General features: G+C 38.4%; 1 protein-coding gene across 1 annotated transcript; it reads left to right on the top strand.

The window, feature by feature from the left end:
- Positions 1 to 36,963: 36,963 nt before the first annotated feature.
- Positions 36,964 to 70,726, top strand: HCRTR2 (hypocretin receptor 2; the record flags this gene model as incomplete). The annotated part of the gene is made up of 8 exons (XM_082277082.1): positions 36,964 to 37,192; positions 52,409 to 52,587; positions 54,071 to 54,314; positions 61,554 to 61,669; positions 66,340 to 66,560; positions 67,891 to 68,012; positions 69,110 to 69,310; positions 70,533 to 70,726. 8 exons carry the CDS (start codon positions 36,964 to 36,966, stop codon positions 70,724 to 70,726), a joined length of 1,506 nt encoding a protein of 501 aa, XP_082133208.1.
- Between the last annotated feature and the right edge of the window lie 1,363 nt (positions 70,727 to 72,089).

Below are 72,089 nucleotides of genomic sequence, written 5' to 3'. Positions count from 1 at the left end.
ATTGAAAAGGTCCTTGACCACACATCCCTAAAGGAGAAGATGCTCTCTCCTTCCATACACACTTGAAGTTTATTCCATGGGTTGGCTGGGCCATGTCTGTTCCTTACAGGCTTCAACAGGGAAGAGTTCAGAATATTGAGTGAGAGTTTAATTCTACCACAAGGTATAATACTAATTATAATATCTAAATATGTATTGAATCTACTACTGCCAAGTGGCTTTAGTGTTTATAGACATGAAAGGAAGCCCCTGACTTGAAGAATTTATGGTATTTAGGTAGAAGGTAATTAGAAGAAAGGCTCACTTCACTAAAGTGGAGTTAATCTTTCTAGAGGCATTCTATCCTCAGTGAATGAAGAAGTGCCCTCAGAAGGCTATTCAGACTTACTCTTACCTCCCATGCAGGAAGCCCTTTCTCTTTCTGCAGAAGGAGCCTTGGAATACTAACCTTGCAAGAAACATTGTCAAAACTACCAGGCCAGTGTCAGCCACCTTTGGAAAAAAAACCAGCTGGATATGAAGGGTCAAACAATGCACCACAAAGAAAGTGAGAAAGAGGAAAACTCTGGGAAAATAAATTAAATGGAAGTAATAGAGACTAAGCCCAGTATCTGAGGTGTCAAAAACCACAAAGAGTACCAGGGACCTAATCTGGGTTCAGGAAAGGTCTGTTTAGACTGACTGTAAAGCATGCATCCTCACATAACCCTAGCTAGAGCCTTTGTCAGCATATACTTCCATATCTGTCAGTCTCCATGGCCTGGTTTCTCTCCTGAGGGAAGCAGGATTAGGAAACTGAAGCATACTTGTGTATGCTTCACTCTAATCAGCAGAGACACAACTTGGGGGTAATCTCAGTCTTCCCATTTACACATACCTTGACTCAGTCTCAGAAGGAATCTCCCTGTTCAATAGGTGGGAAAATTAATGTGACTAATCTCAAGAAGTTTCCTAAACTATACAGTCTCTCAGCATGAACGTTTCCCTTCAAAATCTAAATAAAAATATAGTGTCTATTTGACTGTTTTTAAGCAGATGTTCTGGTGTGGTTATGAGTTCATATTCAACATAGTGATGATTCTGCAGTATTTGTTCTCAGTCAGTCCTGGAGTCTTGAAATAATTCACACTTCTGATGATATTTCAGGGATTAAATCACAGGTTTAAGGTGAACTGATGTTTGAGCTGCAGAAGTTATGCTTGACTACATATGTTGCTGGTAAAAAATATTAGTGAAAAAATCAAATGTGCCTCCATGCTATATTTGTCAATAAAAGTTCTAATATCAAGAAAAGAATATTGCTTGTAATAAATTAATGTTTCTTTTTTTCATACCAGTCATTCATTCTCACAAGAGATAATTGCTACACATTTAAATTAAAAACCTTTTTCAGAATCAGCCTTTAAGTTCATGCGTCTACAGTCAAAATTAAAGTCCAAACTGTTGCTTAGAGTACCCAAACCTGACAGTACCTGAACTTGCTCTGACACTTTGGTTATGTAAGTGTCTAGTTTGTTCAGTTTGGGGCATGCTGCTAGTTTTTTTCAGTCTTAGACACTCAGTGCCACCTTTCCATGAGGATCCATCTGAAAAAACAGGTGAATGAAAGCTTGTATCTACAGAGGGAATTCATATGGCATGCATGATAATGAATATTCCCTAATACATGTTCACAGGGTCCAGCTTCTCCAGTGATAAATTTCCTGATGTTTTCTCTTCAGCTGGGACTAAGGAATTGCTTTTACTCACCAAGGAATTGGGAGCTTTTGCCCTTTTTAGAATGAAAGTTTATAACTGAACTTTTTTGCCAGGATATTTTCTTAGAGAATGATTTTGTTCTCCCACGGTAAAGCGGGGCCTCTGTGGCAAAATAACTCATATCTTTTGTATCAGAGAGCAAAAGAGCAGATGAGATGATCTAGCATGATGCTGTAGCCTACTGTTTCCTGTCATCGAAGATATGGAAACCATGCCCTTTATCACCACCACCATCCATGCAGCTCTTCAACAACTCTTCAAAGAGTCTAGACTGTGGTTCCTCAGTAGATGAAGGGACTAAGCCATCCTATTCCAAAGAAAAGCCCTCTGAAACATTTATAATGTGAATGTCAGATCCTCAGCACCAACTATTTTCCTTGTTGAGTTTGGGTCTTACAGAATTCACTAGTCTCAACCTAGACACATCAAAAATAATTTCTGGCTTGATTGTCAAAATTCTAGGAGGGCTGGGTTTTAAAACCGTTTCATTTCAGTGAATTTCATTTCTTCTTTAGCTTTAGGCACCTCCTCAGTTTGAGTGTAGTATTTTATCAGCTATCCAGAGGTATAGAGATGGGGCTTTGAACTTTAGGTTTACTGTGATGGCTTAGAATTCAGGTCACAACTCCTTAGAATGTATTTTTCCATTTTCTAAATAGATGTAGATTTCTAGAACTGATAGGTAAATAGATTTCTTAGTTGACCTCAGTAGCATGGTAGGACTCACTTAAACGCTATTCTAAATAATTTCTAAATAAGTTGCAGACATAAAAAAAAAATTCTGTAAATTATTGTCTGTAAGTTAATATGCTAATAGGTAAGACAACAAAACAGTTGAACTGAGGTATTAAGAACCCCATATAATATTCAATCTGTTGTTTTATTTTTAACTACCACATTTTGAAGTAAAGTTCACACAAACAACAAAAGATTGGGTTTTTGATTGAATGTCTGAGTGAGGTCAGTGTATTTTTATCAGAGCCTCTGCAATGATTCATCCATCTGTTTTCTCATTGCTTTCTTGTTTGGAGGCTTCTCCCCTCTATTTATTTTGATATTAAACCAACAGCAAAAGCTAGCCCATTTCTTTAATTTTCCCACTCCTGTTGCGTTAATGAAGGATGACTTCAAAAGATCTAATTCTAAATATCCATAATTTAGCATAGATTTCTATTTACACTGATTAAATATACAAAGCAAAGCACAAAATTTTCTGTCAGTTTCCATTCACTAGTAGTGGGTCAATTTGAGAAGTTACCTTTCAAGTAATTGGATTGTATTCTCTTTTTGTTACATAAATCTGATCTGTAAAACTCACAAATTAAATGACTGATTTGCTCTCCTATCTGCTGGTACGCTGGATTTCTATACCTTCATAACCTTTGGACACCATTTTCCAGAGCATTCTCCTGGAGAAACTGGCTGGTCATGGTTTGGACTGGGACATGGTTGCTGGGTAAAAACTGGCTGGATGGCCGGGCACAGAGAGTGGTGATAAATGCTGCAGTCAATCGCAAGTGGTGTTCCCCAGGGCTCACTGTTGGGTCCAGTCCTGTTCAACATTTTTATTGATGATGTGGATGAGGTGATCAAGTGCACTCTCAGTCAGTTTGCAGATGACACCAAGTAGGCTGGGAGTGTTGATCTCCTGGGGGTAAGAAGGTTCTGCAGAGGGATCTGGGCAGGCTGGTTCAGCAATAGTGTGGCCAGCATGACCAGGGCTGTGATTGTGCCCCTGTGTTTGGAGAGGTGAGGCCACACTTTGAACACTTGTGGTCAGTTCTGGGTCCCTCACTACAAGAAAGTCATTGAGGTACTGGAATGTGTCCAGAGCAGGGCAATGGAGCTGGTGAAGGTTCTGGAGCACAAGTCAGGAGGAGTGGCTGAGGGAACTGGGGTTAGCCTGGAGAAAAGAAAGCTGAAGGGAGACCTTACTGCTCTCTACAACTACCTGAAAGGAGGTTGTAGAGAGGTGGGAGTCAGACTTGTCTCCCAAGTGACAAGCAACAGGACAAGAGAAAATGACTTCAAACTGTACCAGAGAAGGTTTAGGTTGGATATTCAGAAAAAGGTCTTCAAGAAAAGGGTTGTCAAGTATTGGAACAGGCTGCCCAGGGAAGTGGTTGATTCACTGCTCCTGGAAGAGTTCAAAAGACGAGTAGATGTGTCAGTCAGGGACATGGTGCACTTGGCAGTGCTGGGTTAATGGTAGTGCTCAACAATCTTATCGATCTTATCCAACTTGAGTGATTTTATCAAAGAAGAAATAACAAACCTTCATGAAGTAAGAATTTTCCCCTAAAGAATTCTCTTTCAAGGAAGTAAAGTCTTTCATTCTTTATACATGTTCCTTCTACATTTTAATTATAAATTTCTACCATGAGGAAATGTCCCCCCAGCTGTATTTATCTATGCCTATGTATATCTATCTATATCTACATCTATCTGCAGGCGTGTGTAAAAATATATATAAAACAATTCTTTTCATGGTATGTCATCCACACATACTGCACCATCATTTATTTAATCACCAATAATCTAAAATTAGTGCCATTTTACCACTCCAGACACAAAGTCCAATCTCAGGTAGATTGTTATGTTCTTAACACATCTTTGGAATCATGCTGGGTACAGAATTCTATAAAATGAACATCTTAAAAGTCAGTTTTAACCAGGTTTCCAAGGTTTGGTACCTGTAATGAAATGCACTTCCCCTGCTCAAACAGGACCCAGATTTGGGCTGCAAGAAGACTTGCAGAGTATAACAGTGGATGTTTCTGAGTTCTGCAGCCTCCTTTAAACCACTATGAACTATCAGATCACTTTTGCTGATGTTGCAAACTCTGCCTGCAAATAGTAACATGTGAACATTTCTGATTTATAGATTATTTAATAATTGAAAAATATAAATCCTTTTTTGCTTTCCTCAGATCTTTAATTTTTAATACTGTTTATTTCCATTTTCCTTATAAATACACCACAGCAATATGTCCAGTACAATATATTTGAAGAGCAGTATATATATTTCATTTATTTTTATATTAGATCAGATTTGTGTTCAGAGTTTTACAGTTGTTTGTTAATGTGTAAGGATGTGTTAGTTGTTTTCTACAATGCAAAATCATGGTGTCAGGCATATCCACATATATTAAACTGAGGTCTGAGTTTCAGGCTTTGAATTCATCAATCTTCCTCCTAATTTGAACAATCTGAATAATCCAATATTTAAAATTACAAATGTGTTCTTTGATTATTCAGCATTAAAATCTGATTAAATTAATACTGGCAACCTACCATGTTGGCATAACTGCAAGGACAATTCTACAACAATGAAGGAATAAGATGTCTCCATTACCCTGGGGGCAAGAAGTGCAATTCACCGGGGCACAAAATTGCTGAGGCTGGAAGAGACCTCTGGAGTTCATCTAGTCCCATCCTTGGCTCAAAAGCAGGGGCAGGTAGAGCATGTTAGCTGGAACCATATCCAATGAGGATTTCAGTGTCTCCAAGAACAGATAATTCAGAACCTCTCTGGGCAGCCTGTTCTGGAGTTTGATGGCTCTTAGTAAAAAAAAAAAAAAAACAAACCAAAAAACCCCATATTTTTCTATGTTTCAATGGAATTTACTATATCTGAATTTATGTCTGTTGCTTCCTTTTCTTTCCCTTGATACCCCTGAGAAGGGTCTGGCTTCAACTTCTTTATTACCCCTGACCTACACATTGTTATATCTGTATAAACCTTCTCCACTCTTTAACAACCCCAGCTCTCTTTGCCTTTTCTTGTATAATAGATGTTCCAATTCTTTAGTCATCTCTTTGTCTCTCACTGAACCCACAACAGTGTGCCCATGTCTCTCCTGTACTGGGAATCCTAGGAGTGGAAATAGCACTCCAGATGTGTCTCACCAGATCTGAGCAGAGGGGTAGGATCATCTCCCTAGAACTAATGGCAGCAGTCTTTTTAAAGTAGCTAGGATGCCACTGGCTTGCTTTGCCACAAGAAAGCTTCATGGAAGTACTCCTTTCCAAGTGCATTTGACTTTTTGACATCCTTTTCCAACTACTATCACCTCTATAATAGTCTTCCCTTCATTTCCTGTAGTAGTCTAATGAGAATAAAGCACTTGCCTCTGGACACTGTTACTCAGTTTCTGGCTTAAGCTTTGTGTGTTCTGCCTGCAGATCCAAGCCCAAATAAGAGATCTGAAGCTTTTCCAAACTCAGTTCCTACTCCTGCGAGACAACCTGGGATGCAATTCCCTTCCTTCTCTTGATGCTTCTTTCAGAGCAGGAGTCTCTTGCCCACCTTTACCTGGGAAAAGGTGGAGCCTGTTTCTTCTAGCATCAGGAAGAAAAAAACCCATGGAGATTTAATAAGCTAAATGCATATGCAATGTCTTAATCCAAGTAGCATTTGCAGTTGCTTCAGTATGGAATTAATTTTGAAGCCTGTGTAGAGAAGGTAGCTTGATGCAGCTCATACCTTCTTGTCCACTGTTGTGCCCTTAACTTTGATGTATCATGTTTTGTCTTTCTCAAACTTGGTTTAACTCCTATCTTACCCTTGAGGTCCCTTTTTCCCAATCACCTTTCCCTGCTGCCAGTGCAAAAGTGAGGATATGCCATTACTGAATTGAACTCTAGGAGGTACTGAAGTTCACAAAGTACATTCCCTGAAGGCTACGAGGTCCGAAGGAGTTCCTATGGTGTCCTAAATCCAATTGCTTCCCATTTCCCTGTTATGACATTTACAGTCCTAGTGAAACAAACAATGCAAGGGCATCTCACTATTTTGTTGGTAATTTTTAACAGGCTTCAATCTTCTCTGAGGAGCAAGAAGATGCCTTCCCAGGATATTTTTAATGGGGATATGGGCAGCATCATCAAAATTCCCCAGATTCCTATAGACAAAGTGGTTTAAATGCTGATGGCTGCAACAAAACAGAGACACTGGTTTTTTTCATCATCTCTTCTGAATGTAGAATTCTCATAAGATCTGGAAATACAGTTCTAATTCTCAATTAATTTGGAGAAAGATTCTTGACAAAAAGCATTTGCCCAGTCCTGTCTCTGAAAGACAGTTGTTCCACAACAGTCCAAGAATACTGAGTGTACTAACTGATCAATATTTTGGGATCAGAATTTTGAACTATAAAACAGCTATCATGTGCATTTTAAAACTACCCTGTGCCAATGATGCACTTGACAAGTAGAAAGTAGGAGATGTAAGACATTCTGAAATCTAAAAAGAAACCAAAGGCCTTCCTAAATACAGCATCCACAAACACCCTGTCTGTACTGTAGAATATTAGCCAATGTTGCTGATGTTTGGAGTCTAATGTCCTTTTGGTAGATAAATATCTATCATTTAGTCTTCCAATCATCACAAGGATGCATTTTTGCTCCTGCAGAGATACATTTTCTTTGGTGTATTTTCACATTAGTCTGTCAAACTGTGTGCTTATCTACCAAGAGACAATATGGCTGGCATGTCAAGGAGTAATGTGGGTCTTCGTTATTCTAGGCAAGTCTCAAAAAAGTACAGTACCTTGAAAATGTAAATATGAATGTTTCTTTGTTGAAATATCAGATCAAAAGCTGTCCTTAAAAAGAAGATAACCTTGTCACAAGATGAAGGGAAAGAAAAAGGCAGATGGAAGAAAGTCATGTCCTTTTTCTTGTCAGCTATGTTACACTGGGTTTTTTAACTTAACTTTGTGCAAAGAAAATGCACATCTTATGAATCACAGACAAATATTAGTGAAAATAACACATTGCACTCGTTTTCTTTTCCTCATATTTTTGAATATATCACTGGATGAGAGGGAATTGATATTTGTTCAGTCAAATTAAACTAAGTCTCCCAGAATGGTGTTTACAGTGACCTTATCACTCTCTACAACTGCCTGAAAGGAGGCTGTAGCCAGGTGGGGGTTGGTCTCTTCTCCCAGGCAACCACTGACAGAATGAGAGGACACAGTCTTAAGCTGCACCAGGAGAAGTTTAGGTTAGACATAAGGAAAAGATTATTCACAGAAAGATTGATTGGACACTAGAATTGTCTGCCCAGGGAGGTGGTGTAGTCACCGTCCCTGGACATGTTTAAGAAAAGACTGGATGTGGCACTCAGTGCCATGGTTCAGTTGACAAGGTGGTGTTAGGCCAGGTCATAGGTTGAACTTGATGATCTCAAAGGTCTTTTCCAACCTAATTCATTCTGTGATTCTGTGATTCTGTGATTCTGTGATCCCAAGTGTGATGTGGATTTACAATAGCAGTTTGTAAATGGCAATGTGAGCAAATAGTACATGTGTGTCCCTCCATTGAGTAAGTTTTGTTATCAGATAAGATGCTTTATTTTTTGGGTTTTAGTCATATACTTCTAATTGATAAAATTTTGTGTACAAAGAATATAAAATAGGACTGTAAGGGATATTCAGAGATTGCCTGGTCCCATGCTATCCATGATAATTTACCCCCTCATCCTGCTCAGATAAGGTTGTTAATCTTTTTTTAATAAGCATTCTGAGATGGAGATTTCATACCCTATTAAAATATCTATTCCAGTGCTTGTCTAGCCTTACTGTAAGAACATTTCCCTGTATCTGAATTTTTCTTGCTATAACTCAAGGTCATTTTCCCTTGTTCTATCCTGAGTAAGAAAGAGCAGAAAATAGTTTTTCTTTCCCTTGCTGTAGATTTTTGTGCACTTGAATGCTGTTATAAAGTTTTCTCTACTCTGATTTTCTTCAGCAAAAATAACTTATTCAATCTTCCTTCAGAGGGCACATATTTTACCCCCTTTTAATTGTTTGTGGTTCTTCTTTGGCTCTTCCCAAACCGATCCACTGTTTCTTAAGCCTCTCCAGCTGGCATCTTGCCAATAACAAATGGAACAGGTCAATAATTTTTCATGCTGCTTGTGTAATACTAGGCTAAAATTTTGCCTTTTCTCATAATAGGGTTATTACATTTATTTATTGTTTGTTCATAAATTCCAGGCCCTGTTTTCAAGACCTGACACCTAGTCAGTGTGCTCTTTATTATTCCTTTTCTGTCATTTAACTTCACTAAATTGTATCCTATTTACTTTGTGTCATTTCTTGCTTTTGTTGAAGTTATTTTAAATTTTGATCCTTATTGCCAGAACATCTGCATCTATTCCAGCTTGCCATGACCTACAACACTGACTTTCACACGTCTGTAGGGATGCACAGTTTGTTCCCAAATAGTCTTCATGAGCAACAGTTACAGTCTAAAATTGCCAAGGCTGAAAAATCTCCATCTCCCTGGAAATGTTTTAAAAGTTCACCTGTTGACTGAAAAGTGTTAGAATAAACATAGCTTATAGATGCATCACATGAATCAGCCTAATGTAGTAGCGTAATTTAGAAACCCTTTCTCTTCCAAAAACTGATGGTGAGTCTATAAACTTAACAGGTTCCAAAACTGGTAGTGCTACTTATCCTAAAGAATGAGTGTAATATTAAGAATAAGTATATAATCAAAAAGGTATAGATATATAATTGTGGGGTTTTCAGCTCTGTTTAAATGGAAGACTTTACAGTTCACCTATGTGACCATGAACTTTGCTCTACATGTGAACCAGCTTTATATCACAAAAATGTTGTTTTCTAATGGCAATCTGTATCTATCTATGACAAAATTTCAAAGAGCATAATAAATTTTTGTAATTTAAAAAATAATATCTCACAAAGATATGTAAAATATTCCATTGTATTTGTTAGATATATTTGGGCTATTTATGTTGGAAAGTGGTAAAAGCTTTTAGCAGATATATATTTGGAATATTTATCCAGCTCTGTAGACTGCTGACATTAGTGGCAATGGGGGTTCAACCAGCTGTAAAACACATTATAGGACAGCTAGTTTCCTGTGCTGCTGGAATCTGTAATCTGGGGCTGGAGGGCAAGATGGTAGGCTGGCAGTGAGAAACTTGCTTCCAGTTTCTGTATGTCCCAAGGAAGTTCAAGTCTACATATCCGAACATAAATCCAGTTCCAGGGAGTTCCTAAATAGTCTACTGGCATACCCTACAGAAACTGGGTTAACAAGCAGCCAAGAGTATTGGTACTACAATAGCTACCAAAAGAAGGAAGCTGACTGTGTAACCCACCAATTAACTAAGGGTATTCAGGAACCCAAGGTCTAGTTCTGCCACTGTAATTTTTCTAGAGATTCTTCAATATAAAATGCAGAAATTATCTTAGCAGTAAAAAACAGAATGAGAGATTCCTTCTTTTCTTCCTCCATCCGAAGAATCTTGCTTTCTCAGATCAACAGTGTTGGTCTCCTAGTCTGTCAAGCTTTTTAGCTCACTTACCATGTCTTTCTCCTAGGAGTTAAATACTGGTGGAAACGTCTTCAGAGGGAGGCCTACAGTTCAAGTTTACCTTTAAATAATAATCAAGATTTAATAAGACTGGCTTTACTCTTGCCTCCTTTTCAAACAATGATTTTTTTTTTCTTTACTTAAAGTCACCTTGAATCAGGAGAAGACTTGCTATGTTTGTTTCTGTTTCATTTAAAAATGAACCTCAGAGCTCCAGGGAGGTAATTGATCCCAAGAACAGAGAAATTTCAGAAGCACATACGTGCTGAGTTTGGCTGGCATAAAGTTAGTTTTCTTGACATCTAATATGGGCTGTGTCTTGGATTTGTGCTGAAAACAGCATTGATAACACAGGTGTTTTTGTGACTGCTGAGCAGTGCTTACACAAAGTCAAGGCCTTTTCTGCCCCTCACACCACCCCACCAGCAAGGAGGCTGGGGGTGCATAATAATTTGGGAGGGGGTGGAATCCTCCTTCAGACTTCGTTCTTAGAAAGTTGTCAGAGCTTCAGTGATGATTTGATTACAGACACTAAACCTAAATTGAATAATCACAAACTGATTCAATTAAATGGAAGATAAAAAAACAGAAAGCCAAAGCTTTTTTTTTCCAAGAAGGAACCTGTAGTTTGAGTCTATGTTATGAACCTTTAAGAACTTATAAAGTGCTTTAAGCTCCATCCTTCCTTTTCCTACCATCAGCTATAGGCTTCTGTCTCTTGCTTCTTCACCTCTTCATAGAAATTGGAGATACCATTTCTTGTGCCTCTAAGCTGGTAATTTATTTTGCCTTAGACTGGATCTGTAAAATGACACTACTAGGAAAAAAACCCAAATCTTTTTATTTTTGTTAGAAGACTCACTGAAGTCAGATGGGGTCATTGATTAGAGGCTTAGCTGTAACATGGCATAGGGAATTTCTTTCAAGCTGAATGTAAAACTTTGTGATGCTTTCAGCTTGTGTCAAGAGGAAAGCACATTGAGTCTCCATGTCTCCACAAAAGAAAAACCATTTTATTCAGAATATTGGGAATAAATAACAACCTAAAAGAACTAAGGAGAGAATAGAATGTAGTGAAGACAGCTGAGCTATGTCTCACAAACTGCAATGAACCGCAAAATGTTCATTCAAAACCCATAAAAAACAAATCAAACAAGAAGGAGTAGAACTGGTCCTACACCAAGAATGAAGAAGATAATTCAGTATGATGGTCCAACAAAGAAATATTTGATTTATTTTCACCAATACTGTTTTTTTAAAGTATTGGTCTGTTACAGGGAATAAGGCTACAGAAATAGAAAAACTGAATTTGAGGACCAAACACAAGAGTACTGCATTCTGTAATCTCTCAACCTTGAAAAAAGTAACAAGTGAAACTAGTACTCTCCTAGTTATGATTCAGTAAATCACTCATCCTGGGATTTATGATGCATAACCACATTATAAGGCACATTCATCTAATGTCAAGTTTTTAGATCAAGGTTTAAAGGAAAGACAAGCTTCAGCTGGCACAAATTCTAAAATTTGCCTACTCAAGATCCTGACCAGAATTCTATGTCACAATCCCATCTTTAGTTGAAATTGATCTCAACAAGGGTTTAAGGAGGAAGGGGCATGGAAAGCCAATGTGGCTATTTAAGGAGTACAAAGAAATAAATCAATAGCGCAAAATGCTCATAAACCAAAAACTGCTCAGTAGATAAAGGAGAAAGTGTGAGCACAGTGAAGATATAAACAATGTTCAGAATGGACAAGTAAAAAAGAATTTCTTAAAAAGAATAGGCTAAACAATATTTCAAAGCTTTAAAACATGTTGGCTATGATTACTGTCCTCTGGGACAATGGTTTAGAGCTCATTATCCTATATTTGTTTGAAATTAAAAAACACTTTCTAAATATTGTGAGTTTTTGTTTGTGCCTGGGTGTTTGTTTTTCAGTATTTTAGATTTCAGGCTTCTGGAGCTATTAAGGCTTTTTCTGAACACTTTTCAGCTAGGTCACACGAGGTTAAAGGTGAGAGCAATAACTAGCTCTCCACCCCACCATATTTCTGAGCATGCACTGGTAATAAGTTTTGATCTTTTCAGGAAACTGACTGACTAGGAGCATGCCAAGTGAAGCTGGGGATTTCTGAACTGCAAGATTTCTAGGCTGTTTTTTTTGGATATGACCATCTACAGTCTACATTAAAGTTATACAACAAGGATATAAAACATAATTTGTAGTGTTAAACAGAGAGTTTGATTTTAAAATAGTGAGCATCAAATGTTCACTGTGAGCTGATCAGGGATATGTAGGAAAAACACATCAGAACTAGTGAATATATTGAGATAAGAAAACACTGAGTAATGTCAATTTTTTCAGACAGAATACATTTCTGTCTCATTGTTCAATGTCTAAATTCCCCAGAAACTCCTATAATCTCTCAGATCATTCATTTCAGCCTAGTTTGGCAAACCTTAGATGTCTGAAAAAGACTTTGAAGCAGCTACTATATCAAATTCTTTTTATCCAATGATAGCTGACCATATAATGTATTTTACAGTATAATTCAAAGCAGTTCACTAGCAATAATGATAGATTAAGGATGTGCTAAACTGTATTGATATGTGTTTGATATTGTGCCAGCATCGGATAGTCAAGGTTCAATAGACCTCTAACTGCTCTTCCTCTCAAGCTTTCTTTTTAATGTATGGAAAAAAGCCTGCCACAAAGTAGTCTATTTTAGTCAAAGTTAACAGTTTTCTATGAAATCATCTGTTAGTCAAATTCCCATTTTGACCTCATGGATATGCCAGGTATGCTCATCATCCACTCCTTTATTTTCTAAAATAAAAGTCTTTTTAAAACAAAAGGTTATTATACTGAATGCCAGAACTCGCAGCTTTTCCATTTCTTCAGAAAAAACACATTATTTACAAACATCATATTTTTGTATCTGCAGATCACTGTATAATGTATGGACTATTTCTTTGCTGTTTCTCATTTCTGTTTTTATGGTGTTGGCTGCAATAATTTATTCCAGTAAGGATAGGTGAGACAAATATTAAAGAAATTAATTGAAAATATCCATATCATACTTTTCTACATATTCTCAAATTTTTTTCTAATGTCATCCTTTAGTAATAGCTATTACTGACAGATTTTAATTTCTTTGGCAGTCACACTGTATTTCTTCTACAAAGCAGCACTGACAGCCTTCCTGTAAGGAAATACAGACAGAAACTTTCATAGACACAGCTCCTCTGTTCCCACTTACATCTCTCTACACACATGAGGACATCTGAGAGACCTAAACAGGATATAAATAGAGCATTTACACACAATCTTTCACAGAGTAACTTCAATAATTTTGTAGTATAGCTGTAAAGAAAGGAAATCCTTCTCAAAGCAGACAGTGCACATTGAAAATACAGTAGGATTAAATGACAATATTTATGGAACAAAACCCAATGTGCTATTGAATACAAATAATCTAGCTCAAGAATCACTAGAAGATGGGAGATTATGTGTGAGAAGTATAATTATATGCTTGTTGTACTCTAATACTCTTCCTGGGCATCTACTGTCAGCAACTGAGGAAGAGCACCACACCGGAGGGACCTGGCCTCAGCCCTGGTGTTCTTGTTCCACTGCACCGTGTAGACCCCGGCTGTGGCACTTAGCCATACATATGTGATGTAGTGTATAGGTAATGTAAGGTCACTTTATTGGAGACAACCCTGCTGCTACCTGCAGGGATCAGCTCTGGAACTTCAGAAAATCCATGAGCTCTGTTGACAGAGTTAGATGAGCCATCAGTGTTAGCTGTATCCAAGGAGGGACCAGCTGTAATCCAGTGAGGTCAGAATGCCTCCCTAAAGCAATTTGCTACTGATAAAATTTGCTTTCACTCATGCAATTAATTCTGTTGGCTTTCCTGGGGTGTCTGGATGTAAAAGAAAACAGAATTTGATTCTTGCTTACATGTCGCGAGTTGGGTTCCACATCCGTGCTCTTTGAGATATTATACCATAAAAGACAAGCAGGAAGTCCAAATTCTACACACCAGAGAATTATTACAACCACAAAAATAGATTTTACCCTAAGGAGGGCTGATGTGTTATGAACATGGATAAGACTTGCCAGGCTACAGATGAATAAAATAGAGGTACTTGCTTAAAAATACCTTTTAAACATGGAAAAAAATCCTCAGGAAAATTAAAAGAGAAAGAGAGATAATGATAATCTTTCTCTTTTGGTTTCACTAAACATACACTAAGCCACTTTGGCAATTAAAAAGTTTCAAATAGCATAGTATGCATCAGAGAACATTAGTCAGTTCTCAATGGTAGATGTTTACTAAGTTTGCATTATATACCCTGCTTCTGAAAACATCAAAGAAGGCAAATATATATATATTGATGGCATTGATTTTTTGGTTTTTTTTTTTTTTTTTTTTTTTTGTTTTGTTGTTGTTGTTGTTGTTGTTTTGTTTGGTTTTTTTTGTTGCTGTTGGGTTTTTTTTTTGTTTTATTTTTACATTATATGAGCATAATTCCCTGCCACCTACATCTCAGTGTTACCTTTAAGTCACTGTGTTAATGACACATTTTCAGGAAGTACACCCCAAAACAAACATCACAGTCAGAACAGAACTAGTTATTTTTAACTCCAGTTTGAACAGCATCTGTTTCTTGATACGAAAATCTGCATGGCTAAATCATTGTGTCTACTGATAAAACAAGCAGATATCCAAATGATATAAATAATCAAAGGTCTGCAGGCATGTAATTTTCCTAATATTTACCCTACTATTCATTTTGCACCTATTTTATTTCTGTTCCATGACTTTAATTTTTTTTTTTAAGGAAGAATTTTTCATTGTAGACAATGCTTTACCTTCAGGGAACTGGCAGATCACAGATTCTATCAAATGCATTATCAGTTATAGATATGCTTAAACTTGTACAACACATTCGTATTATTGACCATTTTCCACACCTGCTTATGGTAAAAGTTGTCTCATGATTCAGGATTAGTACAAGTTTACTACAGGCAACAAAAAGAATGATGCAAACCTCTCAGATGCTAGTACTTCTCTTCTGTATTTGTTCTGAGTAGTTCTGCACTTAGGTTTGCTCTGCTACCATTTCTTTTCTAGCAATTAACTTTTTTGATTAACTATTTGATAAATAAAACCTAGACAAAATACTAAGAAGAACAGACTGCAAATTCCTATACCAATATTAAAAATAGCAGTAAACCAATCAAGAAGTAAGACCATGCTGTGGGAAATGAAGTTGCAGGGAGCTCTCTCACAGAGAGCCCGCAGGTGCTGACAGAATACATAAACGACATTGTGCTTGAGCAGATAGAAATGGATACATGTTTCGATTTGCGGCCTTGGCGAAAACTGCCTGATTTAGAGTAATAAGCTTTTGCAAAACTAAAGCAAATGCAGTTTTGTAGTTTTGAAATAAATATGCCTTATAAGAATAGAAATGTAGTAAAAATATACTTTATACAAGAAATAATAGTGATAAATAAAAGAGTAAAGAGTTTTGAGTTTAATAATAAGTTTAATAATAAACTTTCCTAAAAAGTTAAGATGTATTAGTGTAAGCCTGTGCAATAGACTATAATAGCAATGCGTTTATTGGATAAGAAAGTACGCATTGCAGCAAATTATACACTGCTGATTGGTACAAATGTGTAGCAAGCTTTGTGGCATTTGCTTATTGGCTAAAAAAGTTACAAAAAGCCTTGTAGAGATATAGTGAGGCGGGCTGCTGCTTCTTCAGCAAGCTGCTGCTCCCTCATTGAATTGCTGCTACCTGGCATCTGTACCTGCTGCAGCTGCCAGGCCTACCGCTTCTGCTATTGCTACTGTAACTACTGCCTTTGAGATTGGAGATGCTGTTCATAAGGACTCTTCTGTCTCACCCTTCAACAAACATGAGACTGATTCAGCAATAAATCATCTCAGTGACATCTCGTGCATACTTTAATCCCGGGACAATCCTGGAAATCCTGACACCATGCAATACCTTATAACCTATCAAAACAATTTTTAGCCTCCATGTACTAACAATGAAAATTCAAGGAACAAGTTAGCAGGCAGGAGTATGCTGTACATATTATTTTGCATTTTAAAGAATTAATTGATGTAAAATCATCACAGTCTATTAAGTTGGTTTATTAATGATAAGACATCTACTTATCTTATACAGTATTTTGTCTTGCGTGCTAATTAAAATTGTCTGAAACAGCAGACTTCACCACATCTAAAAAGCAGAATAGTCTTGCAATAAACAAGAATGTCTAATGCTATTTTGTCAGCTGTAACTGGCCAAATTGTGTGTAGCAATAGAATGAAAAAGATGGGAGAAAAAGATATTTGCTGTAAGTAGTTTAGAATCTTAGTTTGAAAATAAAAAATTAGATCTGATTTCAAAGATTAAATTTGTGTTCATTTATATTTAATGTGCAGCTTGTAGCTCTTTAACTCAAATATCCAAATCTCACAAACAGACTTACATAAATGGTGAATCTTTTAAACATAAAGAGTTAACAGAAGGAAAAGGAAAATCTTACATTGGTATCTCTGGATTAAAATGAAGGGAATACAGCTTTCTGCACAGGATAGAAAAACAAGATATTTCTGGAGTGGATTCAGTGGTACATTCTCTTCTGCAGTTTCATATCTTAGTAAGAATGGGCTTAGTAAACTAGAAAGTTCCACCTTTGTTTTTGAGAGTGATCTGAGTTATGTGTGTCAAGTTCACATTGGGATCTAATGATTACAATTCATAAAGTTCCAGATAGAAGGAACACAACAAGCCTTTATTTTTACTCAGCACCTGTTCAAGCCTTATGCTAGGGTAAAACCTTTCTGCCTATCTTTAAGCAACTGACAAAGACACTAAAGTTCGAAACACAGGTTCTTCAAGTTCCTTCTGTGGTCAGGGAAGGCTTCCAGACAGGTCTGTAAGATTTCAGTTCTCTAGAGACTTTTCTGCCTTGCTATCTCTCTCCACTCTGACCCTTGGAGGATGACAGTCCTGACTTGGATGTTCCAGTTCAGCATTTAAATTATTTTGTCATGACATAGATAAAGCATATGCAAGAAGACACCCTCTATTAAACAGTATCTGGTATCTGTGTCCTATCTTTAGAGGCAAATACCTTAACTAATTCTGCCACAGCTCAAACACTTCCTGTGGGTGTCCTGCACTCCTTGTGGAGTCAAAAGACTCCTACTTGCCCAGAGGATCTCTTGTTAATGCTTCCATAGTTGTGACTGTGTAAGCAATGAGCCATTCAATTTCTGATTACAGAGAATGCTAGTATTATTAACTTTTAAGGCAAACAGAAATCAGCAGACTTTAATGATAATGAACTCTTCCAATCCCCATGCATGCTCCAGGTTCTTATTCTTACTTCCCCAGCGGTAGGTGCCTACATGGCCTTCAGGGTCACACAGGTTACCCAGGTTTTTTCTGCTGACAGCTTGTGAAGCTGGTTCACAGCTGATAATTCGTGGGCACAGCGACCACAAAATGATGGAGTTTTCAAGTTTGGGTCAAGTAGCAGGGATGCCAGCAGAACTGCCACATTGGAATTCCATCAGGCAGGATGGAACTTAACTATCAGCAAACTTGCAATGGTTTTCTTGCATCATGAATACTCACAGGAAATAGTGAGATCAGTATAGATGTTTCTTGTACTGAAAGGTGTTACTGGTTTCTGTGAAGGGGTCAACAGACAATAACAAATTCAGTTTAAACAAAACACATCTAGTTCAGCCTTCTTTACAGATTGACAGCTATAAAAATTAACAGGACAACTCCTAAAAAATTTAGTCAAATATTGGAGCCAGGACAAAAATGAGCTACACTTTGTGAGAGGTTTCCCTCTGACTGGGTGCAACTGAAGAGGCATGAAGACTTGGTGGAATGCACACCCATGAGGAAAAAAAGGGTGAAAAGCAGTCATGCACCTGGTTTGATGAAGGGTGTTCTTTGGGTGCAAAACTGACTGAGAAGATGACCAGAGACACTAAAAGCAAGGTCCTTTACCTCTTGTACTGAGGGAAAACAGGCTTTGTGTGTAGGACAAAGAAAAATCCCATTTTTATCATTCATTTATTCTCAGAATGAAGACAGCCATGGGAGTTCCTGTCTACTGACTATCAGCTCAGAAAAGTAATGAATAATGGAAATCACAGAACTCTCACTAGGTTGTCTAGGAAATAATTCAGTGAAAGTATGTGATTGTCAGTGCCTGTTGTCAGTGGAGAAAGCAAATTATTTAGCACATACTATCAAACGTGCTACAGTTTGAACCTTATTTTTGAAATATAATTCTGCTGAAGGTGGGAGAATTACAAGGGTTTGTTTTACTCATACTTAAATGACATTATCTTAATGATAAGGTTAGATCCCTTGAGATCAGATCTCTTTGCCTCCAACAGAAGCATCTTAACTATCAGCTACTTTAACTGTTATTTACAGATTCTACTTACATATTCACAGAGGATCTGAAAAGTAATTTTTCTGTGTATCAGTACAAATGGAAGATAGGGCCAGTTCCTAGACAAAAAGGTTTAAAATAAATCTGCAATGGTGATATGTTCAAAATTTTGTCGGGTTGCATCTGTGTCAGCAAAGTAACAATGTCCAGGTTCATTTTCCAGTCCCAAAGAGAAATGGCAGGATTAGGCTTCCTTAGTATAGTTAAGCTGACTGCAGGACAGGAGGATTCTTTATTCATAGACTCTACTGGGAATATTTATTTGTGTGTTCTACCTGTGGAACTATTCCCCAGAATTTTTTAGCAGAGGAATTATTTAGTAAAAACCAGGTCCAGAACAATTTTAACCACTGAATTGTGGACATTCAGGTTCCAGTGCCTGGACTCAGACATTGGCATGGATAACAGTCTGAATAGTTTTTGTCATGGAGAGCTTAGGTGAGATCTTTCTTTAATTTTTTAACCAACAGTTTGCTCTTCTAAGCCTGCATCCTAATGTAAAGAAGAGATTTTATTTTCAAATGAAATAGAGTAATGTTGGGTCTGAAATGTGTCGGCCATCAGCATGCTGGAAAGCTTTCAAATTCTTCTCAAATCGAAATATGTTGTAAGCTTCCCATGAGTTGATGGTGCTTCCTTCAATCTTCATCTGTGCTCTACCCAAGCACCTGTAATCCAGGAGTGTTATTGCATAACACAGAAACTCTGTAGGCTGTGAATTTTTGCTGTCAGCCCGATACATAATCACTTTGGATTCCTTGTCCTTTTTTATTTTTAGACCTCTGTTGCCTCTTTTATACATTATCACTCATAAAATACAAAGAAAATTAGAGGGTTTATTTTCTTATTCACTCCAGATAAAATAAGATTGCCACTTGCACCCTTGCAAGTGTGCTCATTTTTTCAGGCTCTATTGGCTAATCATTAAGGGAAGGTGAGGTGAGGGGAAGTAAATCTCAGTGTGCTAAATGTAGTATGTACACTCTTCTATGCCTAGAGCTGTGACTCTCAAATCTGATGCCTTTCTAGAAGTGAAGAACTATTGGGGATTTTGCTGACAGGTTTTTTTTCCCTTAAGGCATTCCCCATCAATTTTATCATCACCTGAAGTTTTATATCCCAGAAGGAAATACATTACTGGAATCAGCACCATCTCCATCTTTGCCAGTACTTGATAAGGTGAGACCTCCCATAGCTGGTTTATTTAGCTCACATCTTTGTAAGAAGTAAACTAGAATCCTTCAATGAATTTGATAACAGTTCTTTGTTTCCTGGGAGCAATATAAATGTGAGAAATATGCGGATTATAGCACAGATTATAGTACTCCTTCCTTATAGTTGAAACTACTATAATTTTTTTCAAGTTGCTCTCCAGGAACTTTGTGCCATCTCTTGTGTCACTGAAGAAAAATTTCTGGAATGCTTGGATATGAACCAAAACCAATCAGGTTTAAGTCAAAACATTTAGAATGTTTCCTGATTTTTAAAAGAAACATATTTATAAAAGGCAATTCCTTGTTCCACTGGCACATTCCTGCAATTCTAATTTCTGGTATTGAGCAAGGCTTGAGGCTATGAGCAAGTGGGAGAATTAAGAATGGTCCTAAGCTATCTCTTGCTCTAAGAACCTTGGTGAGTTACTGTGTAACAGAAATTGAGTTATAATAGTTGATCTGTCTAGTCATGCTCATCCATCCATGAAAATATTCACGTAATGCTGCACCACACACCTTTCTTCAAACACAAATGATTCTTTGTGCTTCATTCAGAATTACATCAAACTTCCAGGAACCTCTAACTGACAGGAGCTGTACACACTCAGACTGTACCTGGGCTTATATTAGTGAATTGAAATACAGTTTGGACATGGTGTCCTGATTTGAAGAGTAAAATACTTAAGTAGTATTGATGCAATTTCTGGAGAATTGTGTCTGGAATACTGATTTATTAGTATAAGCATAGCCTCACTTTCATGATAAATACCACTTGTTTACTCAGATGGAAGCTCCCACAAAGGGCTGTGAGCTGTTGGCAATGGTACTTGGCTGCCTGCCCTGAAGCACAGTGGTTTTCTGTACCAGCACTTATGATGTGTTACATTTAAACATCACCCCTGCGAGCACCTGACCTAGACACAGCTAAGTGACTCCTCCGTGTTCCAAGGAGCCAAACTGAGCTCGGGAGAAAACTTAATAGGTGCTGATTAAGAGCAGCATCTGTTCAAGCCTTTCCAGCGGCCTCCCCTGTGTGTAACCCTCAACAGGTATCCAGTACAGGGCATGGAGGCTTTGATTAGCAGCTGAAATAACATGGCACACAGTCATAGCTCTGCTGTGATCCACTACTTCAAGGAAAGAATATACTTTCAAAAGTAAAGAATGTATTAAAATGCTTGGGCTTGTGAATGCGTCTTTTTCTAATGGTCCACATTGCCACAATGGTCACAGTCTTGTAGTTCTGAGATGCAAAGGTCTGCTGTACAAAATACAAAGTTTGAAACTGGGAGACATGAGTTTGATTTCCAACAGTGTGAGTGACTCTCTTTGGGTCATTAGAAAGGTCTGCACATCTCTATTTTCCTGTTTGTCCTCCCACATTTTTCTTTTGTGTCTGTTCCCATAATAACTTCTTCAGAGATGACTAGTTTTCTTTTAATTCTGTTTCTTTATGTTTTCTAGGCTACTGTGGTTTTCTTTTAAGTGCTGCATTTTGGAAGAAGAACAAGGCAGTTTTTCTAATTTTCAAGGGCTATGATTTATTACCTCCACTGCCTAATTTCATTTAACTGAAAACTCAGTCCAAACACAATGCATATAGTACTTGTCACAGAAAACATCAAAGGCACTTCTCTTCCAAGTAAAATCCATCCTAAGTAAGTAAACAGTGTGTGTTCCTGCAGCAAATAAATATTGACATATCAACCTGCAGCTGGAATCGACAACAGCTCCCTGCTTACTTCTCAGGTTCTTGTAGGCTATGGCTCAACCACTATCAACACAAGATCTGAGTGTTGCTGGGTCACCTGGCAGTACTAGCTGTACACAGATGAAAAATGAGGACATGAATTCAGTTCTGATGAAGCTGTGATTCTATGTAGCGGGTTATTTATTAATGTTTTATGCTAGCTCTGAAAAAAATGATGATTCCTGACCTAACTTAAAACTCCTCAAAAAAATTATGAGCACATTTGAAGTAGGGGTGTTTGTACAGGTTGAGCTTTTCACAGGTGACTGTGAACATTTTTATCATGTCCAGTTCTGAAAGCAGATTTGCCATTGTATTGAGCCAAACAATAAGGAAATACAAAGAAGGTGAAAATTGGGATGGGCTACTTGAGGAGCTATAGAGATATTGCCTAAACATCTAGGGCTGGAGCTAGCAAAGTCAGATATTAGCTGGAGCTGAAACTGGTGAAGTTCATTAATGAAAATAAGAGTTTCTTAATGTTCAGCAGAAGGGAAACTAAGAAAAATGTGGGTTTGCTACTCAGTGTGCTCATCTAATGGCAAAGGACACAGAAAAGGCAAAAGTATTAAACGGCATTATTCTCATAGCCTTTCCTGGCAAGGTCTGCTCTCAGGTCTTTTGTGTCGAGTAGGAGAGGGTGTGAGAATGACTCTATTTACAGCAGAGGAAGATACAGCTAAGAAAGTCTCAGACGAATTCAATTTCTTGGGATGGGATGAATCCAGTCATGCCAAAGGAACCAGCTAATTTCATTGATTGGCAAATTTCAATTCTCTATCATGTTTAAAAAGTCATGACAACCAAGGAAGATTTCTACTGACTGTAAAAATAAAAAATGTTACATCTATCTTCAAGAAGTGCAACAAGGAAGATCCAAGGACAAATACACAAGCCAGGAACCTGGAGTGGCTCATGTCAGCAGAGATAAACTCTTCTCTCAGAAAATGTGTGGTGTCCTGAAAACTCTGTGTTGGAAATGGTTCCTGCCCTGGTTTAACCTCCAAATCATACTCAGGCATTGCAAAGGTTTTGCTTAGTTTCCTGTATAGATGCAGCCAGTACCAGTAGAGAGGCAGTCAACAGACCCAAAGCTGAGACCAAAGTAGTGTTGACGTATCTAGCTGGTGACCCACTAACTCAGGACCAGAGAACAGCCTCTGGTCCTGTTTAAATAAATTGTAGATGCCTTCAGTGTGTCACTTATTAGTTAAACACGTGCATAGGAACTACAGGGGCAGGCACATAGACAAGCAGGTTATAAATGCTTTGCTCATCTGAAGTCAGCTTCTACTCTAAGCAGCAGAACTTTTCTCAAACGGGTTAACAACTGTTTAGCAGAACACGTGGAGCAGAGGTGAACAATTGAAAGGTGCTACCATTGATCTGTGGTACATCCATGTGAATGTATGATACAGTTTCCAGATGTCTGTTCAAACAATTAATTCTAAAATGAAAATGAGATCACTTGAGTACTGCAGTTTTGAGTACTTTGTTAATCTTTAAAAACTCATGTTTGATTTGTTTATTACTGCTCAAAAAATCGTTGTTTTAAAATACAAATACAAACAGAAGTCAGCAGAGATAACTGTAATTTTTTCCAAAATTATATAAATTCTGATAAAAAGTGACATTTCCTCAGCATTCAAGTTTGGTATTTTTGTTGAAATGCAAATAATTTTTTAATTTTATTTTTCAACTAGGTATGAATGACTTTCCAGCAAAACATTATTCACAGAGAAAATCTAAAATTTAGGTTCAAAAACTGGTCACTAGGAGAGTTACAGACTAATAATTTAGTGTATAAAAACAGAGACTGCTGCAGCTTGTAGACCAGCAAAGAAGCTGTGTTTCTTAGGGCATGGGGAATGACAATATTTAAACAAAAGAAATAATCAATACGTAGGAAATGCAAATCTTCAGCTACAGACTGAAAGAAAAAGTATTGGAAGTCACAAGATAATACAGTTCAGTGTTACAGCAGTAAAGTACAACCCAACACTGTAATGCTGCGTGCAATGGCATTGATCGCAAAAGGAAGTATTTGGCTTCTAGGTAAAGCATATTCCCTCTTAACTGTATTCCTTCTCACAGAGTGGAAAAATATTATCTGACTAAGCTGTCTCTAGTAGAGTGAGGGAACAGTTTCTGGGTAATGAATTAAATACTAGTTTCCTAGGAGATGGATTGATGTACAGGAGGCAGTGTGAGCCCTTTTTCTTTCTATCCAGTGTGCTTTCAGCCTACATTAAACTCTGTCAATGGTCTAGGAGAAGGAAACTTTTTTCTGTGCAAGTATCTTGAATTACTGAAGAGCAATTTAGGACAGTTTCCAGGTAATTTATGCTAGCCTCTCATATTCTCTGTAGAAGGAGAGCTAAGTAAGACCCAAGTACAGACCTTAAGAATGTATTATTACTGTAACTCTGTGAGATTGTCTTGCCTATGACATAGGTACAAATGGGGGGGGGGGGGGGGGGGGGGGGGGTTAATCTGCGTACCTGAGTTGAAGTTTTTATGTTCTTGTTGCCTTATAGTCCCTAAAATCAAGAGGCAAACAAGATTAAGACAATAAAAAGTAGTTACCGTTTAATGAAGGTCCTCCAGATGCACTTATGGCGAAAATGCACACGTGATACAGGGCTTCAACACCTTTAAAAGTTTAACAAATTATCATAATAGACAAAAATCCCCAATTAGAAGGACAGTTAATTAAGTCATTCCCCCCTTGGTTCAGCCCCCTACTGAAGCCTCCCCCTTGCTTCTAGCCCTACATTTTTTTGTCTAAATACATGGGAAAGTGACATGGCCTTGGTTCATTGAAGAAGCAAGATTAGAATAGGATTCCAGGAATGTGTTTGTCTAACAGGGTGGGAAAAGTAATGGAGTTAGCTAAGAAATTATATAACTGTACAATAATAGTCTAAAGAGATACGAATATATGAAAAATATATAAAAAGCAGAAAACCTTAGGCATCCTTCTGATGTGTACATTTTTTCAGCTTCAACAGAAAGTGAAGCCTGTTTTCTTAATTATTCTCAGATGTTGCAATTTTATATTCAAGAAGGAATGTACTTTTCTTAAATTGTTTCAAAGATAATGTAACTTGAAAAACACTCAGTTCAACTGTAATCATCCATCTTTACTGTGATTTTGTGACAACAGGAGATATATAGTTTATCTGGGTACAATTGGCTTGCTTACAGTAAGCTGGATTTGTGGAGAGAAGAAATTCAGCTCATTTTAAGGTGCATCTTATTACATTATTAGTGGATTCCATAGTGTGTTAGTTTATGGGCAACAGGATTTCCATAGGAAACTTCAGAAATCTGACCTAATATCTAGGAAAGATAAGCCAAACTTTTAGTTATAATTAGCAGTGACAAGTCTGGATATTCTTGTTGTATATATTGATTATGAGACTTTCTAAAAGGTAGTTAAATTTTTTACCTTAATTGCTTTTATGGTCTATTTTTACCTTGTTGGAAGAAAAGCTGTTGGTCTAGTCTTTATTTCTCACTACTATTTACATTTGGTGATTCCTTCTTGTGCCATGAGTTAGAGCAGAGCCATGGAGTTTGCCTTCCTCTTGCTGTTCATTTTTTGACACACTTACTGATATTCTTTCTGATTTGTTTCCTGTGGTAAAATATTCTAATTTTTCAAAGCAATTTTCATGGTGTTTATCATTCTCACCATTTTTTTACAAAGATCTTCAAGACCTGCAGTGTACTCTTTGAGTGATAGATTCACTAGCACTTCCAACAGTATTATTGATGGGACAACACTGATCTATTTAATTATACCATACTCTTGTATTTTTCCACAAATTGTCCTTTCTCCTTATTAATAATTATACTGAAGGTCCCTAATTAATATACATATTAATTAGAGACCTTCAGTAAAATTTAACAACAAAGTAACAAATCATTTGGGGTGAATTTACAACAGCTCATTTTTCAATATAGATTCTCCGTCTCATGATCCAGCTGAGTGTTTTTCTCTGGGAGAAAAATGGAAAATGAAGGAGCAGTGTACAAATCCTGTAAAAAAATACATATATATTTACACAGGTTATAAATCAATTGTTTTTAGGTAATTGTAGATGTGAGTAGATATACTGAAGCCAGAAAATTTGAGGGGTTTTTTACACAAGTTGAATGACTAAGCAAATTTACAGAAGGAAACAAAATTACTAAAGGAAGGGAAAGATTTCTCAAGTTCTGACATTTAATTTTTAGTGGACTTAGTCTGGATATTTTCAGTGCACCAGTATCAGTATTTACGTAATTCATATAAATTCAGGTGTTAAACTTGCTATCCTTCACCCCCTTCACTTATAGCACTTAAAATTTTTTACAGACATTCACACTAAAGAAGTTCTGTGAAGTCAGTTTGTAGATGAGTAACTAGAAGATGAGTTTAAGTGATGACAGAGTTTTCTATAGGCAAGCAATAGACTATGATGTGTATAAACATACAGAATCCTCACAAAGTTGAAAATGCGAAGAGTTCAGCTGTGCTTCACAAGAAATGGTCTTCACATCTTAAGTTTTGAAATGGTCAGAAGAAAAAGTCACTAAAGAAACAGCAAAAAACATCTGAGAAGATCTAAGTATGTAAACAGGCAGCCAACTTGGAAGAAAAAAGTGAATAATGCTTTTTCAAATTATAGTTTTCCAAGCTCTGCTCATGCTTGACCATGAGATATTTAGATTTTTAGTTGAAGACGTTGGTTAATCTGATCCAGCTGAAATTAAACTGAGACAAGGATGCCATGTTTTCAAGCTATTTTATAACTGTAAATGAAAAATGTGCAGCCAATATAATTACATTTTAGAAGAGGAAAGAATGAAAAGTATCACAGACTCAGTCTTGTTTATAGTCCTGTGCCAGTCTGGACAAATTTGGAAGAAAATATCCTCTGATAGAAGGCAGGTTACAACCATCCCTCCCCCACCAGGTTTGGGAAAAAGAAATTTTCCTCGGAGGAAAGTGAAAGAGATACAAAACTATTTATTTAACAAACACAGAGGAAAAGGATAATAATGCTAAATAATAAAACCTCTCGCTGTGGAGAGAAACCTGGGAAAATTTCAGATTTCTTCTGTAGATGTAGTCTCTCTCCTCCTCGGAGCTGGGTCGGTGTGGGCCCACCTCCGTGGCCTTGGTGGAAAATTCTCCCAATGTGTTCTGATGTTGAAACAGTCCAGAAGAGAAGAAGGGAAAAACCAAAGTCTCAGGAAAACAAAGTTCAACTCTCTATCTCCCTCTGGAGAAAAGGAGCTGAAAGCTGGCTGAAAAGCAAGAAGGGTGCTTCCTCCACTCTTGCTGCTGCAGAAAAAGAGGAGTGTGTATCTGTGTCCTTGAACAACTGTTTTGAAAAGTTCGCTCGGTTTTTTCTCTCTCCCCCCTCTTAGGCTCTGTTTAAAGGCACAGAAAGGCACAAAGTTAATTTGTAGGCATAGAGCAGCAACAGGGGATACAGCATCATAAAGTCACCCGAAGACAGGTCTTAAATCCCACAGAAGTGGATGATTTATCTTCACAATCACTGGAAGAATTTCAGAGACTGAGACATCCTCATTCCTAAAGCCTTCCTGAAAGAAACCTAAAGTTGCAGGACTGCTACAATCTCATACTCATCACTCAAAGCATATTAAGCACTGCCTCACATTTTCAACTTCACAGGAAAATAAGTGTTTCTCCTTTTCAGTGTTGGCTCCAAAACATGTAACAGCATTGTGAGAGATTATAACAGTTTGTTTAATAATATGACTCTCAGCTGACAGCTTGCTTATAAACACAAGAAAAAGCAAGGAAAGTTCCTGTGCCAGCGGGTTTCTATCTGATGGCCCAAATCAACAGTGATATCTGTATTGTCACACATCTGAGCCCATTCAGGCTCCTGCCAGCCCCGATGTGCTGCTGCACAACAGGTGGGTAAGTCTGCATAGGCTTGGTTACAGGTCTGATTCTTCCACAATTGCCTTTACCAGTAGCAAAGATGGTCCCTAAATGACTTCTTCCTTCACCCCTCCATAGATAATAAGCTCTTCCTCCAAAATATACACACATCTTTACAGTAGGAAAGGCAGAACTACAATTATCTGAGGCTCAAATGTTGTCAAGTTGGCAAAGGGAAGAGAAAAAATCTGCCCATAATAATAAGTACTGGTATTCTCAGGCATGAGAACTGAAGCTAGATTTGACTTCTAAAATGCAAGGTGACTTGACCGAGATGAAAAAATATGGGTTTAATTCACTAAAAGGCTCATCTGATATTCAGCTAGGCTAATTTCTGCAGTATAATGTTGATCTGTATCTAGAAATTTTAATATTTCCTTTTATTTTTGACACTTTTTGGCACTGTATTTCATTATATTTTCTTCTTTTTTCAAGCTGAATTGTTTGCTTATGGTGTTTAGCAGAGTAAATACCTGAGCCAGCCACTGTCTAATAGGACATTGGGTAACAATATTCTAATATATATTCAAATATATTCTAATATTCTAATATTCTTTAATGCACAGCCAGTCAAGGTAAGACTTACTGAAACATGCAACTGACAGTAAGAGACAAAAAGAGAAAGCAATAACCAATATTTGGGGAGCTGGCAAAGACCACTAAAGGTTCTAGTTTTAGTAATCCTGTAGCACAGGCAACTTCTGTTATTTGTTTATTTTTGGCCCAGCATATCTTACAACATGAACAATCAAGTTCCTCACACTGATTTGGTGCTGAGTTTCAGACTTCTCTCTAACAATAGCCCTAGTAAATATACATTTTACAGATGCAGTAGCAAACTGCAGAATAGCAACAAATCGTGCAGTTTATGCTGGTGAAACAGTGCACTTTCTCCCCATAGACTGAAAGATTGAGGAGAACAAGACTAATGAGGAGCAGCTGAGGGAACTGGGGTTGTTTAGCCCAGACAAAAGGAGGTTCATGAGGGATGTTACTGCTCTTTATAACAAACTGAAGGACCATTGTAGACTGCTGGGGACCAGTTTCTTCTCCCAGGTAACAAGTGATAGGACAAGACAAAATGACCTCAAGGTGCACCAGGGGATGTTTTGATTTGATATTAAGAAAAATCTCTTCCCTGAAAGGGTGAGAAAGCATTGGAATAGGCTGCCCAGGAAGTGGTGGAATCACCATCCCTGAAAATGTTCAAGAAACGTAGATGTGGTGCTTAGGGACATGGTGTAATGGTAGACTTGACAGTGCTGGGTTAATGGTTGGCCCTGATTATCTTGGAGGTCTCTTCAAACCTTAACAATTCTATGATTCTATGATAAAATGTATAAGAAATTCTACATTTTTCTTCTGAAATTGAATGCCATAATGTCTTCAATTTCTGATGCATAAAAAATGTTTTTCTCTCACAAGAAACCTTATAACAAGGGAAATTACTGGAAAGTTCTGCATGTTGCAGTCCAAAGTAGTGTATAGCCACCTACAAGCTCATTGAATGAATGAGAAAAATATTTCACACACCAGTTCATATAAATAGGAGGAAAGTAAGCTCCCCCTGTTACCTAACTGAAGTATTTTATTAAGCTAGGAAAAAGAAGAAAAAAAGCAGGCATGGAATAAACTATCAAGTTAGCATTGAAGTCTTTAAATGCCATGTGAAAATACCCATATCTAAACAGAATATGAAATCACACCTTAAGAAACAAAATAGCAAGAAGTGAACAATGACTTGGAAACAAATGCTTTTGATGCTTTGTGGACAATCCTCATGACAAAATAATTCTCTTTTGTTCTCTGAAAACTCAACATTAAAATGGAAATCTCAAGAGGTCATATTATAGAATAGTAGCAACAGATTATATAAAATATTTGAGTAAAGATGCCCTGAGAAATGTTCTCACTATCATGAACAGGGCGAGACAGATGGCAGTGTCAGTATGTGTCTGAGAAAGAGCATAAAGAGCAGAGTCAGTTTATTAAGAACAGGGGAAACTTTAATAAAACATCAAACTGATATTAGGGACATAGTCTATCCAAGGAAAAAGAAATCTACTAATGAAACTTAAAACAAAAATGAGTAAGTTTTTCAGCTTACTATCTGAAAGCCAACGTGCTGCAAAGTGCACCATTTGAGATGATCCATCTGCTAGTGAAGTTACAGAATGCTGTACTCAAATCAAGTATAGTGTACAGGACAAACCAAACAAAATGCAAGGAAGTGACAGAAAAAAAACCGACCCACTGAATTAATTGTACCTTATTTAAATAGGTCAGAGATGATTCAGGGCATGAATATAAAAGGTAACAAAGTTTTCTGTTATGCTATGCTAATTAGCAAAAATAAAATCATTGCTGAAATGGAGAAAGAGGACCTGACTAAAGAAAAGCACATCACAAATGGTATGGAAAAACTGGAAAGGGAAATACCTCATTTTTTACACTTTATGAGCAGCAAACCAAATAAAATTATTTAGGAACGCTTTTAAAGGTAGCAAAGGAGGAGCACTGTAACAAACTGGAAATCATTGCTTCTAGTTTCAGTGGAAGCTAGAGTTTCAGATGGGCTCAGGAAACAATTAAGCAAAATTGTTGGGAAAAGCACATATAGACCTATTCATTAGCCAGACATAATGCCTCAGGAAGCTGCTAATTTGCAGCTTGCTCAAAGATGGGAAGTTGTAATGATGGAAAGTATCATTGCAAACTTGCCTTACCTTTATGTTCTCCTCTACTCATCTATTCCCAGCCACTGTCAGAGACGTAACCATGATTGGAGGGTTCACTGGCCTTGTGCAATAGGAGGGGTTAGAGAACAAAGTAAGAACCAGTTTGATGAAAGCAATAGCACAAGGTAGTACTTTTATTCTGGTCTTCTGCCAGTAGGTCAGTGAACCCAAATAGAAAAAAATGCAGGTCATAGGCCTGTAATATATGTTGGCGTCATTTAGCTTTGACAAAGTGATGCATACCTTAAAGCCATCTTTGTCACTGTTCACTTCCCACTCCTAATCTATCTCATCTGCTTAAAATGCAGAGTAGAGACTGCTCCTTGCATCATGTTGCTAAGGGCAGATCCAATGCTCTAATCACCATGAAAACCTTGCAATAAATCATACAACTTTTTGTGCTGAATTCATTTGAAAGGCCTTTATTTCCTTTAAAATAACAAAAATATTTATTAAAAAGAAGCTGTCTTCTGTGCCTCTTCTTTCTTGTTCCTCAAAATACTTAATATGAAAGCATCTATCTTGTCTCAGATCACACCACAGATCTCCTCTGCTATTTCCAAATGGGTCAGAAGAAAATTCCAGGGAAAATAATTTTTTAAAGTTTCTATTTTGCGTTATATTTTCTCTGGCTTCAGAGCTCTTGAGTGCAATGTTGCATTCAAACTGCTTAATTTAACAGCTTTGATGGACTTGTAATAAATTTGTCTTGGCTTCTACAAAAATGACTTTCAGTGCTCACGTATGTTTATGAAGTTAAGAAGAGATTTTTGGTTTTTACATATTTAAACTTGCTGACTGAAATTATCATTGGGCATGCCTTGTCTTATTTTTAAAAAAAGAGTAAACAGACATCCCTTTTTCAGCTTCCATATACAGCTCAGAGACCTCTTCAGGAAAGGTGTCTTGTAATTTGTTCTATCCAGGTTGGATTTGTGCCCTGATCATTAAATGTGTTTGCTTTTAAATATTTGTAGACTTGGTGAAGGAGAGAATACTGCAGATGGTACACATTAATTTTCATATATCAAACCAATTTTTTTTCTAAAATAAAAAGAAGTTTTAAAACCCCTTTTAGTACTTGACTGTTAATAAGCAAATGGACCAAAAAAAGCACAGTGGAGCAGTGTACTTTTTTACATACATGCATTGGACACCCTTGGAAACTATATCTGTAACATACAGGAATGATGTCAGGCAATTCTGTTCCCAGTTGGACAACAGAGTTTTCACCAAGAATCAGAAGGTTCTCACATTGCTTTCAATTCATCTGAATTTGAACAACCATGCATTCTATCATCCTAATTTTTATTAGCAGCAGAACTCTACTGACATGAATGAAGATACTTCTAATTTCCAGTAGAGTGAATGAGACTAGAATCAGAATTTTTCACTTCAAATATGTTCTGCATTGGTGGATAGTAGTAATGAAGATGGCATGAGCTAACCAACAGCTAATTTTTCTTATCTGATCACTACTAGAAACAGAGCAAATTATCTTATCTTTGGCTCATTTTAATGGTGCTAGTCAGCTAATAAATCAATAGAGTGTTGCTCATACTCTTGTTATATTGGTGTAATAATACCTTTGCAACTTTTTACATTGTTTAAAACAGGATCCTGCTTTCTACATTCAAAGAGAAAAATGCCTGAGGTTGCCTAAATAAGGGTAATTTCCTAATGCTTCTCATATCCCCAGTTCAAAAGATTTAGAGCAGGTTTGAGTAATATCTCTTACGTTAAAATTAGTTTTGAATCTTTAAGCAACAATTCATCACTGAATTGATGCTAAGACAAGAACAGACCTAAAGGAAACGTGGTGCTGCAAATGCATCGTGCAATGGAACATCATTGAGTTAACTTGTAAGGTTCACTGAGTAATTCATTCTGTTCACAAAAAAATACAGTAGAATATCTATTTTTATTTTGTGGTTCTTTACACCTCACTGCCTGATAGGCACTGTCCTTATCACCCCAATGAAATTGATGGCTGCATAGATTTCTAAGCCTGGATTTTTCTTTCAGTCTTCCTCTCTTGCTCTTAGCTTGTTTCTACTTGCTCATTTGTCGTCTTCACTATTTGGTTGATAATAGCCCACCTACTTCTCAGAAACTACTTAGTGCTGCTGCCAGGGAGCAGCACTTCCACCTTGAAATACCATTATAGGAGGAAAGATACCAGAGGACCTTCGCAGGCAAAATCTGGAATTTGACAGGCCAGGATGACTCAAGTAATTAAACAGTAAGGCTGTTGATTTTCTACTATCAGGGGCATATTTCCTGAGAGGGACAAAGGAGCAGAAAAAAGCTGTTGAATGAGAACAGAGGAAGGAATTCGGAAGGAAGGAAGGAATTCGGAAGGAAGGAATTCGGAAGGAAGGAAGGAAGGAATTCGGAAGGAAGGAAGGAAGGAATTCGGAAGGAAGGAAGGAAGGAATTCGGAAGGAAGGAAGGAAGGAAGGAAGGAAGGAAGGAAGGAAGGAAGGAAGGAAGGAAGGAAGGAAGGAAGGAAGGAAGGAAGGAAGGAAGGAAGGAAGGAAGGAAGGAAGGAAGGAAGGAAGGAAGGAAGGAAGGAAGGAAGGAAGGAAGTTAGTTTGGCTTTCCAACAACAAAATCATCTGCTGAAATGTTCAGCAAAGGCAGAACAGAAGCTCCCCAGCTGAGCTGCCTCTTCAACCAAGTTTGCAAAAAATTTTAAATTAATTCTGGTCTGAGAAAAAGGCTCCTAATTTAACATGGTATTTGATTACTATGGATTTAATCCTCTGAATCAAATAGATTTTAAAATGAAAGGGCTAGTCTCTGACAGAAGAAAATAAATGCTGCCTATTTATGTGATTAATAAAAATGTAGGTCTGCAATAAAATTATTATTATGGAGGGGGAAATGTGTTTGACAAAGCAATAAACTTAGATGCTGAAGTAAGGTTTGTTTATTCTCTATGAATGTCAGTTCCTGTGACCTATCAGATGCAATAAAGCATAAAATTCTGTTTGATTTCTATTCACATGGTCTAATATCATATAATAAGTGATATTGAAAGCCACAAGACATATCTTTTAGGGTTGGTAGTTTAATTTCAGTATTTTTGGATTAGTGATGGAAAGTTATGGATTAGAAGAGATATCAATGTATGTGAACCTTTTAGCTAAATAAAGTACCAGACAGTACTTCCCTGAGATAAGAGGGTTAATAGATATACACTTGAATTTAAGCTTCTTTTAAGTGCTGTGTTGCCAGTATATTTTTTGGTTGTAGAAGTTTGTAACATCACATGTTAAGAAGGCTTTGAACTGAAAAAAAACCCCAGTTAAAATAAGAATTACATAATTTTGAACATTTGCTGTACACTTTCATATGAAAGGAACAGATTTAAACTGATGCACCAAGCTCAATGCAGAGAGTATAATTAAAAGAAAAGATAAATCAGAACCAAAATTCATCAGGGGAATTGATTTAGCTAACACACTTTCACAAATTGGAAACCCAGAGGGGGACAACCATAATCATCTAGTCTGACCTCTTGCATTCCACATCATGTGATTTTTCTGAATTAATTCTCATCTCATCTAGCACTTATCTTTTAGAAAAGCGTTTGATCTTGATTTTAAAATGCAAAAATGGCTCCATTTGAGAACTGTGGCAGAGTTTTGTACATGGTGAATATTTTCACTAAGTTAAGTTTCACTCATACTTTAAAACTTAATCTGTTTTCACAGGTATACTCATTTATACAATCAAGGATCAAGTAAAGCTTTCTGGCTACAGATTCATGATGAGCATGTGTTTTTAGCTGATTACACCTGACGTTTGGGTCATCTGCCAGCTTCTTCAAGGTCATTGAGGAATGAGTATAACAGAACTAAGAATTGACAGTAGGAATCCACAGGCTTGGCAACGATTCTTTGTCTACCATTTCATTCTGGGATCTGTTAGCTAACCCATATTTAATCTTTATAATGTGTGATATATTGATTTTTTTACTAGCCTGCTCCCTAATCAGAACGTGTGGTATCAATCAAAGCAAATGTCTTACAGTACTCTAGGAATACCAAATTTAGGCAGCGAATTAATCTGCATAATCAATTATTTATGTATTTATCAATCAAATTTGTAAACCTGTTAAAAAATAATTAGTGTTATGACAGGTTTTTCATAAATTCATATTGTTCCCAAATATTTATGCTTTTTAAATTCCATTTCTTACTATTCATAGGAATCATAGAATGGCTTGGGTTGGAATGGAAGGGACCTTAAAGATCATCTAGTTCCAACCTCTCTACTATAGGCAAGGAACCTTCCATCAGATGAGGTTGCTCAAAACCCGATCCAATCTGGCCTTGAACACTTCCAGAGATGGGACATCTGGGTACTGTTTAGGTTCCTCACCACCCTCACAGTAAACAACTTTTTCCTAATATCTAATTTAAACCTACTCTCTTTCAGGTGAAATCCATCCCCCACCTTGTCTTATCATCTTATCACTGCATATTTTTGTAAAAAGTCCCTCTCCATCTCTCTTGTAGGCTCTCTTCAGGTACTGGGAGGCTGCAACTAAGTCACCCCTAAGCCATCTCTTTTCCAGCCTAAGCATTAAAATTCTTTTCACCTTTCCTGATTGGAGAGGTGCTTCATCCCTCTGATCACCTTGGTGGCCCTCCTCTAGACTAGCTTCAACAGGTCGATGTCTTTCCTGTGCTGGGGACTTCAGAGCTGGATGCCTCACTGCAGGTGGGGTCACTACTGGTGAGGGAGGAAGAAACTCTGTGTCAAAAAAGACATCACTTGATTTTTTGGCAATTTGGAAGCAAATAGTGGAATTACAAACATTTTAGCATAGGAAAAAAGCTGGCACATGAGTGTGATTCTCTCTTATTGAATACCAAATTGTCATTCTCTAAATCTCTTTTCCACTTGCAAAGACCATGACAAGCTCCTTAAATAGGTCTCTTTTTGCGTACCAAGTAATCCTGCATTCCCACATCGTCAGGAGGGTTTAAATCACTTCTCAATATTCACACCTCAATTAATATAACCTTAGGTGTTTTTGTTAGTTGTAGAGTATCTAATCCTTGTTTATGGTGTTTTCAAACTCTACCCTTCTAATTTAAGTAAGACAGATGCTGATCCTACCTGTATATCTGAGCATGTTTCACTCTATAACCTACAGACTAAAAGGTTCACTCAAGTTCCCTGTGGAATAGGAAAGAAATTTTTTCTTTGTTTTACAAGGAAGTAAAGCAAAGTGAGCAGGTCTATAGAAATAGGAGGAGGTATTCCAGGTGTAGGTATGCTGCACTGACCTTGGAAGGCTGCAGAGAAGGCTGCACACCGATGAAGAACAATTGGGTAGCCTAAAGTACTGTCAAGAGCTAAGCACTCTAAGCATGGTGTTAGTGAATGAATATCTGCCTCTCTATTATGCTTATGTGGTGGAAGTAGAGTTGTATCGTAATTCTTCCTCCATTTCTATGGAGGTGCAGACCCTGCACTGAAATGCTTCACTGAGCAAGTTGTGCCATGTCACAGCAGAAATGGTGCTTTTATCAGACTCATTAAATTATTCAGATAGGAAGTGAACAGACAAGTCCAGACCTATCCCTTCTCTTTCAGAGACTGTACACTTGGCAAAGTATGAAAATATTTCAAGAAGCAATGACCAGAAGCCAGGAATCCTATCATGCTGTTTAACTAGCACTTCTGGGTTGTCTTGAACTGCCTTCTGCCAGTTACTCATTTCAGAATAGCTGAGGAGCAGTTGCTATGTTGAGATTTCAAGCTGGATGTTTGAAACAACCTCAACATAAGTGAATGCGTGCTAAATGCAAGCCACAGTGAGGTGTCACAATCTTCAAATCCAGTGAAACCTCACATTTGTCTGCTCATCTCTCTTAGGGATTTTCCCACCAGGGTTGGGAAGCCCACAGGGTTCTTGTTTTAGCCTAACTTTCAAAGCAGCACAGAAAGGAGACAGCCTCATTAGCCACTGTTTTTTAATGGCTCCTTTAACCCCGTGCTTCTTTCCACCGCAGCTTTCCACAGCTTTTAATTTACAAATATCTTGAATATATCTGGAATACACTGTGGAAAGGTCTAAAGGGAAGTGCTTGTGCAAGAGAGGGTGAGAAACCGAGGAGAAGCAGTGTCAGAAGAGGGATAAGCAAGCTGGAAGTAGTGTTGGGGGGAGAGATGAGGACCTGGGGATGAGCTGAAGCGGGGGGTGGAGGAGGAGGCATGCAGAGATGCGGGCGTGTGTGAAGGTGCGTGTGCATGGTGTGCGGAACAAAAATCGACATCGTCTGAAACGGACGTGACTTTTCCAGCGGGGGCGGGTGCACTCTGGCACCTGAGGCATGCAACCTACCCCGACCAGCCTTTTCCACGACGGTGCAGGGGGTGCAGCCTCCGCGGGGGAGGATGGACCCCTTGCCCGGTCGGGGAAAAGGCTGGTCAGGGCGGGTTGGGGACCGACGCGGATCCCCAGCCTGTTCCCGCATTGGTTCCCGTAAGTTCCCGCGTCATTTTTCTCCCCACACCCCGCTTTTCGCACTGGCAACCACAAGCCTCGATGGACGGGCGGGAGAAAGCTTGGATGCTCTGAGAGGGTCTGGGTTTGGGTTTGTTGGTTGTTGTTTTTTTCCCAGCCCCCGGAACAACCACTAGGGATGTCCGGGATTCAACCACAGGATGGTTCCCCTCCGTACAGGAATTGGACGAGTGGGTCGGAACTAAACGAGACACGGGAGGCTCTTTTAACCCCTTCCTCCGACTACGATGATGAGGAGTTCCTGCGATATCTCTGGAAGGAGTATCTGCATCCCAAGGAATATGAATGGGCGCTGATCGCCGGCTACATTGTCGTCTTCATTGTGGCTCTCGTCGGGAACGTCCTGGGTGAGTCGAGCTCCCCTAAACTTCCCGTTCTCCCATCCCGAGATGGGTTTTGCATGGAGGGTGGCTGGAAACCGGGGTGGGTTTCGCATACCCAGCTGGAAAGGCGGCAGTCCCCAGCCGAGGGGGAAAGTTCAGGCTGCGCGGAAGGGGCCCTAGAAAGCGCTCCCCTGCGCGGGCGAGGGGCTGCGGCGGCGGCCGCTCGCTGCCGGGGCCAGGGCAGGGCACGGGGAGCGGGGTGGCGGGCCGCACCTGGGCGGCTCGGCGGCGGAAAGCCGCGGCTGCCGGCCGGCTCCCGCCCCTGTCCCCCGGGCCGAGGTGCTGAACCCTCCCGGCACGGCCGGCGGCCCCGCCTCCCAGCCCGCTCGGGAGGATGCTGCTCCCCCCGCGCAGCCCCGGCCCGGCCGGCGGAGCCCGGCGCCGCGCTGGGGATATCGAGCGCGGGGTGTTTCCCCAGGACAGAAACGGGGAACCGGGGGAGCGGGATAAGAGGAGCGGGATGAGGGGCCCGGGACGGCGCCCGGCCCGTGACGGGAGCCGGCGGTGTCCCCTCAGCTGCGGGCAGGCGCAGAAGGCGCGGCTCCTTCCTCAGCGGCGCAGCGGCCGCGCTCCGTCCCCCGCGGCTGGAGCGGAGCGGGGACGTGGGGCGGGGGCGAGGCGGCCCCTCCCGGGCGCTCATTGAGGGAGCGAGGCGGGGCGGCGCCTCTGCTGGAGCCCGCCTCCTCCCGCTTCCATTCATCCTTGAAGGAGGCGGCGGGGGCACCGGGGCTGCTTGGCGGCCGCCTCGAAGGGAGTGTGGCGGAGAGCTGAGGATAGTGAAGGGACGGAGGGAAGGCCCGGGTGGGCTGGGGCGGCGGGCAGGAGCGGTGTGTGGGAGCGGCAGAGGGGTCTGGCCGTCAGCAGCCCGCCTGCTGCTCCCCATCGCTCCTCTTCGCTCCCCCGAGCCCGCTGCCGCCCACGGCGGTGGCTCTCGCCGGACTGTGGGAACAGGCGCCTGTGCTGGCGCAGGGGAGCGCGGCCACGCGTGTGCGCACACCCGCCCGGGCAGCCGTGTCCCCCTTTCCCGCGGCCGTGCCCCCCTTCCCGCGGCCGTGCCCCCCCTTCCCGTGGCCATGCCCCCCTTCCCCGCGGCCGTGCCCCCCTTCCCCGTGGCCGTGTCCCCCTTTCCCGCGGCCGTGCCCCCTTTCCCGTAGCCGTGCCCCCCTTCCCGTGGCCGTGCCCCCCTTCCCGTGGCCGTGCCCCCCTTCCCGCGGCCGTGCCCCCTTTCCCGCGGCCGTGCCCCCTTTCCCGCGGCCGTGCCCCCCTTCCCGTGGCCGTGCCTTCCCAGGCTGGGGGAGGGGGGCAGGTGCTGCTCCTCAGCAGTTCTGCGTTTATGAATGGACGCGGTGTGGCCGCTGGGAGCCGGCTCCGCCAGGAGGACCCCCTGGGCTGCAGTCCGGGCCATCGGCATTCCCTGGGTCCATCGGTGGTGCTGGCATGAACGGGGCGCGCTGGGCCCCGCCCCGCCATACGGGTCTTTCATTCATGTTTTTCAGAAGGAATTGTGCGTGTCAGGGCTGTCACTGCAAACTCTACAGGCTTCCCGAAGTGACATGCAAATGAAACTGCAGCCAAAGGCAGCATTTTTAAAGGCATTTTTAAAAATTTCAACGGACTGATGATGCGCTTTTTTTTTTCAGTATTTCTGAAGCGTTGCACTAAGTGCTTGTGTGCACATTTGCTCAGTCCATTGCTCGGCAGCCAGCTTGATAGACAGTGTAAAGATAGCAGCCCTGGCAAAGACGCTGTATTTTAAATTAGGAAAAAAACTGTCCTTTGGTCTGATTTTGAGCAAAGGCTATTTTAGGAGAACCATCTGTGCTTAACATATTTTCCTCCACCCAATGTAAATAATCTGTCCTCTTGCCTGTAAAGATTCAAGGTCAAATCTTCAGCTGTAGGAGCTTTCACTCTATTTACACTTTTTCCCCCCGAAGCCACGAGGAGAAAAGCTTTCCTCTCTGTGCAGCCACAAATAGAGATGATACCAATGCAGATGTGCAGCTGTTCTTTCCTTGCATTTGTGTACATTAACTCTTTGCTTGGGATGGAAACTGGCATCTGGCTGTCCACCCACCATTCATTTTACTGGATGGAATGTCCACTTTTTGTCCTCTGAAATCTCTCTCTCCAAGTTGTGGTACATGGTAGCAAATCTCTGTCTTAAAATGGACAGAGAAGTAAGTACCTGAACACTTTTCTATCCATTCCTCTAAATCACAGTAAATCCTACAATAGGTAATTCAGCTTTACAGCTGGACTCAATGATCTTAAAGGTCTTTTCCAACCTAAATGATTCTATGATCCTCCTCAAGCTGTTTGCTCCAAATTGCTGGTTCTGTTTGTGGTATCTGCAGGTGCAGATGCTTGTTAGCTGAATACTGTCTCATCTTTATTTGAGAAAGCTCACACTGCACTGATTGCAGGCTCATGTGATTCTGAGGAGAGAAATGGATGTGGTCTAGTGCTCTTTCCAAAGACATTTTTAAGAAACTTTTTTACTACCAGTGAAATCTGATGTAGAACTCTGCACGTGTTAATTTCTCTGAGAAGCTGATTTCTGCTACTTGAAAAATCCATATTCAAGGTTAATCTGGGATTTAGTCATGGACCTTCTCAAAGAAGAGCAGGAATGCTTTTAAAGAGAAGTGGCTACTGGTGCTTTATAGTATCATCATTAATGATGCATTGCATTCTTTTGCTTATGTTTGCCAGTGTTGCAGGACTCGTGGCATGTGGAGTCAATGCTTTGATTCTATTTTTAACATGTCCTATCCAAATAACACTTAAGCAATCAGGAAGGACCCTCTCTTTCTGTATGTGGTGCTGAAAATTACATTTCTGCTTTTTATTTTGGTTTGTGCACTCACATGGGATTAGGAGTGTCCCAGAAATTATATCTGTGCAAGTGGAAGGCACAGCACATCCCTCAGATATTAGTAATAAACTGGATTGAAGCATTCTGACAGTTAATTAAAAACCAAGGGTACAATCAGCTCGAACTTTGATTGACATCTAGTGGGTTCTTGAGTGAGATACACAGCAGGAATTCCACGAATAGTAGCATATAACAAGGTCTGCATTGCTATTTAGCTTTAAATTTAATTAGGAGAGTTGACACAGATTGTCTGAGCTGCTGCACGAACCAGCTAAAGTTGTAGTGGTTTTTGTCCAAAATACTCATTACTTACTTATTTCCCTTCTGTGAGATAAGAATTAGGAGAAAGCAAAGCAGGCACAAAACTTGAAAGAATATAATGAGGTTTATTAACAGACCTAAAAGAAAGGAAAAAAAAAATCCTACCACACCTTCAGAACACTTCTCCTCCCCCCACCTTTCTCCCTTCTCCCACTGACAGTGTAAAAAGACAACCCTTGAGATTTTCAGTCTGTTTACCACTTCCGTAATAGCCTTGTTCAGTTCACTTAGGGAGAGGAGTCTCTCTTGCTCGTGCTGTGGAGACATCTCCACAAGACGTTCTCTCATGGCTTCAGTATCACAAGACAGCTGCCCAGGTTGGTTCTCTGCTCACATGTGAGAATCCCTTCCCCTGACTTGCAGCTTTTCCCACAACTGCTTTTGAGGGTCCAGTCTTGAGCTACTGGGGTACCATTTTAAGGTTGAGCTGTTCAGAAACAAAGGTTCTCTTCACCCATCTCTGGGAGCATTTTATCTCTAAGAATAGAGGCCCTTTTCCTTCCCTGGGAGCAAAGGGTCCTCATCATCTTCATCTCTAGGACTATCTCTGGGAGCATCTCTCGAAACAGAGGTCTTCTCCTTCCAATTTTGAGCAAGAGTCCTCATCACTTCCATCTCTCCCTGTTCAAACTTCTCATCAGATTACAGCTGCTTCAGCATTTGCTTATTTCAGCACAGGTACTTTTGCTCACAAGTGCAGTTTGAACGTTCCACCTCCATGCTTTTATGAAATTACAACTGATAGCTATGATATCTGATGTATCATAGTCTATCACCACCATAGCTTCACAACAGAATTTCAGCTTCTAAGCATCTCCTCTTTCTCCTCCCTCAGGGTTTCAGCTCTTCCTTCTTTACTTAATGTCTGCAGGCTTCATCTGCTCTGGAGGAAGTTTACAGCACTAAAAGGGTTAATCTCACCTGGGCCTTGCAGCTGGAATTCAGTTATCATTGTTGGTCACATGATTTTTGCCGGGCAGCTGGCAGCTTCAGCTGAATCTTTGGCCGCACTGGAGAGGTGGGGAGGGGAGCCAGGCCACACCGTCTGCACGGAACAGGGCTGGGGGGGGCATGGGTGGAACAGGGCCCATCGGCTCCAGGATGGCTGTGTCCCGGCCCGGCCTGGCCCTGTTGGGCCGCACCAGCCCAGCCCAGTTACCTGTCCCAAGGCTGGAAGCAAGAGAGAGCTTTCCCGGGGTTTGTCCATTCTTAAATGTGGACCACAGAGGCAGTCAAAGTTTTTAAGTGGCTTACAAAATTGTCAATATTCAAACTGGCCAGCTGATAGGTTCTGTCAGGTCATCGAGGAAGCTGTAAGCACCTCTTTGCAAGAAAATCACTTCTGGAGCTATGCTAACCCATGACAAAAGTGAAAAATATTAGCAAGTCTCTGTATTTGAATGCAGGTTTCAGTATTGCACTCAAGTGCTTCCTATCAATGATTCTCTTGTATGCCTGGGTTGGCTGCTCGCCAGGTATTTCAGTGTAAGCCAATGAAAAGAAACAGATTTTAAGATGACTTTTGACTCCAGATTTAAGATGACTATGACTCCAGACATATTTACATGAACATTCAGGGAATCTGAAATCTAGATGGCAATATTGGTATGATTTGTCCTATTTTCTTCTTCACTTGGTCACTATTTATCACTAGAAGCAGAAATAAGTGTGGAGGGTAAGGACTAACTGTTTTGCAATAAGACCAAAAATTTTCTTTACTACTGCAGAGCAATGAAACTCTTGCAATTTCTTTGCACATCTAATACAGAATGTAGGACTTCTTAATGTAGGATGTATGTTGATTGTAAAGATCTGTTTCTTCTTTATTTGAAAACGTGTCATTAAAAACATTGCTTGGAAATAGGAAACTAGATAATTAAAGAAGGACAGGTATTTTTAGGATGTCTGGAGGTCTCTGGTTACTGACACCATTCCAGACTGATCAGCTGCAGTAGTTAATAACTGGAGTAAGACAGCAAGGGATTAAAAAGTAATGTACAACTACATATATTTAACTCTGTTTGTACATATGAAGAATGCAAATGGTCCTTGTTGAAGTTATTCATTCACATGGGTCAGGATTTTTCTGATGAAATGGTTTCTCTCAGGGAACATGCATTCAACAAAATTAAAATGTACAGCAGAGATCACTTGGTTTGATCAAAGACTGAAGGCAAAACAACCAACCTTCTTGCATCCCACCAGCTGGGCTGCTGGGCCTCTTGGCAGGCCTTCCCAGAGCTGGCAGGGGCTGAAATCTTTAGCACATACAGGCTGCCAGTGCCCAGCTTGAAAGTCCTCAATGCTGCTGGCTTCCAAGGGTAAGAGACCATGTAGTACATCAGTGAGAAGTCTCAGAAACTTTCTTTACTCACACAGTTTGGTGATACTTGTTTTTCATTCCAACTCAGAATGAGATTGTGAGAGAATTACTCTTCTCTGGATAGCTGTATTATTTATTACCTGTTTTACAGTAACTGCTAGTTGTGCTGAGATCTGTACAGAACCCAGCTGTGGTCCATTCTTCAAAGAGTTCACAGTCTGACTCATAGAGTTCAACAGCCTTAATTTGATTTTTTTTTTTAGGGTTGGAGAAGAAAAATAATCTATGTATGGCTCTAATTCTAACCAGAATCCTGCTCAATGCCTACGAATAGGCAACTCTCTCAAATGCTGCTCTGTTATAATTTTAAAGATATCCAGTGAATACTGAGGTCTAGGCATACATGCTTGTGTTGGTAGAATTGGATGAGTCATGTATTCTCTTAAAGGATCTTCATGAATCCTATTTCATTGCTGTAGATGAGGCATATTTCATTTAATTACATTTTAAATTATTACATTTCTTTTCTTTCAGATTAGTTGGGGAATTTAACACTGAAAGGACTGTAATATCAGCATGAGAGTCACCTTTATCTGTTGGATGAATAATAACTAGAATGGCTTTATCATTGTTAAGAAGGCAGCACATAGTAAATGATACAATAAGTATATATTTTATCTACCTAAGACAAAGTATGACCTCAATTTATGTAAGAGTTCGAGTATCAGTTGAAGTCCACTGGTGTTTGCATAATACAGGGATTACTCATCATCTTTCAAAATAAAAAAAATTTGAAGGGTTTGGATGTTTCTTTGTTTATAAAGCATAGTTTATTTTCTGTGTTGTATGTCAAGTGAAACCTTCTTTGTTTTCTTGGACATAGGCAGCTGACTTACTTTCTGTCTCACAAGTAAAACGCATCAGAAAAGAGTTATGATGGATTGTTCCCCAGGGGAAGGGGTGCCAGGAGCTGAGGGCAGCAGCAAGACTGACAGGGCAGTGTACTCACCAACACAGTCCCACAGTGCCTGAGAGCTTGGTAGGTCTGAAGATGTTTACCAGGTTTCAGTCACCTCCCAGCAGTCACCAGACAAATCCACAGTGATGAAACAGGTCTGAGGTTAAGCCAGAAAGCCAAGTCAGTGGATGAGTCTTACAATCAAATTCAGCAAGGCAAAAGCATACCTGCAACCTGGTCTTTGCCTGAGCCTGGTGTGAGAGCCTGAGCTTAAATGCAGCTCTGGGGCAAAAGGCTGACTCCCAAAAGAGTACTCCAAAACTACAAAAGCTCTGTTCCCAAAGCCTGGTCCCAGCTTTCGTGCTGCGCCATACCAGACCATGCCTCCAGCATGGGCAGCTAGCTCCTGAGCAGGGGGCAGAGGTTGCAGAGCGTGGGGGTGCACTCAGCCCTGACAGAGCTGTGCTCTGTCTCCTGGTTCTTAGTACAGTAGGACTGCAAGGATTTTAGCCAGTTTGTGGAATATTACATTGACATGAGGATCCATGATACAGATTCAGTTGTATAATATGGAAGATATTTGCTGGAACATGTCACTAGCATAGTGAATTGTGTTTTCTTTGTATATCCTGCAGAAAAGGCACTCTTACATCTCCATTGGAAACAGACATAGACATGGAAAGGTTTTTCCTCGTGCAACTCCATACTGCAGTGACTGATGCATGCTTTTTGAACAATATGTTTTCAAAGTTGCACACCATTTCAGCTGCGAAGCACACCTTAATTTTCATGTCATGCAGCTTTAAATTGAATCAGCAAAGTGTGAAATCTTTTTATCATAGTGTCATATACAGTATGACAGCTGTATTTCTGACTCTTCTATCTGTAATAGGAAGTGTGGATAAAGATTTTGTAGGCTTTATTTGTAATAATATCAATTATTATTATGAAACATCTGGTCAATCAGTATAGCCATCTCTGCAGAGATGACTGGGTTTGCCAGTTAATACTGGTAATGATTTGTGTGTGTGTGGTGGGACATTTTAAACCAATCTGTCTGTCTTAATCAATACAGTTAGATTAGGAAAACTCTTTGATATCACCTTTCACTTCCTCCAGAGCTGATCAAACCTGGCATTTTGGGCAGTCTGTTTTTAGAGCATAGCTGATCTCCTGCTAATAACTCCCATTTCCATTAGATTGTTAATTGCCTAAGATTATGTAATGTGGCCGAGTTAGAAAATGAATCCTGTGCCAATTAGATGGTTGTTGTACAGTTGTGACCTGTAGACATAAGCTTCCAGCACACACAATTCAGTTCTTGTTTTCTTCTCTGATGCCAGTGCCTAAGATGTAGAAGTGGGCTGGAGCACATGAGTAACCCACAACCCTCAACCCTTAAGTCTGTTTAAAACCTTCAGTACAATAGAACATGTGGTAGGTAGAAAACCTCAGAAAACATACTGGCTGCAAGCAAGCTAGTTGCTGTATATCTGCTTTATTTATGTAGATCCTCACTGTCTTTTGTGGGTGACAGTTCCCCATTAGTACATGCCAGTGGAGCTGATATTCAACAAAATACTTTGAGATCTCATGTGTTCTATGTTATTCAAGTGCATTTTTTACTGTTTTGGTATTTTTCCTGTGTGATAGAACCTACACATACACACTTGTTTGTATGTGATACACAGGGAGCATGACCTAGCCACCTGCTCCTTTTGTCATGTTTTTAAGAATTTCTTCAAATATGTGTTTGAACACATTCATTGTTTCGTGTTGATGAGGAGCTATTGCCTCACTGGTAGGCTGTTTAATTCCTTTACTCAGAGTATTGTCTGTCTTTTCAGCTATCGCACCACATATTCAAGGACAGTTCTTATCTGCCAGGTATTGTTACCAGATACAGGATTTTTTTTTCAGTATTTCAGTTATTAAAAACATTGTATAAAACAGTGTATTTTCTTTGTGTCATTCTTTCTATTATTTTTCAATGTAAGCCTGGTCTCATGTTGGCCTCCTCTCTTTCAGATAAGATTAGTTATGTAAAAATGAGGTAATGTGTGAGTTTAGAGCTTAATAGTGGGTAAGAGATGGACAGCCTAAGGATTAGATATCTCCCTATTCAAAGAAGATATTGCTTTGTTTTAGATCTTTTGTTCTCATTGCTGGTTTCAAAAACCCCTAATCAAATATCCTCTGCAATTTAGTTAAAGTGCTTCTTTCCCCTTAATCAAGATCATCAATAAAATTGTTCGAAGGAAAGCCTTCCTTAAATAAAATAAGCTTAGTCATAGGCACCTAATTTTTAGACTTTTAAGTCAAAGCAGAAGAATCCTTAATCAGGAGTCGTTCATAATGAAGGTAGTTTTAATGACAGCATTCTTCCTTCCAGCAGTATATATTCAGTGTATTTACAGGGGCTCTAGCTCTCCACAATTCCTTGGTAGCATATCCACTTAGCCTTCCATTCAAACTTCCGTGATTGTGTTGCTTGACACCCCACCACTCAGATCCTGATTTGCAGCAGGTACTATCACCAAAAGAGAACAAGAGGAAGAATTCCATACAGAGAACCAATTAATTGTGAGGGGAAAACAGTTGGGGGGGTGGGTAGATTAGGAGATAGAGAATAAATAATGTATAATTCAAAACTATTTATTCAATTTTTTGTCACTGGTTGTAAAATACTGTAAAGAAGTAAAGATTTTTAGAAGCTTTCTGCCTAATGCATTTGGAGATGCTGATTACCAGGTCTTATAATCACAGCATCAGTTCCAAATAACTTCTGGATGACCATATTTTGATATTTTAGTCAAACAGTTGTGAGACTGAATTACCAAAGCAAAATAAAATCATTGTGGTTTAGTACGAAAAATGATAATTCTTTGTTTACATCCATCTGGGATTTATTATTCATCAAAAATTAGATAAGAGATGAAGTAATTCCTTTACATATGAAAATGTCAGGTACTGCTGGTTATGGAAATTACATTTCTATTTTGGTCAGGAAGTTGCACTGAAAGATGACCCATTGAATAAGGAGTTGACAAGACTTCTGGAGTGTGAGGGAAATTATTTAGGGTTGACATGTAGAAAACAAATTGACAGCTGACCCAGCAGTCCACCAGAGGAAGGACTGCAGCACAGTGTTTAATATGCTCAAGACAGCATAAATCTTCCAGGAGGCAAGCAGCTGCACTTTATACCAGATGGAGCCTTTGTATTGTTTTCATATTCAGCTTGAGATACAATGAGCTGTGCTAATTGATTAAACACCATTACAGCCTCTAATTAAAACGCCTCAGGACACTAAACCACAGAGACTAAATCTGTACATGAAAAATACCAATCTCACTATATTGTCATATTAGAAAGGGGTTTTTTCTTCAGGAATATGAGGTGAAGCTTTCTTGATGGATTTATAACAGCAACCGTCTTAAATTTAACTTTGATTTTAACCTTTTATTTTTTTGTCCTTTCTGGGACTTTCCTGAGAGAATTTTTTGGGGAACGGGAGATCGTCAGTGTTTGGAGGATGAGTTGACAAACCAGCTTCATTATCACAGAACTGTCCTCGCTTATGGAAAGCCTCCACAATTTTTTCCAAACGCTTTCAGTCTGCCGGCTCCAGCTGGTTTCCGAGCCTTCACTGACACTCTGTGGAAAAAGTGGGAACAGCAAGCGCTTTGCTTAAAGCTCTGCTGAAATCTGGAGAAAGGAAAGGTGAGATGAAGGAGCTGGGACAGCCAGTAGAACAAGAGCTGCTCCTTGTGAAAGCTGGCTTGCGTGTTTGCACTTGCAGGAATAACTCTGAGTGGTTTGGTAAAATAAAAGCAAAAATATGGAAAATAATACAATACATTGGGCAGGTAATTAGGTTCCATTAGCAGTAGGGAAAATCATGCAGAGCAGAAGCATGTTCCTGAATTGCTATTTTAAATTTATCTTTTTTTTTTAAATTATTCTAATTCTCTTTTCTTCAGTGTCTGTGTTAACACCGCTTTCCCCACTTTCTTTCTCAGTCCCATTTATAGCTATGTTGCATAAAAACCATCCATAAGTAACATCAAAGGTTGCATAAAAGCTTTGCATGTAATGTTAAATTGAGGTTTTATTCAATTATTTTTACTATTTCACAGATTTTTAATGGAGGTCTAAAGAGCTCAGTTTGGGCCACTCTTCTGTGCCCCAGCTAAACAGGCATTCTGTTAGCACTGTGGTATCTCCCAAGTTTTTTTAAGTAGGCTGTTGCTGGCCTCATCTCCTGTTTTATGATTTTGAAGTACTTTTTTGTAAAATACACTCCCAACTGAGAATCTTTAGTACCCCTCTCCTCTCCTCTCCTCTCCTCTCCTCTCCTCTCCTCTCCTCTCCTCTCCTCTCCTCTCCTCTCCTCTCCTCTCCTCTCCTCTCCTCTCCTCTCCTCTCCTCTCCTCTCCTCTCCTCTCCTCTCCTCTCCTCTCCTCTCCTCTCCTCTCCTCTCCTCTCCTCTCCTCTCCTCTCCTCTCCTCTCCTCTCCTCTCCTCTCCTCTCCTCTCCTCTCCTCTCCTCTCCTCTCCTCTCCTCTCCTCTCCTCTCCTCTCCTCTCCTCTCCTCTCCTCGTGGAAAGTCACAGCTCTGCTATTTCTGTTTGGGTAGGCAGATGGCATTTCCACTCCATGGAGCTTCCTTTCCCTAGCATGTTGCTTGAGTGTTTATATGTGAGCTGAGTGCCTCCCTGTAATACAAACTGCCTGAGATGAAAATGTGTAGTTAAAGGAGTGCAAGTGGAGAGTTTATGAAATTCTTTTGTTCGGACACTTAACTAGCTGCACAATATTCAGTGGCATAGTCAAACTATTTTTCACTCCTATAAAATAGCAGGTTTTGGGTACAGGTAGAGAATCTTTCTCAATGAGCTGCTAGAACACTATCAATGAAGCTATTGTCCAAGACTACTGAATAACCTTGGGCTGTAGTAAACTCAGAAAATCTGGAAGGAATGTATTGAAATAATTTTATGTCATTTAGGACCTATTTATGTCTTTCTATCATTCTGTCCTATTCAAATAACTCGTAGCAGATTCTCACAGCTTTTTAGCCTTGCACTGAAAGGAAACATTACCAATGCTTGTGACAGGTTGAAAACAGTATTTCAAACAGCAGAGGGCAACAAGGGCAGAGAAAGCTGACTTGGTTTTAGAATACTTCCTCTTCAGAGGCTATTTTCACAATCTTTTTTTTTTTTTTTTTTTTAATATATACATTCATGGAATGAGTTTCTGGGATATTTAATTATTATGGTAGTATGTAAACATTTGTGTAAACTTAAAGCTGATTAAGGTGCTCTTGTGCTATGTGCCATAAAAAGAATGGAAAATGTTTTATGCTGCAAAGAAGAGAAGAGGTCAAAAGGGGAAATACACAAGCATAAGCAGAGAAATATAAAGTAACAAATTATCTTGCATTTCTATGCTTGCAAACTATTGGGCTTTTTCACCTTCCAGGTGCCTACCCCCATGGATTAGAATTCAAAGGTATTCAGGGCTACTTTCTGTACTTTGGCTTTTCTGAACACTGATACACCCTGAGTAGCAAGAAGCATAGTCTTTTATATTACTCTGAGGAACAGCAAATACTCAAGTTCATCTAAATTCCATCTGTGTTAAGCCAGTGTGATCTGGAAGGTTTAGTACGCAGCTGGGAATTAGGAGTACAAGTTTCTTATTCTGTGTCTGATTTACTGTACAGCCTTTAACTTCTGTTCTGCACTTTCTTTGTGTCAAAGATGAAAATGGTAATATTCCTTAGATCTCTGCAGTATCGTGAGGCTTCATTTGCTGATACTGATAGACAGCTTTGAACTCAACATGCAGAATGCTATGAATTGATTTCTGATACAGCTGGCTGCCAGTGAGATTGACCTCATATTTTTAAACTTAATAGATTTGTTTTACCAGAAATAATGTTTATATTCAGGTCTTTTTCACATGGACCAGCACAGGAATGGGAATAGGCCTGGTCAAAGACCAAACATATCTGCTTAAACCTTGCACCTTTAGGCACTGATGTCCATGGCTGAAAATGATGAACTTGTCTGAATTGGGTAGAACACAGGACTGTTGAAATGATAATATGAGAAAAAAGTAGCCAAACCCTGAACTTTTAAACAACATTTTATTTAATTTTTGCCTGTTGATAAAAGGAATAAAAAGTACAGAAAAACATTGCCACTTAATATCAACTTTTGCCTAAATAAAAGGCAGGACCATACTTTGAATATGAATTGCACTTAAAGAACCAGCCATAAGTTCCAGATCTCCAAATTTTTAGAGTTAAGTATTAAAATTATTGAAAGTGAAATGGTTATTACAAAATTTTTCCCCAGCACTGCATTTCCAACTGCAAACAACATTCCAGAGGGGCAGCAATGTATTATTCCCTGTTAGGTGCTGCCTCTGCACTATCAGACTATAATTGCGGTAACCCCATGCACGAGTGACAGTGATAAAGCTCTGATTAGTTACGTTTTAATTAGCATGCAATGCTAAAGAAATAACTACTTTGTTAGGTACTTTAAATCTTCAAAACCAGTACAAGAACAGTGAAGATCTTTGTAGAGAGGTTTTCATTTGCATTTATGAGAGCATGATACATATATAGCAAAAATTAAATTTATATAAGCTACAGAATTCAGAGCTATCTCTGCAACACATTAAAATATATGAAGAACATATGCTGCATCACAACAGAGGTTTTAGATGAACCTTGGAAGTCTATATCTTAAAAAGATAGGTAATAAAATCACCTGGTCTTAGAGGAAAGCGAAGGCACTTAGCCTCTCCCATTCTCTATGTCCTAGTCTAAAAGTCTAAACATAGCCCTCATGAAGAAGTACTGCAATCAGCTCCTGCCACAGCTCTGGTAAGATCTTGAAAGAGTATTCTGCCCATTTTGGTCCAGAAAGGTTCAGTTCAGTCTGAAAGTGTCCAAAGAGCAGCAACAAGGATGGTTGCAGATGTTCTAGAAATGACTGAAGGATAAATAAATAAAATAAAAGATATTTTAAAAAAGAATAAAAGATAAAGAGCTCTGAAGTTCTGAGGAAATACATAACAAAAATCCTTACATATGTGAAACATTGCTGCAGGAAAAAACTCTTCCTCATTCCTGCCTATGTGCAGAAAAAAAAGTTATATAAATAGCGGCAAAATAAAAGTTGATTAGACATGAGAAGAATTTTTTTGGTAGAGAAGATAATTAAACAGTGCAACACATTTAAGAGATGTGTGGTGTCTTCAAATGAAACATTTTAAAATGTAAACTTGCCAACAGTTGCTTAGTTGTAGTCTTGCTGTAGTTCTGGTGCTCTAAAGACACAAGATTTGTGGAATGAAGTAATATATTTTATTAGATCAACTGATACAGCTGGAAGATAGACAGAAGCTTTCAGGCACATCATCCTTCTTAGGATCTAAGGAAGCATCTGATCTCAAGAGCTTATGTGCCTTAAAGTCTGTGTATTTTTTCCAGCTGTTTTAGCTAGTTTAATGACTATAGAAGAGTGGCTTAACTCTGGCAGATTCCATTTTAGATTTGGGCAACCTCTTGAGGACCTTTTTAACTCAATTTTTTGACATTCTCTGATCTGTTTAATATATCTAAATTAAGCATTATGCTATATCCTGACGGATTAGGAGACTTTGAACCTTCATCTGGATTTGCATGATGGATGAATAATTGTTTGCAGGGAAGACCCTTTGATGTGCCATGAATTTTATTCTTGTCTTACAACAAGTCTGTGGGTGTTTCTGGAAAATTTGCATCAGTTTTTTAAAGATCTTTGGGTGAATTAATTTAAAGATCTGAATAATTTAAAAGCTTTCGATTGCTACAGTCACTCAGGGTTTGTCTTCTGAAATTATTTTAGAAGTTACTTTTGGGCTACTTTCTCAGACTTAATTATGGCATTTTTAATTTAGCAGCTTATGAATTCAGTGTAATGATTTTAAAGGACTGATTTGCCTCATTTCTAAAAGTCTTTCAATTTGAAAAAGAGAGACATAAAATACACAAAACGAGCTTTAAAGGCACATCTTATAAAGTGCCTGCTACATGCTGCTTTTGATCATTATCAAAAATGTAACACATTTAATACAGCAAAAATTACTTTTATTAACTTACTTCAAATCACAGTTACCCAGAAAATTGTTACAGATTCCCTGCAGATGCAATAGATATATTAAATCCAGCAAAATATTTTATAAAATTATATTTGACTTGGTACAGTTTACAAGATTCTGTGTTGTAGCAATTTGATTTAAGCATCATGCTATCATAAGAAAACAGATAAACTTTTACAGAAATAGATGTGTATTTCTGTAGACTAGAGCCAATGGCTTGAAAGAGAAATAAAGAATGTTGTATGAGTAGTTAGTGAAGATTAACTAGCAGAAAAGTAAGATGCTTTATATCTTGGATTATTTTCCATGCTGCAGTCTGTGGAAAGCTATTCTTTGTGTATCAAGAATCTCTCTACATGTACTCTCTTGTTTCCACTCTAAAAGAAAACACATGGTTCTTGCACTGAACTGCATATTCAAATATTCTGTGTTAAACCAAGGACACAAACATTTCCTTAATTCCGCAAAGTCAAATGTTTTCCTCTTAAAGCATTTCCCAAGTCATTTCCATTTCACTAACTTGTCTTTCCAAATTCAGTTTGCCTTGCAGTGTGGAAGAATCATCACATGCGGACAGTTACCAACTATTTCATAGTGAATCTTTCTCTGGCTGACATTCTGGTCACAATTACTTGTCTTCCAGCAACTTTAGTTGTGGACATCACAGAAACGTGGTTCTTTGGGCAGACCCTCTGTAAAGTGATTCCCTACCTACAGGTATTATTTTTCTGTGTTTGTGTACACATTACCTATGTTATGAAACCAGAAATAACAATAGCATCTTCCTAATACTACTAATCCAATGAAAGTCTATACCTGATACTGAGTAGGTATCTCAGGGTACACGCTGAGGCCTAAAAGACTCTTCCACTTGGGAATATGATTATGCTTAATAAGGACTGGTTTTGATCCGATTGTTGGACTTCAGCAATACACTTTTTGGGACATTTTTCTGATGCTCTTTACTTTTTGTGATCTTTTTTAATGATTCAGAAGGGATTTAAAGCAATAAAAATGTCTGTAAATAGAAATAAAGTCATTAATATTCTCTCTGTGTGGATATAAACAGCTATACAAGTGTCCAGGACAGAGAATACTACTTCTGAAGGCAGTCTGGGCATTTCTTGTGTTTACTGATTTTGTGTTCTTCAGAAGTAGTCAAAGTATCCAGGTTCACTGGGAGTTGATCAGATCGTCTGCCTTAAGCAGTAATTGCTTCTACTCATTTACCTGTGGACTTAACTAGTTTTGAAATCATTTGCATCAAAATGATTGACAAATACCTTTTCTAAGAATAGGTGTTTGGATGAACTGACTGGGCAAACTGGAATGACAAGTGCTTGGCTTTGTAGTCATTAAAATTCAGAAGAATTAAGCAGTATTCAGAGTGTATGCAGATAGATCATCAGCTCTGTGCCTCCAGCACAATTTATATTTTCAGAAGATACCTCTATGGGCAAAGAGCCACATTGTCAAGGACAACAGTTCTCCAGCAGCTATGAGCTCTACTTGATACAATCAAAATCCCAACTTTTTTTTTTCAAAACCTCCATTCTAGTGAAAGAAAATCTGAAGCGTGAATGATCACCTAGCATACAGATTGAAAGAATAAAACTGAAGTGCTAGGTTATTTGCTTTATAAAAGTTTGTTTCCTGAATAAAAGGTAAAATGTCTTAGTCTACCTTAAACTGATTGTTGTCAAGGACTTTTTCAGGAGATCCTGAGTTTCATTGTTCTCATGAAAAATGAAAAGCAAAATGATGGCTCTGGTATGTTAATACAACATAGAAACCAACAAATAAATTTTTCTACAAAGAAAAAAAGATAAAATTTGCTGTCTAATGTTTTTAAAGCTTTTTTTTCAGATAAAGTTTTATAAATTCCCAGTTGATTAAATTTGCTATTTCAAAATTTGATTTTGTTACAGCTATTCAGTTTAGTTAGCATTTTAATGTGTGACTTGTCCTGTGGATTCTAGTAGGAGTACACCAAATGAGGATATCTGTTGTAATTCTGTAAGAATTTATTTTAAAAGGAGTCTTTTTTTTCTTGAAGTCTATTTGACAATTGCAGATAAAGAACTATGTTGAAAATACAAATAATTTTTAAAACTTGTGGGGGAAAAGTACAATAAATAATTTTTGAAACTCTGGGAAAAAGCCCTATATTTACATTTACACAATATTTCCTTTTCTTTAGACAGTTTCAGTCTCTGTGTCTGTCCTAACCCTCAGCTGCATTGCTTTGGATCGATGGTATGCAATTTGTCACCCTTTGATGTTTAAAAGCACAGCCAAGCGAGCAAGGAACAGCATTATAATTATCTGGATTGTGTCCTGCATCATAATGATTCCTCAGGCTATTGTTATGGAGTGCAGCAGTGTGTTCCCAGGATTAGCCAATAAAACCACCTTGTTCACTGTGTGTGATGAGCACTGGGGAGGTGAGTCTGTCATTGACCATACAAGCTGAATTTGTACTGCTATAAAGTAATCAAAATCCCAGGAGATGTTAATATGAAGTCAAGTTGTATATACATAACACAAAATGATCTTGATTATATAACATTTCCCGGAAGTATTATTTTTCAAATTCTGTGAAGTTTCTCTGCATTTCTTTTGTGTTGTTGAGACTTAAAGTACATTTTAAATCAAGTTTAAATGAATGAGGCTGACTTGTGTCTTGATCATGTTGATGCTTCCCAGAGGGTAGGGATGTTCCCACCCTTAAATGCTTTTATAGTTCTGTGACTGGTGGACACTGCAGGTTTACAAAGACTTAAGTATTTAGCCTTAAGAAGTAACTATGCAAGAACAGATTTCTGTTTGCCTGATATTTGGCTAATTGCTGGCATTTGACTAGTCTTTATAGACATCTCCTGGGAGTTCAATGCAAATTACAGGTCATTGCAGAATTTACAGAGATGTCATCAATATGGGGTAGTGAGTTAATCCAAAATTTCAAACTTGTCGTGGGTAAAATAATTTAAATAACTTTGTGAATGTAATTGGTTACAAATTGGTCTATACAAGAAGTGTAACCCTGCCCTTCCAGATTGGCTTTGAATCTAACATGTTCTGTATCTGAATGCAGCTGTAAGAAGCTGTAAGGATTGCCAGGGAGTAACTACTTCTATTTTGTCTCTGTTCACAGCAAGTGGTATGAGCCACCCACCCAAATGGTTAAAGCTCGACTCTGGTGGGCCTTGGCAGACCTCCAATGCTAACAGAGTGCATGAGTTACATGCTGTGATTCTGACACTGGATATAATGGCCATCAGTAATGCCATTATTCACACACAGGAAAATAAAGCCAATTTTGCCAAAACATATAACTAAAAGGTGCCTGTTTAGTAGCCTTGAGTATGACTAAAACACAATCAGATATTCTCCCAGAGCTGTCTCTGTAGAAGAAGATTCCAGTCCTGTGAACAATTATGATAAAATACAACCAGATCACCTGTACTTAATTATCATGATAAATTAGCTCAAACAGCCTGAACTGCTGAGGCTCTTCCCTGTGCTGCTCTGGAAGTTCCTTCTCTGCTAACAGCTTTCACAGAGCCATCAGAGGATTAATGAGAAGACACTGCATATCATATTCCCTGTTCTTTATCTCCTTCATCCCAGTTAGTCCTCTGGGACAAGGCAGGGGGGCAGAGGTGGCCACTAGCTTGCTGGCACTCATTGCTGACAAAGATGTGCTCTTAAGTTTTTAGGTTAGAGGAAGCCTCTGTTAAGCTGTATTGTACTTGGTCTTTCATTGGAGAGGACAAATCTGCTCTTTACTTCCTTCTAGTGTTCTTTCTTCATCTGTGACCAATTTTGTATCCCTATCTGCTGCAGGATACTGCAGTAGTTATGTGACTATTTTCTTTCACAGCATTCATTCCAAGTACAGTTTTTGTCCACTCATTTTGGCACAGAACCAATTACTCATGCCTTCATCACTTCAGGGTTAATTCTGCAGCAAAGATTCTTTTAATCTCAACCTAGGAAATGATGTGGTTAATTAATTAGGAAGTCAAGAGAGCATTTCGTCAGGGAACTTAATCTCAGAATTTCCAGATCTGTATTGGCCACTTTTTGATTCCCAATGGGAAAGTGCTGCTTTTGAACTACAGAGTCTGCAGTTGGCTTAGAACTATTTTAAAGAGTATCTCTTGTTCAGTTGTGCTGAAGTAGTTGCAGTCCAAAGATATGCCTGAGGGGAAGCACCCACTCTATAAAAAAAACCCACAAAAACCAACCAACCCAAACTCCCATGTGCTTGCAAGACTCTACTCCTATGGAGCGTATTAGTCTAAACTTAAATCTACTGGTCTTCAGGTTATGATGTGAACTTTCACTTGGATGTTTGGAGAGACAGAGAGGGTTATAACAAGGTACATATAGAATCAATTTTTTTGTGTGTGGCTTCAGAAAGGAAGTTCAAACGCTCCAATTTTTTAAAATTATTATTTAGACATGAAAAAAATAATTTTATATCAAAAAGTTTTCTGAAATTGGAAGTTTTCGCTCCACTGAAAGATAACAATCTTATTTTTATCTTGCTGCCTTTTTAATGAATAATTCTTCTTTTAGTGAATAGTTCTTTGATGAGTAATGGCAATGCTAGTTATAATGGCACTGCTAGTTATTCTGCTGGTGCATTTCAGATATCCTTAAAAAAATCTCCATGTTCTAATAATAGCTTATCACAGTAACTTGAAAGAAGAATCTTTATATGCATTAAGTTACAAGTAGATTTCTCAAAATCATGGAATTGCTTAGTAGAAGTAGAGTTAACCATATTTTATCAATGAGGATAATATATATACGTATACATATATACACACATCCCTTTCAGACTATAGAGAACTGAGCATCAATAAAAAATAGTTTCCATTCTGTTGAAAGTATCTAAGGACTCTGAGTTAGGCCAAAGCATAGAATATGCAGTTTTTCTACTGAAAAATAGGGTTTGAAATCACAAAGGCCCCCAAAAAGGACAAAAGAACATGGTAACAAGGCAGCATTTTGAAAAGACTGGTGAGTCTTAAAGCCAGAAGAAGAAATAAAGAGCTAATATTTTTAAAGAAAATAGTTGCATTTTTGTTGGATTTTGTTTTGCCTTTTTTGACTATGCAAATATAGAGGGTCAAAGAAAGAGCTAACTAGGAGGATGCTGAAGGAGAAAAAAATTCATGCTGCTACAAATAACCTGTATTTGAAAAGAGAAAGTGGAGATGTAGATGTTGCCCACACTCAAGAGACCCTGAGAACGTCCTATAAGAGAGTCAATTTAGAAAAAGGGATTGTATTTGGGTGTTTATTGCTTTGTTTAGAGCTGCATATAATTAATGTTGTCTAAAATTAGAGTACATCTGATAAAATCTTTGCAGAATATCATGTACACCATATGTTCCAAGGATGTAAAACGTGAATATTCAAGATTGGCACTGCAAAAAGAGGATGCTTAATGAGACTTTCCAAAGTGTTTTGGAAGTCTCTTTTAATTCTGGGACCCCAGGGCCACTGAAACATGAAGTGCTATGGAGGACTAACTGGAAGCCATGTCCAGGAAGATGTCAGAGATGCCAAAGCAGGAGAGAACAGTGTACCCTACACAGACTTAGGACTACATGCTGAAGACCATAAAAATCTGATGAGTGTCTGGAGGGAAGGTCTGATAAGCACTGTGACACTTGGGCTCCTTAATGGTGAACAAATAGTCGCCACCCTGACTAATAAGATTTGAGTGTGCTCTTGGAGAACTGCCAGTGACTGCAAATGGAGCAATAGTTCAGCCTAAAACTGGGCTCAATTTCTTTATAATTGCTTCTGGCATTCCTGAATGTAAAATTCATTGCCAATTCTAGGCTAAGAGTTTTTCATCTTGAGTACTGTCTAATAACAATATTTTATTTGGGAATGCAGAAGGATCCAACATGTGACCTATGCAGGCTCACTTAAGGAGCCAGAGTTGGCCACAGTTCTGTAATAGCCTGTAATTGCTATGTGCTGAATTTGATGATAAAGTGCCAAAATAAAAGAAAAGTTTATTAAAATGAGTTCACCATGTGTCCAAGTCAGCTAAGTACATTGTCTTAGAGCTGTTCAAGAAGAGAGTGTTAGCCAAAGTGCATTAGCCAAGCCCTTTGCAAATGATGAAAAGAATATGGAGATAATCCTTTCCCAAAACTACATGCTTGAATGGAAACAAAGGGAAGACTCTGTGTTCCATTTTGTCTTAGACTACTCATACAATAGTACAAAAACACATTGTCTTAATTCTGGAAAACAAATAGCTGGAAGTTGCAGTACTACAAGAAGCTTTATACATCCTGTTTATCAAAGTGTTCAGAGTTTACTGAAAAACTCATGGGATATTTTTATGCAGAAAGAAGTCAGAATATTTCTAATACTAAAATTATGCTTGGTGTTATTGTAAGTTGATAACTCAAGCACAATATATCAGGTTTCAAGATGTAATTTTAGTATTACCTAACCGTAAGTACTCTGACATAGGAACTTAGTTTGGAAGCACTCCATTGTGTGGTTGATTTTTCTCTGCTGTGGGCACCCACTTCCTAACATCCCTAATTATTAAGCTTTATCTTAAAAATATACACTTTTAGTTGCATTGCTTCTCCATATTAGTAACTCCAAAACCTCACAGGTATCTTCCTGAGACTAGGGAACCTGGGAACTCTACTGACGCTCAACAAACTTGATAGTCTTGTTTTTCCCTACTCTTAAGAAAGCTGTCATGAGTACCAATTTCGTTAAGCACCTGTGGCTTAAGGGACTGTTTCATTTTCTAGACATATCAAAATGTTTTGAGTCTGCTTATTTCAGTTTGATTAAATAAATATATGTATGCATGTATGTATATATGTATTTACACAAATATAGTAAAATTTTGGCAAAAATCCAGAAGTTGTAGTTTCAATCTACCAATGCCAGGCTGGGACTGGAAGACAGTGTGGAGAAGAGAGCTTTAGAAAATTTTAAGAAATTTAAAAAAAAATTTACTGTCTGCAGTAGACAGAAGAAAGCTTGTTTTAACCTACTGATCCTTTATCAGGTAATTATAGTTTATGAATGAAGCTGAGTAGGAATGCTGATCTGAACCCAGTCCAACCCCTATGAACACCTGTTTGCTTTATGTTTTATTCTCTCTTTTCAATACAACAGCAGCCAGAGACATGAGAGTCACTGTTTTATTCTTAAAGAGGTGGTTACTCCAGCTAAGAACAATCTTCCCCTGTCCTGAAGTCTGTTTCATGACCATGGAAGGCAAGGACACTTTTCTCCTCTTCTGCTTGGCAGTAAGAGTTTCATCCATCCCAATCAGGCAGGACCACAGACTGATTGATGTTTGCATTCAAGGAGCCTGGAACTCACTTGATAAATGAATGGTATCCTTAGCCAGCCCTCCTCCTTCTTGCTGCTGTGATTGTCAAACAGCTTTAAAGCTTTTCTTTGGCTTGAGAAGCTAAACAGAGTCATGCTTCTTAGGGAAAAGTTCTGCAAAGGGCTTTGCCCTGGGTGGAGGAGGGGACAGGTTTCCTTTGATGTTTAGCAGCTGGCACTTTCCAGGTGGCTAAACTTCAAAGGCAAGTGTTAGGATCTTCCTCCAACCTGGTCCTTAGTTCTTTGTAGATAGCTAGGCTCATTTAATGTTTCACTTTACTTGGAATGCTAAATTGGAAGTCATAAACTCCAGATGGCCTTTTAAATATGTACCGTCCTACCTGAAAGGGGTCTGGCTGCCAGCAGAGTACTGATGAGGCAGGTGGCACCTCCTCCTGAGCAGAAAGAATGTACTTTCAATTCTGACCTCCTGTGATCCCAGTAAGTCACATTACTCCAGTTTCTCCTAAATCTCTCCACCTGTGAAGCATGCATGTTGGTATTTCCCTGGCTAACAGGACTGTTGTGAGGCTGCATTTACTGGAATGCAGAAGCAATTTTGAGATCATCAATCAACATATGATCTCAGGTTAACACCAATTATAAAATACCTGCCCCAAATGGTCTGGCTCCCCAGGAACACTGACAAGAGCTAGTAGCTGCAGCGGCTAGTTAGGAGTTGGTAAGCTGGTTTGCTACAGGATCTTAGAGTAAGTAAGAAGTCAAATACTTATCTGAATTTTTTAACCTTGACCCATCAAAACTATCAAATGTCAGTGGCAGCATCTCTATTACCTTTGGTGGGAATGAACATTGGCTGGATTTTGCTGTAGCAAGTTTCCATCTCCCTGATCCTGAAGTTTTTCTGACTGGTGAACCAGCTGGCACTTTCAGGTCCAATGACAAGTGTGAGATTACGCAAGTCTGCATTTGAGAGTGAGCCTGGAATTAACATGATGGTGTTCTCCTCCCTGCTATGAGAGTTATGGGGAAAGTCTTTGTATATCCTTGTCTGATTAAACTCTCAGAGATTCTCCTGGCATGCTCTTCTTTGATAGGGTCCACAGTCCCAGTCACTATAGCAGGCAGAAAATAATTTTGATGCACCAAAGTTTTGATCTCACGTAACCATATTTTTTCTTTTCTTCTGTATTTTTTTTTTTTTAATTAAAACAATCAGTACAGAATTTCGCTTGTAGATCTTATAATTCTGAAACATTTGGAAATTCTGGAAATTAACATAAACTTTCCTTCTTTACTCTAGCCAAGATGCAATGCCTAGGATTATCTTGCAGTTTAACTGCTCATGGAGTGCAGTTTTTCTTCTTCTATTTATTTTTACTCTCCATAATGTTCATTCCTTTTCTGAGGCCATCCATAGATGTTAAGTTTAATTAATACCAACAATTGATAATAGCAAACTACCTTTAATGTTACAAAAGAGAAGACAAGTTTTCAGGCACTGCACATTCTGGTATAAACTACTGATGGAGCTTAAGATCCAACATTCTTAAAACTGAATACACTCACAGCACTTTTGAGATGGTTGTTTCTAAGCAAATAACATTCATAAGTAGTCTTTTGAAAAGAGATACGTGGGAAACTAGAGCACCAAACTCATTATTGTTAAAGAGTCAAAAACCATCTTGGAGATGTCCTAGGTTTAAAGCTCTTGAATGTATTGATTCTATTTTTTAAATGTAATCATAATAATTAATTACTGAGTCTTAATCACATATATTCTGCCACCAAAGAGTGATTTATGAAATGCCTGTCTCTCCTCCCATCAGTGTCCTGTGTGCTGCAGTTTGCATTTGCAGTCTTTATAGGTGAGAGACTGTGCAGTTTACTGAGGGATACGTAGCAGCCTTTGCAGAATTAAAACTAAAGACAATTACATAACCTGTTAAATATGTCAAGGTGAGGTAGATTGGATGATTGCTCACCTATTTTTATATAACAAATTTTTCATTTTTAGATAAAATGAATTCATCACTGTTTTAACAAAAAGTAAAATTTCTTAAGACTTCATACGTAAAGTAATACTATGATAAGAAATCAATAATGTGATACAGGAAATCCTTGAGATAAAAAGCATGTTTCTAATAGAGTGTATCTAGAAATGATTTAAAAGCAATCTTGACCATGATATTATTGGGTACATCTTCCATTATATCCTATTAGGTTGAAAAATACATGCATATCTCTATGAATAACTTTTCTTAAGGTGATTTTGAAATGTGTGTATATTTAAATGCACCTTTCCTATTTGAATCTCTTTCCAGCTGAGGTTTACCCCAAAATGTATCACACATGCTTTTTTCTGGTGACATACATGGCACCACTGTGTCTTATGGTGTTGGCCTATTTGCAGATATTCCGAAAGCTGTGGTGTCGCCAGGTAAGTCACTTAGCACTGGCTCTATTTACTTGCTCCTTCACCTTTGTGTAGATTCCCATGTACAACCTCTTTCTTTATAAACCCCATGTTGTCACTTAGGACTTTGATTTTTACATCCGTGCTGGTATACGGCCACCTTGGATAGGCATTCAGATGTATTGAAAAGGCAGTCAGAATGTAAACCCCTTGCTCTTGTCTATGAAGGACTTTCCCTTAGAGAGAAAGGAAGCAAAAGGCAACAGCAAAGTTGGATATAGGTAGAAGAAAGATCTCCCCCACTGTATCTGATGCTTACCAAAATACCTTCAGTGACCTTATTTATACTGCTAAAATCTCCTCTAGCAGTCAAAATTTAAGATTGACCACCTCATTTTGTTATTTTTATTTTTATTTTTCTTACTCAGGTAAGGCAGGTCCAATATGAACAAAATTTAAACTAGAAGGTCCAACTGTCACAACTGGGAGACTGGAACTGCCTGATGTGAAGCTGCCTGTTATCAGTAACATTCGATATGAATTTATGACAAATAATTGACACAACTTTTAATGTGAACATCTGTTTTTTTCAAGCTTCAAATTAAAAATACAGGAAAGAAAACAGGAATACAAAACAAAACAAACAAAAACACCCACCAAGCAGTCAAACAGACAAAGAACCTTTGATTTTAAGTGGCAAAAAAGATGTAGTTTTTTCCAGGAATCTTTCAAAATTATTTTGTGGGTGTGAACTGTAAGCTGACATGCACCACTCTATGGTACTCTCTGCTGTCTTCTGCTTTGTCCAGGATTTATGTATAGCTGTAGTCCACCACCAGCTGCCCTGTCATTCTGTAAAGGACAATAAACTCCTCCTGCTGAAGAAATGATGCAAGATATTCCCTCTCAAGTGGCTCTAACAGTGGCTGATATTTCCATCAACATGCAGGCATGAATAATTTCTCTCTCACCATTATGTCTGATACTATCCAAATTTGAGGCTGTTCTGGGCAGGGGATAATACCTGCCCCATCAACATTTTTTATGCAGTTCAAACTGATTCCTCAGAGAAATCACAAATAGACTTTAGATTTCTAAATATATATATGATAAAATTAAAAATCAGATCTTATACTGACAGAATAGATCTCTTGCAGGTAACTCATATACAGGAAATACCAAATCCACTTTAAGGCTTTTTGTTATCATCCATAAGTCATAACAGCGACAATTATTGTCACTTCTAATCAGATTAGGTTAAACGAAAATTTCTCTTTATCGTGCTCGTCAGCTTTAAATTATTTTTTTTGCTTTTAATTTCTTAGATTGCTAAGATTAAATAACAAGATAGCTCGGAGATAAAATTTAACCTTTACAGTTTGAGGGGACTCTTCTCTAGAACAAAGGATTTCTTGCTTAGTTTTGTAATTAAGTTCAGTCTAACATAGCTCTAATATGTTCTGCCTTGCTGAATCCGTCCTGTATCACCCAATGACTTTACCACCAGAATCCCTCTTAACCTTCTCTTCTGTACCTTCTTTACAGTCTGCCTACCCTGTCAAGCTCTTAATTAACTAAGTTAATGCAAAGCAGTTGTTCTTAACCTACCCTGAGCTTGAAAATGCTGGCTCAGATGCAGAGCAGAAGTTGAATGACTGAAAACCAACCTTTTTTGGGTCCCCCCCCACACTTCCACTCCCCAGTTGTTTTAGCTGGTCTATTTGTTCTTCACAAGGTTTCTTCTCCCTATTTGTCTTGCATGCTGACAAGGTTAGGATGATCCTTTATTTTTCAGTGGTGAAAAGAGAAATTCTACTGCAGGCTTAGTACTATCAGTGGTGCCAAATTGCAGATGTCTCTCTGCCTGGCATAGATGATAGCACTATGTATAAGAGGCTGCACTAAGTGAAATTAAAACCACTGCACATCTATTATCAACTGTGACTTGGCTGCAGGCATCAGGCACTTTTCTAAGTGCAGCAGGTGTCCTGTAATCAGTCATGTAGCACAAATGAATGCGGTGCTCTAAGTGTATTCTTTGGTAACAGTTTCAATTAAAAAATCATGCTGTTTACCAGAACTTCAGTTAAATGTAGTGATCCTAGTTCAAGGTACAATGAAATTTTAAGATGCATATGATAGAAAAAACACAACAAACAGTAGATGCTTTCTATGCCCTACATTTTTTCTAAAGGTTCTTCTTTAAAATATAATGTGTTGCATATGCAAATTTTCAGATGAAAATTGGATGATTGATTTACAAGTTATTGTTACCATACTTTGTGTAAGAGCTCCTAAAATTTCTCACTGTGTAATTCAAGCAGATCTTTGAATTAACGATTCACCTTTATAAAGACAAGAACAATCATGCAAAAAAAATACTAGAAGTTTTGGTAATTTAATTATTAGCAAGGAAGCAGTGATTTAGAAGTCTATGTTCTTGTGAAGATTTTAAGTAGATTAGAAACAACTTCTGAACAAATAGAACTGAATGGACTTATGTTGATACATAATTTGTATTATCAAGTTCCAAGTATGCTTCAATTTAATGATGTCCAGATGCACTGACACTAAAACCCACTGTATTAATAACTAGGAACTCTATCCATTTTCATTTTGGTAGTTGAAGTATGCCCTTCCAATCTTTGCAAGTTGATACTACATTTGAGAAATTTTCTTTGGTTATAAACCCCTTAATAATTATCTGAGGGGATAGAGAAAAGGTGCATAAGAAACTCTAAATTGTAGTACTTGTTTATTCACAGCTAATAGTAAAACAGCTTTTTGTAAAACATTGGAATTACACAAATGCTTCAAAAGTATCTCTGTGACTGATTCATTACCAACAAGCAAATATATGCATTATGGTCCCATGTGTACACTTGTGTATACTTGTACATACAGAATCATAGAAACACTTATCTTGAAAAAGACCCTTAAGATCATTGAATCCAACCATAGACCTAACACTGCCAAGTCCACCACTACACCATGTCCCTAAGTGCCACATCTACTCACCTTTTAAACACCTTTGGGAATGGTGACTCAACCACTTCCCTGGGCAGCCTGTTCCAAGGCTTGACAACCTTTTCTGTGAAGAAATTTTTCCTTATATCCAATCCAAACCTCCCCTGGCACAACTTGAGACCATTTCCTCTCATTCTATCACTTCTCTGCTACACCCCACAGCTTAATAGGGTAAATCCCTTGCAGTAGGACACACGTGCAATTATGAAGCTGACAGGTGCTGATTTCAGCTGAATGCGTGGGAACCCACAGAAGAAGTGCAAGGGCTGAGTGGTTTTAAGTCCACAGATACAGAAGAAAAACTAAATGTTATAACTTATCCCCACTTTTGCTTCATTGATTTCCTGCCCATTACAAAGCAATTTTGCCAAAATGTTCTAATAGTTGTAAATCAGATTTGATGTTTCACATAAATGCTGAACTAAGGGCTTGTCTATGCAAGGAAGATAGTCACACCAACCCAACCCCCGCCCCAACAAATAAATAAATAGACCAAACCCACAAAACAAACAACAAGGAAAAAAAACAAAAACAAACAAACAAAAAACAACAACAAAACAAAACAAACCCCACAAAATCCCACCAAAACCCCAACAATAGTAGCTTTTCTAGAACAATTCTGAATGTGCATGCTTTTTAGCTTACTTTTATTTTTCTGAAATAAACATCAAAAATTTCATCCTTTTCTGATCAGTTTGTGTGGATAAGCCCTTTTTTTTTTTAAATGTTTCAATAGACAATGTGAACTTTCCAGATACTTTTGAACATGAAATATTTCATATGAGATTAGTCACCCCACACACAATTGTACTACACATAAATAAAACTGTATTTCTAGCCAAAAGGTTTTCACACTGTATGACACTGAAAACATTTTAGATGTAATAGTAATAGAATTCTCTGAGAAAGTCCTTGACATCTGCAGTCTTTCACATTTCACTGCAGGCAGGAAGTAATTTAGAAGAACTGAAGCAAAATTGTTTTACTTAGCTTGTCTTTTGTGAGGGCACAGAAAACAAAAACCAATTTTTTTTAATAGCATGCTGCTACACATACTCATTGCAACATGTCTTTGACTAATCTAATTCTTACTGTGTCTTGGCACTTTTCCATTATTTCCCTCAGTTTTGAAGAACTTTGCAGAGAGATCCACACTTCAGTTGTGATTTCTTTAGCTACTTCACTGTCATTTAGGTTGCATGTATGGAAGTTTTATAGCATTTAAAGCTAAGTAGGCTTTAAATCCTTGTTTTCCAGTACTGAAAAACTGTTTAGTATCTTATATTAGCAGCATATTAATGGGAAAAACTCTGCTATACAACAAAACTTTTAATGTAGAACTTTATAGCAACATAATTTGCAGCAATAGGGTTGGCAATTTTGATAGTCTGAAGATACAAGCAAGGCAAGGTATGTGGAATGAAAGAAAATTTGAGGACATCTGTTGATACCTGTGTATAAAACAATTTTTTATGCAGTCCCTCTAGTGTGTCTGAAATTTGGTTTGTTTCTTGCAGCTACATCAATCAATTTAATTTAAAAAATCCTTTTTATCCCTGTGAGCTTACACTGTGTATGTCAACGTGTCTGTTTTTCTTGTTATATCTACAGACAAAATCAGTTTTTAAAAATGTTTTTCAAAATGCCCCTTATTTTGTCTTCCTTAGATCCCAGGTACTTCTTCTGTTGTTCAGAAGAAATGGAAGCCTCAGCAGCCCTCAGCACAGCCCCGAGGTCTGGGACAATCAACAAAGTCAAAGATTAGTGCTGTGGCAGCTGAAATAAAACAGATTCGTGCAAGAAGGAAAACAGCACGTATGCTAATGGTTGTCCTTCTGGTTTTTGCACTTTGCTATCTACCAATTAGCATCCTCAATGTCTTGAAAAGGTAAAGTTTATCCCCAAATATAAACACTTAGTTAAAGCTTTCTGTCTAAAACCAATCCTCTGTTACAAGATTTCTTTTATTCTGGAAGATACTTTTGAAGGATAAGTTTACCTACTGCATGATAAAGAAGTGGAAAATAAGCATACAATTGCAAGAAAATATTATATATCACCTATCCATAGTACTTAAACTAGAGGCCAGATTATGGAACTCTTATTTGCAAGATCTTCCTCATGAAAATGATCTAGCCTATCTCCTCATTAAACCTCATCATTTACATGGGATTACAGCTTGTTTGCTGTAAATGCCCCCATGGAAGTGTAGTCACCTAAAGCAGCAGCTGAAGGTTAGCAGCAGAGTGTAGTATTGTGGCTTGGCTCCAAGGACTGTGAAATCCTGAGTTCAAACCTAAGCTACTCATGTAAAGTTTTGAGGCCTTAGGCTAACCCTTCAGTTGGTCCTATGAAGCTGTATTCTGGTTTTTTTTACCCTTTTCGCTCTGTTAATTTGGTACATAATTGTGTACACTCTTAGTTTTTATATAGCAGAAGATTTGAACATCCTAAAAAATAATGAGCATGTTATTCGTGTTTTTTTAATTGGAATGTTATTGAAACGTTTTCGTTTTTAAGGGATAGTTTCAAGGCTTAAATACATTTCACTCAATTCTGGCCCTTTCCTGAGGCCTAATTTAAATACTTTTCATTCTCAAGTCCCTTCATAGAAAATGTAGGGAGCAAACTATTTCCAGAAGATGGTTCAGGGCACCTATAACCTGAAACAGAGGAAATACACAGACTGCCTCAGCAACAATAGCAGAGTAGGCCTGGAGTTAGATTTTCACTTAAAAGCAGACGTAATGTGTAAAGAGTCTGGGAAATGCAGTTTTCCCTGGAGGACAGAAGCTGCTACAGTGGTCTCAGGTTTGTTCAATGCCTTTTCAATTCCAGAGAGATTTGGAGAATGGTCTAGAGAGTGTACAGGAGAGTGGGCCTAGAGCCAGGAACCTCAGTGACATGAGTACATCAAAAGCAACTTTTCCTGTCTTTTCTTGGCTTATCTGACACCAGATGACTTTGGTTACTTGGTAGAAAAGTTGTGCACCTTCACCATAGCAAAGTAAAGTCTCTGTTGTGCTAAACCACCAAGACAGAAGGCTGAGGAATGGGGAAAGGATTTCATTCTCTCAAGTAAGAGAGCACTGCTGAATCAGCCTTTCTGTGGTACTGTAAATAGGTCATTAGAGATAAAATTAGGCTAGCAGTTGTAAAATCTTTTAAAATTAACTCTAAATTTGCCATCTTTCAGGTTTGCTTTTCTCTTTCTGTAGGGTTTTGGGGATGTTTAATCATGCTGATGACAGAGAAACTGTATACGCCTGGTTCATGTTCTCACACTGGCTTGTATATGCAAACAGTGCAGCCAATCCTATTATTTATAACTTCCTCAGTGGTAAGTTACAGTTACCTAGAATTCAAGTTTAATGTATAATTTGAATGTAATGAGCCATAGCAAAGATTAATGACTGTGTAACATCAGATCAGCTCCTCCAGTCAGAGCTAGATCCTCTTCCTAGAAGAAGTTGCCTGAAGTATCTCATTACCTTCAGGCTATCTACTTATAAGTAACCTAGACATTGCCAGGGCCTGAGTCCAAGTGCTAGAGTGTGACTGTCCATGACATTAATGTGATAGAGAAGTTCCTGGCATGATTTTGATGTGAAACAATTACCATTCCTCTAAACACTCCCTAGATGCTGTCTGGCAGGTAGCACTGTCCAGGGGCTGTCCCCAACAGGCATGTTATATGCAGGTACTGGGATTTGGAGGCTGTGATTTTTTCATAGTACTTGCATGACCAGACTGTGCCACCTAGGTTCAACTTCAAAGAATCAGCCAGGATGCTGCTTCCTCACTAGCATAGATTTGTCTTAGTTTGTGTCATTTGGCTTGGAGAGCAGAATCAGAACCTGAAATGGTAGTATTGCAGCTAAATACAGGGAGGCAAAACCTATTGATCCTCACTACATATTGGCCCACTTTAGTTTTTTGTGGTGTGTAGTATGAGAATGATCTGTACAATTTCCTCTGAGCCCCAAAAGCATGGGACTCTCAAACATTGTGAATCTCCTTTTAAAATCTGTTAATGATGAAACACAAATTAGCCATGCTCTCTCATTTCACATGTCAAGTAAAGATTCAATCATTGAAGCCTATATTTGCTCAATTATTTTTTTTGTTACATATGTAATTAATCAGCAGACTATCTATGACTTGATTTCATTAATCGTTCTAGTCTGTCCATTCTGTCTAGCCAAGAAAAATTCAGTCTTCACATCACACTTCACATATCTTCTTAGAAAGGTTATCTTTTTTCTGTCTTTCTCCAAGATGATTAAACTGTGATTTTCTACTTCTGCATTAGAAGAGCATCTGGGTGGTTTGCATTAATTTTGCTTTAGATAACTCCTTTATATCCGAATCTATAAAGTTTGATGAAGTGCGGTTTATAGTACAATTATTTTCATGAGTCATTTTTGTGGTTGACAGGGAAATTTAGAGAAGAATTTAAAGCAGCATTTTCCTGTTGCATCTTTGGCATTCGCAGCCACCATGACGAACGGTTCACCAGAGGTCGTGCCAGTACAGAGAGTCGGAAATCCTTGACCACTCAGATCAGCAATTTTGATAACGTTTCAAAACTTTCAGAACACGTTGTATTGACCAACATAAACACAATTCCATCAAATGGTACTGCATCTATTACCCACTGTTAGTATCTGGTCCCTATGCCTTTTGATCCCACAGAAGTGAATTCTAATTGTGCATACATCAATATTGGGATCTGAGCACAAAGAGAGAAGGGTGTTTAAAATTAGGAACTGATTGTAAGAAAATTAAAATAAATATTTTATAGAATATGCCATAACTTTGATTATATATTGATGAAAGAAAATTTAATCACATTTATTTCAAAAGTTGTGTTGCAGATAGGGAGACAATAAAGCAATCATATTTTATACGAATATTTTCTTTGGATCCCTACTTCTTTTAGACTCCTAAGTAAACAAAGAACAAGTACCTGAAAGTATGAAAATCATTTTCTCTATCATTGGACTGTGTTTATAAACAGCTGTATTCTACTCTGATCTAATTATCTGTAGTTGTGGTATATTTTATAACAAATATTTTACAAAATTGGTTGTACAGATTAAACTACCTGATGATAAACTACTACTTCAAATCATCTGCTTAGCATGCATTCTGGTGTGAGTTAGGCTGATCAAATAAGAAATTCATATTAATTTATTTTCCAACGTTTTCTGTTCTTTTTCCTGTTAGGTAGGCTATTGCATGTGTTCAGGAGCAGCTGGGAAGCCACTTTTCACTTACTGTAGAAGGAATGGAGTTTTTTGCCTGAATTCAGTAGTATTGCCATTCCTTTATGTATGGCACAAGCAAAGTTACAAATATGAAACAAATATGACAGTGTGGCTGTAAATTATATTCTACCCTTTGCTTTTCATTTATCATCATTCTCTTCTCTCTGTCCTCTGCTCATGGCAGGGGAGTTGGACTAGATGGTCTTTAAATGTCTCTTTCAACCCAAACTATTGATGATTCCATGACTGACTTGTAAACAGGAAGCTGTGGCACTCTGCTGGTCAGAGGGGCATCTGGATAAGGAACCACAGGACAATTTACTAAGTAGTGCATATTAGTAAGTAGTAGAACATATGAAAATGTTGTAAAGTAAAAAAATCAAGATTTATGCATCAGAAATGCCCTTAGTCTTCAGTCAAGAAGTTTTCACTTAAAATTTTCAAATGCAATTTGAAACATTTTCTGAAAGACCATTTTGTTAATAAATTACCACCTGCATAGTGTCCAGAGAGAGACAATCAGTAAGTGAGTTAGTCAGCCACCTGATACAAACAGTGAAATGATCTTAAAATCTTTATTTTATCTACAGATATCCCAGCTATGCTCAGCCCATTGAAATCAGCGGAACTGCATCTCCACATACCAGGGATGAACATGACTTCAAACATAGATGAAGCCATGAGGGTTTCTGCAGAAGACACTATCAAAACAGAGAATGCAGAGTGGGTTGAATTCGTCCCTAGCATAACTAAACTTACTTCGATGGAGTTACAGCAAGGATGATTTTGGCTCAACACACTACAACTGCCAGAGAGTGTCATGTGCTTTAAGCTGTGGTACAGACTACACCTGGACAAAGGGATTCCTTCAAAATAACTGCCTATCCTCTTTCTTCTCAGTCTTACAGAAACCTACTTACCTCAGTATGAGCTAAAGAACATGTCTTTACAATTCTTTTTAAAGATTGGATTGTATCATACTTTGTAAATAATGTAGATATTTATTTTTATATATTTTAGATGCTGTGAAATGTTCTAAAATGTATCATATAGAGAAATCTAAGCATTTGAAAGAGTCTCAAACATCATTTATTTATATCCTCTTTCTATAAATGACTGACTCGTACAAGGAATGCTTACTTATGCACTAGTGATATTCTGGCATTACTTTGCACTTCTTTATCTTCAAATCCACTTGTAGTAAGTTCTACGTTTATTATGGAACTTCAGATTGATTTGGGGAGAGCCCACATTACTTTTCTAAGTACAGACATGCTTCTAAGATGTGAATCCAAAGTGCTGAAAGTCACACGTTTTCATAAGATTAAACTAAACAGCCTTTTTTTTCTTCAGATTTGAGTGCCTAAAATGTAACCATTTGAATAAAACTTATGTGATGCTCAAAGGTGCTATAGGCTCAAAATTCCTACTCAGGCCAAAAGGAATAACAAGCGTGAGCACCCCTGAAGGACAGGACATTTTAACTTTGGTAGCTCATTTTAGTCCATAATGGATGTAAGTGTGGCTCCAGAAGATCTCTGAAAATCTTTAAAATAGAAAACATTAGTAGTTTTTCTCGTTTTCGTGACTTCTCTCTCAACTGCCGTTTAATACTAAAGATACAATCAGTTAACAAATTCAAATATTTATTTATGGGATGATCTCTTTGGCCTGGGGCTTCCTACTATCTATTGTATTTTTCTCCTTAAAGGATGAAGATGGTGCATCACTGAAGACTTAGTCTTCTAGAAAAATGTGGTCTATTGGTTAGAAAAAGGCTAATTTATCAGAACCTGAGATACAATTTCCCTGTGGCTTGCATTTCAGCCCAGATTTTTCAAAAGAAAGGGTAAGATGAGAGGGAGGACTTTCTTTCATTAAAAAGGATTTGGCATAGAAAGAAGCCAGCCTCATGTATTCAAATGTTTCTATAAAGCCAATTATTAGTAGACCGTTATTTGATTAACTTTTGTAAATATTTTTTCTAGGTTTTCCTTTAACCTAATGTCATGCAATGTACTATCTATCATGGCAAATATAGTTTTATGAAGTGCTCAATCACTTTATGCTTTAGCCTTCCCCAACAGCTGTTTTACTTGACATTGTTGCAATTACTCCTAGTTTACATTAGTGTTAAGTGAGAGAAA

The sequence above is a fragment of the Coloeus monedula genome (assembly GCF_965178545.1).
Source record: "Coloeus monedula genome assembly, chromosome: 2".
Lineage (NCBI taxonomy): Eukaryota > Metazoa > Chordata > Aves > Passeriformes > Corvidae > Coloeus > Coloeus monedula.
Note: the sequence above shows the minus strand (reverse complement) of the source record. Positions and strands in the feature narration are given on the sequence as shown.